The sequence below is a fragment of the Adiantum capillus-veneris genome, chromosome 15 (assembly GCF_014529385.1).
Source record: "Adiantum capillus-veneris isolate H3 chromosome 15, ASM1452938v2, whole genome shotgun sequence".
NCBI classification, from domain to species: Eukaryota; Viridiplantae; Streptophyta; class Polypodiopsida; order Polypodiales; family Pteridaceae; genus Adiantum; species Adiantum capillus-veneris.
The window spans coordinates 66900112-66972200 of record NC_140945.1 but is presented as its reverse complement, the minus strand read 5'-3'; positions in this window follow the sequence as shown (position 1 = coordinate 66972200).

Genomic DNA, 72089 nt, shown 5'->3' with positions numbered 1-72089 from the left:
ATCTTCGCGCATAAAAAGTCTAGCAGTTTAGCTCTAAATCCTGGCCCCTTATCCGAAAGTAGCTCCAATGGCACCCCAAACGTGCAACATATTTCATCGTACACAAATTTTTCCACATCCTTTGCAGTGATCTGTTTTACTGCTATAGCCTCTGCCCATCTAGAGAGATAGTCCACTGCAGTCAAAATATAGCTTTTGCCCCTGCTTGTGATAGGTAACGGGCCTATTCCATCAATCCCCCACTTTTCAAACACATCAAATGCCATAATGGTTTTTCGTAGCTCTGGCTTCAACACTCTCTTCCCAAATGCTTGACACCTATTGCAAGACCTACACCAATGGTGAACATCCTTGTGCAAACTAGGCCATACATACCCCTCTTGCAAGATCTTATGCAAGGTGATCTTTAGAACAAAATGGCCACCACATGCGCCTTCATGATTCTCTTCCAACACTCTGTAAAGCTCCTCCCTCCAAAGTACATGTCTCAACGAGAGATCAGCCCCTTTCATGTATAAGACATCACCAATCAATTTGTACATGTATGCTCTACGCACAAAACCATACTTCTTAGACTTCTGAATCTCCTTTGGAATGATTCCTGTTAGCAAAAACTCCTCTTCTTGAGCCAAACTTTCCCGGCCATGAAAAAGAGGTAAAGTGGTCCCCAACACAAATAACTCCCCAATCATTCTTTGAGCTGCTTCATGTGCTTCTCCATTTAGAGAACGTTCAATGTGTCTGATGCTCCATGCTTCAAAGTTTTTTAAAAGCCCTTTAATTCTGAAACACATTTCCTTCAATGAGCTGTTCTTGCTCTTCCACACACCCAGCACTTGCTTCACCACTAACAAGGCATCACCTTTTATGCTCAACCTTCGAACCCCATGCTTCAAACAAATGTGTAATCCGGCTTCCAGAGTAGCATATTCAGTCTCATTGTTACTATGAGCATCCAATTTGAACCCTCTCTTGCATACTAGCTTTCCCTCTGGATCATAAATTGCTATACCCCCTGAAGCTGCATCATGGCTCTTTCTGTATGAACCATCAAAGAACAACACATGTGCATTGCTGATCTGTGGCACTTCTTCAACTACCTTTCCTTAACAATAAGGGGATTCTCCTTGTAGGTCAACAAATCAGCTAGGGTAGCCCTTGTATTGTCTTCCACTAGAAAAGAGAACTCAAACTCTTGCAGCTCAATTACCCATTTCTTCACCACATTTGACATGTTAGTGCCATTAATTAATTGTGGCAAAAAGGCATAACTCGTCAAGAAAACAAAAGGTCGTGGTAGCAAGTAATGACGAAATCGTCGATAAGAAAATATTACACTGGCCATCACTAGCTCTACTTCCAAGAATTTTCTCTCCTACCAACTTCACCGGGCTTGCACAATACACTGGCCTCATATAATGGCTGCCCTTTCCCTTTTGCAATAGCATGGCTCCAATGGCATCATCCCCTACTGATGGATTTACATAAGAAACTTTCTCCCAATCAGGAGCCTGCATGGCTGACAAGCCCCCTAACACCTCTTGAAACACTTCTTCACACTTGTCATCCCATTGCAATGGATCATGCTTTGCCACTTGCTGTAATGGATAAAGGAGCTGCGAAGACAATGGAATAAACCGTGCCATGTACTTCACTTTGTGTATAAAAGTTGCCAATTGCTTCGTACTCGTAGGAGATGGAAGAAGAATAATAGACTTATCCTTGTCTGGATCAGCCTAAATGCCATTTTCTGACACCATATGGCCGAATAACTTCACCCTTGGCTGTGCTAGATGACATTTCTTTGGATTTAGTTGTCCTCCACATTCATCCTATTGAGCCAATACCATATGCAGCTTCTCATGGTGTTCAGCCCTACTGTTGTATACACAGAAGTCATCCATAAAAGCTTTAACACAATTGCCAATGAATGGTTCCAATACCCAATTTTCTCTCTCTTGATAGAAAGATGGTCTATTTGACAACCCAAATGGAAATACCGTGTAGCAATAGCAGCCCCATGGCGTAATAAAAGTTGTCTTTGTTCGGTCTTTAAGAGCAATCTTCAATTGAAAATAGCCTGAAAAACCATCACATACACTGTACCTCTCATAACCTGCCACAGAATTCAAGATTTTATCGATGAATGGAAGAGGATATGGGTTCTTGTTAGTGGCTGCATTTAAGGGTTTAAAATCTACACAAATCCTCCACTTCCCATCCTTCTTTGGACTGACTACTACTGGACTCACCCATTCTGTGGTCTCCATAGGGACTATGAACCCTCCCTTCAACAACTTGTCCACCTCTTCCCGCAAGGCTTCCATTTGCTCTTGACCCATCCTTCTTAGCCTTTGCCGCACTGGCTTAGCACCCTCTTTTAACTCTATATGCATCTCTTCTCCTTTGAACCCTCTGATCTCTTCATATGAAGTAATGAAAAAATCAAGAAAACTAGCCAGCATGTGCAAATATATTTCCTTCTCCATTGTTGAGAGGTCTCCACTGATCATTTGTGTCATCAATTCCTGCTTCTTTGACAACTCAACCTTGGTCTGCATCAGCCCTTCACTCACTTCATAAGGACCTTCGTTTTCATCTTCAACCTCATTTGCAAATGCAACTAAACCAGACTCCTAGACTCCTTTGTTCACCAAAAGAAATGCAACATCAGCATCCTCATCACTGCTGGTAGTGCTATCACTGTCCTCATCTGTCTTACCGTGGAATAGTCTTCATCACTAGACGCAACCTCATCTTCATAAAGATCCTCCAATCATTTCCTTGTGTCCATATTATAAAGCTTCTTGGTACCTGTCTTTCCATAGAGGCTAATCGTACCATGTCTCCAATCTTGAACAACTCCCACTGCGCGTAACCATGGTCTGCCCAATATAGTCGGATATGCTCCCAACCCCGCTGGCATCACATGAAAATCAACCACTACATTTGCATCATATGCTTCCACTTCTAAGCTCTTTACAACACCCAAACATTTTACTTTCTGATGGTTGGCCAATCTAATCCGAAACCCTGACACCCCAGTCGCTGTAAGACCCATCTTCTCAACGCATGAGTGTGTTATCACACATATTTGGGCTCCGCCATCCACATAACCTTGTCCCAGATTTTTTCTTTTATGCCACACATCTACAATTGGACAAATGTCTAGTAGCTCATCCATTGCCAACACCTTCACTGAACCTCCCTCTAGCTCTTTCTTCATTGGGTTAACCATCCTCTTCCACTATTGCTTTAGCTTAGGCACCATCTCTATAAGCTGCCCAAAAGTAACATCTGCCTTCCTGCTCGTCAGATCCTCCTTCAAGTCATATCTTAATTGCCCATCCCCTAGTGGAAAATCTGAAACATGAAACTTATGACGAGCCCTCCTTTTCCTCTTGGCCTTGACATCCTCGCCTTCATGGCTCTTTCCCTTCTTCCTACTAGGACCTGGGGCACTTCTTCCTTCCTTGTCCTCTGTGGTCCTCTTCCCAATAGGCATCACTAATGTATTCTCTAGCTTTGATGCCTTCTCCAACGTGACTACACTTATCACTTTTGTCTTTCCCTTTTTCTCCTGGGTTAATCCACTGGTTCCTTCATCCCCCTTAATTTCAATGCCATAATCATTTGACCTAGTTAGCACCTGTCTTGGCAATGGATACATGTTTCCACCCATCCTTGGTGGCTTATCACATTGCGGGCTGATGTGGCCCAAATCTCCACAATTATGACATGTGGGCGTCTACCTCCAGAACCTACCATTACTTTGTCCAACACCATTCCTGGGTCTTTCTTCACCTCCTGGCTGATTTGCAAACCTCCCTCGACCTCGATTGTTTCCCACTTGACCTAGCATGTTTAGGCTGAGATTCTTCATTAAATCTACCACTTGCCTCATGTATTTCCTTAGCCAATCATCTTGCACTGCTATAGTGACCACTGCTGGCATAACCTTAGGAGTAACAGAAACCACTGGTTCATGATGAACCCCTGGCATGCGACCTTGCGAAGAATCCATAGGCTGAAATTCGGGCCTCATGGGCAAAGACTCTACCCCTAACTGGCTCATTTTCCTCAGCTTCCACTCTTTGTTCCTTGCCACCTCTAGTGCATCTTCATATGTCAGGTAGGCTTCTTTAGCTCCACTCTCCAACGTATATTCTCCCAAAGACCAGCCAAGAATATGTCCTTTTTCATCATGTCAATCGGGGGTACTTGCGGTGCGAAGGCCTTGCACATCTGCTCCCAAGCCAATGAGAACTTACGTATGTACGCATCTACTAGCTCACCTTCCTTTTGCACCAAACCTTGTACTTCTTGCCACACTTTGTCGGGATCTTCTATCTTCACAAACTCCACTTCCAATCCATGCCTTAGATTGTCCCAACTCAATCTTATAGGTGGATTCGTTGCACGCAAATCCTCTTCAAATGCTTTGGACCAGACTCGTGCATCACTCTTCAAACAAATCTGGAGAAGACGTAACATCTGCACAGGGTCATGAATCTGGTTGCTAATGCATGCAACCTCCATCTTTTCCAAAAAGTCTTCTACATCTTCATCACTTCTTCCATGAAACTCCGGACAAGAGAAAGCCATGGCTACCCAAGTTACGATGCTTTGAGAATCTTTTCGAACACACGTGCAAGAACCAAAACTTTTGATTGACTCAATTCCCAAAAACTTCAATGGAGCTCAACTTTAGATAAGTACAAACACATGCACATCAAATGAGTTTTCATAGTTGATCATCGGAATTACAACAGGCAAAGGACATTCCAGGATCTCTCTTAATCTTCTTGGCCCGAACATAAAGACTATGCGCTGAAGGAAAAAAATCTTCCTGAACACATGAACATTAATTATCTGGACTCTCTGAGTTAAATGAAAAGGAGTGAATTGAGGTCCATTTTGATCATCCATTAAATCCAACCATGAAGCTCCCAAGAAAGCACACCTGACTTATCCTTTGATTTTGCCATAATTTCAGCAGCATAACAGCATAAATGGCTCAAAGACCAAAAAACCAGCCATCATAACTTGGAAAAATTTTGACAGAGTTTCCCCATAAGTAGAGCAGTGAGAACCCAAAATATAGAACGTATATGTATGCATAAACTGCCAACAATAGAACCCGAGCATCAAGTAGGAATCACTAGTACATAGCCTATGGCGAGGTCACGAAAAGGGTGCTCCAGCTACCTGTATCACCGAAAGGATCTCCACATTAGAGAATCCCATAGCTCAATAAAACCTCACACTATCGACCCTCACACGAAGGCTAATGCAAATCGCGTATAGTCAAGTCTCAGAAATGACTATCTTTCAGACCAAGTCTCAGAAATGGCTGGGACTGCCAAATAAAACCAAATATGGATCCACAAAGGCATACAATGGCAGTTTCCACAAGTAACGTACAATCCAACAGACAATGCGCTCACACAGGCACCAAATGATGCATACCCACAACAACTGCAAGTGACACCACTGCTAGTATATCACTGTACTCCACCTACCTGTACCTGTGTGAATCATTTGTACCTGTACTTGTCCCTGTAACCTGTAACATGTAGTTTGCAACCTGTAATCCCGAATCTCGAAGCTTGAAGCTCGAAGCAGAAGTTACTCGAAGAAGATCCTCTGTGGGGGTGCCAAAAGAATGTGAGCGGGATGGAAACACACAAAACGCCTCTATAACGACCCGACACACACTCTTGGGAAGATACACACACACACTATGGTGCACCACTCGGCTTACACAACACACATGGCCGAGACAGGGAACACACCTATGGAGTGAGAGGAGAGAGACTATCCGTTTGCCCACTCCACACAGAGAGACACACACACACACACCCAAAAAATTCAGCTCAAAAGAGAAGAACTTCTGATATTTAGATACAAATGAGGTTGGGCCAACACCAAGGGAGCAAATAGCTCACACAGTATGGGTAAAATAAGTCAGATACAACCACAAACTGGAAAAATAGTGAGGAATTTGGCAAAATGTACAGCTCCATTGCGTCCGGAATGGCCCGAAACCCCAGTCTACAATGTCAAAGTGCTCAAATCCGACCTCGGATGAGAGGTTTACGACCAAAACAGGGTCCAAAAACCCCAAAAACACAGTTGCGGCTGTTCCTCCTCTCTTCTCCACGTTTTTTCTGGTCTTCTCTCAGGTTTTTCAGTTCCCACACTTAGCTTTATTACTTGGGAACCCTTGGCCTTTTAGATGACCTCAAACGGACCCCGAACAGGCCAAAAACTGACCTCGCAGTGCATAGTTGTCACCTTTTTGCATCATCCGCACACCTGGCACTCAGTTCTTTTCAATAATGCATCCCGCCACCACGTGGAATAGCCCCAAAAAGATGGTCCTCATGATGAAATTTCTGCATAATTATCATAAGAAAACACCCACGTCGTGTCCGTACTCATCCACGTGCAAATATTGACCCCGTTCGACCTCCTGACGCCACTAGATGCCATCTGACGCACCTTCTTACCTCATGTCGTCGGCCCCCGGATAGCTTCCTCGAGAAGTTTTACACGCTACCAACTCCTCCTTATTGTAGAAAAAACACACTGGTACTGGTGATAGTGAAAATCGATGCACTATGTACATGTTGTCCTATCTGTACACATGTGGGCCCCACATAACCACCTGGCTCTGAAAAATGGGCAATTCTGTATTTGATGCACCATGCATGTGTATGTACATATGCGCAATCCCTTGCTCCAAAAAACTCCTGACAACGCTATATTTTACAAAAACAGGAAGAACCACGATATCCCCACACTACTAATTGCAAATCTACTGACAAGTCAAAAGGGAGAGGCCAAAAAATAGCTTGACAAAGCTTCAAGTCAACTTACAGGTACGACTTCTAGATAACAACCACAGGAAAAGGATACTAGAGCTACAATGACAATGACCTGCTACACCAACAAGTTGATACAACCTCATGCAATTCAAGATACAACAACCAATAGGAGGGGGAGAGTTCCAGGCTTCAGATACACTACAACTACAACTTCAAGGCAGCTTTAACATCACGCAAAGCAACCAACTACAGAAGAGGCTTCCACAACAACTTCAATCAACACCAAGACATCAAGAACTCGTCAAGGCCAGCAAAGACATAGGGTCTTGTCGGGGACGACAAGAATTCAGAGGGGGAGAGTGTTGAAAGGATGCCCTTTAAACAAGGTTTCCATAAAGATTCCATTAAGATTCCTCAAAGATTTTGTAAAGATTCCACACGAAGATGGTGATGAAGTAATGAAGATGAAGATGGATGCTGCAACATGAAGATACGAGTTCATGGATGTCATCAAATATCCCGTTATTATTATTTTGAGCCATTACGACCACTTTTGTAATGTTTATGGGAACCTCATATTTTAAATCGTTACTTCTATTTTGCCCGCAAATGCTTGTATAATGAGTAAAGCCAACTCAGTTTCTTGTTAGGCTCTGTAGAAGCCTAGGGACAATTCAGGTCATTTGGCCGGACATTAGGTTTGAAGGCTTGGTATATAAGCTGAAACCTAAGGCTTTGTAAAGGACACATTACGTTATCTCAATTAATATACAGTCGTGGGTTCTGCAGCACAACGTAGTGAGCTTCACGCACACACACCATCGCGCACACTAATCACATTGCAGATATGAGAGTAGGAGCGTGTTAGCATAGAGGAGCTCTCCGCGTCGACGCAAGCAATGCAAGCTGAGGACCACATCGCGAGCCCGCCTGATACGAGCTATATTTAGTCGTAAGTACCTCAAACAACATCCGTTCTGAATGATCAAGTAGTCGTTAGAATCAGGGCGAGAAGCTCTTCGTGTTGATGTTTTTGTGGATCAATTTCGGACACTTTGAAATTTATTGTTTTGAGCCTATCGCGACAGCGATTAGAGGTCTTACAGTTGTGGTTTCCAGGGTTTAGGTGTTTGGCCATATAGGATATGTCCTTGTGAGTCTTGCCCTCCGATTTCGAGTCATTCCAATATGATTTGAGACTGTTTCAAGCTTGTAGTGTTTCGTAGGATGTGTTGTCTGTTTCTTTGCTTTATGGTAGTGTTGTGGTAGGATTAGTGACTGTAGAGTGTTGTTAGTGTCTAGCTGAGGGTTGACAACCCAGAGATTGCCTCCATGCCCTAGTCGGGTCAGCTACATCCTCGGATTAACAGTTTGTTGGTCTGTGTTCTCGCTGTGCTCCATTGTCCGTTGCGGCGTACCCGCAAACAACTGCCTTTGCCAATGCGGGTTTGCCACTCTTTCATCAACATTGAGTATCCATTCATGAACTCGTTCCAACAGCTGGACTGTACTGGGATGCGCAGGTAGACGGCAAGCTTCTTTATCATGGAAAGCTGTTGATTTCCAATGTTCTACCATTTCCCTGGCTCCCACATATAACCTTTGAAATCTTTCCAAGTCAGACAAGAGATCTTCATCCTCCAGATACTGTCTGGTTATGGAGGCCTGTTGATGTCTCAATTGCCTATTCAGGGTAATGAGCTGTAGTGAATGTTGATGATCAGCAAACTGGTCCCTCATCCTGCACTTTCATTTTCCCTTTAGCATCTTTGCTGAGTTGGGACTAATCTGTTGGCTGATTCCTAGTGTGACTGGGTTGCTGCTCTTCAGTATGCTGGTTACCCGAGTGGTGTCCTTCAGCCTGTCCTTCCTGTTGGCCTGGCTGGTCTGGCTGTGATTGGCCTCCTTCAGTCGGCCCTATCCTACCAGTACTAGGTCCTCGAGGTGGAGATGGTGGTGGGGCATCATCATCATCCTTTGTATGCCCAGCTTCTTGATCATTCTCCTCCTGATCAGCTTCATCTTCCTGGTCTTCTTCTTCCTCATCCGGAGAAGTCTGTTGCTCAATATAATCTAATATAGCTTGATTCATCAGATCATTATTATACTCAGCCACCTTGTCCTGCAAATCACTCTACATACTTTCCATCAATGACTTTTAAATTCTCTAGATTGAAAACAGCATTTCTAGATTGATTCAAAATTTCAGACAAGCTGTTATAGATGTATCTTTCAGTCAGAGAAGCCTTCAGAGTTGTATGGCGCATTAGCAGGTTTTTGAATTCCGCCCGCTTCATCCTGATCATTGTTTCAGCCCGCTCTGCAGCTCTCAGTGCTTCATTTCGTTGATTTTTTATGATCATTATTTCAGACTCAGCCTTAGCTAACTTTTTGTTTAGCAACTCATTAGTCCTTTCTGAATGAGCTTCTAGTACCCTGTGTTGTATGTTCTGCTCTTTCCGGGCTTTTTGGAGCTTTTCAATCTGATCTTGTGCCTCTGTCAAATCAGCTTTGAGTTTTTTCACTTCATCTTCTGATCCAACAGCCTCCGTCAGTTGTCCCATAAAACTGACAATGGTATTCCAGGAAGGCTATATAAGGACTGAACATCTGTCTTTGACTGTGGTTGGATTAGAATCAATAGGCTCATATATTGCCACTAGAGCTATGTAGGGTAAAGTTACATAATCAGCTTTGCTGCACAGAAGATGCCCTTTCAATTGCTTAGTCTCCATTTGCTGCAACTTGTCATGTTTTACCAGTTGCAGAAGGTTTCCTGTATTTGGAGTAGGAACTCCACCAGGCATAATCGAGGAAGCTGGACCTTTCCCTTTGTCCAGTTGGCTCTTTCCTTTGTCCTCGGACTGGTCTACTATCTTCTCAGAAGTGGCTGGCTTGGCCTTATCTTTTCCAGAACAGTAGCAACTGCACTTTTTGCTACTGACTAGTTAGGCATAGTCTTCTTAGAAGATTGTTGCTCTGTCTGGCTCACTATAGCTTTCTCAGTGTTTGTTGTCTTGACCTGGCTTTCTATCTTCTTCAAAAACTCACTGCTTTTTGTCAGTGTAGTCTTTGGCTTCTTTGAACTGCTAGCCTGTTCTGCAGTTGCTTTCCTTTTCAGGTCTGTTGAAATAGTTTGATTGTCTGTTTCTTCATCATATGAGGACAGCTCAATGTTCTTTGGCTCAAAAATTGGCTTCTCACTCCAAGCCTTCACTCCAAGCCTTCTTTATCTGCTCATTAGCATCTGCTGCAGTAGCCCAATACAGGAATTGCCAAACATACCAGGCTTTGAAAACATTTTGAGATTTTAGCTTGGCAGTTTGCTGGAGTACATTGTGGGAGAGAATTTGACAAAGATTAATAGGAACCTGTGGATCCAATATCTTGGCCAATAGCATAGCCAAAACAATTTTTCGGATACATACGTTGGGTTGTTTTTAAGGCTTACTGCTTTAGCTACAAACCTGTAAGCAGTGGAGGCTTCCAGTTCTGCTACTGGAACTCCTTGAGCACTTGCCTTGCGCTTTCGTCTAGCTGTTTCATCCTCCTTCAGAGCTATACTTATCTGTTGCGCAGTTGCCACAGAAGGTTTGGACTCATTGGGCATTCGGAATGCAAATGCTATGGCTTCTAGTATCACTGACACCTTCCTACCATTTACCATGGCACTGCCATCTTCAGCGTCGATGATATCTGCATCAAAACCAATTCTTGTAGCTTGCAACACAACTCGAAGATCCCAGAGTTGTAGAAGAGTCATTGCTTGATCAATGAATACATAACGCTAGATTTTACTCTACGTGATAATGGGAAGGCTTGCCTTTGCCTCAGCAGCTATGGCCTGGGTTTCCTCAAGAGACTCCTGCATCTTCTCTGAGCGTTTCCTTCTACCCATACACTGTGAGGATGATGACGATGAAACTGGCAAAGGAGGAGATGACTTACTTGTCATATCCAAGCCGTTCCCTGGTGTTGCTGGCAAGGTTAGCTGACAGTCAACTGTCTCTTCAGAGGTCGATGTTTGCGGCTGTAGCGAAGAAACTTCGGAGCTTGGCGATGGCGAATGGTTAACAGGAGGAAAGCGTCGCGTAGGGGATTTATGAGGAAAAATGCTAACTCTTCTGACTATTATACGTGTTCGCGTCATAAAAGCTCCACCACTCGCCGCTCCTAGACTTGTGTGCATCGTTGCTATCGTGGCAGACATGCATTGGACAAGACTGCGACCCATCCTTGAAATAATTACCACTCGCGTGCCATTTGACCGTTGGGCGCTTAAAAATTGGAAAGTGTGTCCACACTGGTACTGGACTGATTTCCAATCTGGATCGACCCTACTGGTACTGATTCTAAGGTCAGCCTGATCTGATTTTACTGGTACTGGTCCTGAATCTGAAGCATGAATTGGTTGCACATGAAAAAGTCCAAAAATGTCTGATTCTGGTATCTCTTGATCAGCAAGTTCCAGCTCCTTAGTACCTTGTTCTGGCCCAGTTTCTCTGGTCTCTGAATAATAAAGCTTGATCTTTGTCCCATTATATACCCCTGGAAACAACAATGAAGATAAATCTTTCAGTTTGACTGTGCCATTGGAGAAGCCCCAGTCTACCTCAAATGGTCCTGCCCAGGCAATCTTCAAGTTCGGCTTCTTTGGACCCAGTCTAGACTGATATAGAAGCACTAAGTCTCCTTTCTGGAATTCTCGAACTTTTATTCGGCGATCATGCCAGTGCTTCCTTCGTTGTTGAACAATGTCTTGTTCCAACATAGCCCTTTGCCTGAGTTCATCTAATTGCATCAGTTCATCTAGCCTCTTTTTAAGATTATGGTTGAAGTCTAACCCATACTTCACAGCCATTCTCATACTGGGGATCACAAAATCCATAGGAACTACAGCTTCAGTGCCATACACCATTCTGAATGGTGTCATTCCAGTAGTTACCTTATAAGCTGTCCTATAAGCCCATAGAGCAGTCTGAAGTTTCAAATCCAACTGGTGTGGTTTCTTTTGCACCACCTTAGTGAGAATATTCTTTATTGTCTTGTTGCTACTTTCAGCCTGTCCATTGCATCTGGGATAGTAAGGAGTAGATTTCCGATGCTTGACTGAAAGCATATCCAATAGGATTTCCATAGTATCATTGATAAAATGTATTCCTTGATCGGTCACAATCTCTATTGGACATCCATATTGGCAGACAATATTCTCAAATAGAAACCTTGCAGTTGACTTGGCTGTGTTGTCAGGAAGATCCTTAGCTTCAACCCACTTGGTAACATAACAAGTAGCCATTACTATGTACTTGTTCTTCTTGGGAGTAACCTTATTAAAATGTCCCATAAAATCCATTCCCCATTTCATGAATACTCCTAGTGGTTGTATTGGCATCAAGGGAGTCATATCTACAGCTGTTGGTCGACCCATTCTTTGGCATATGTCACAAGTTTTACAAAAACTTCTGGCAGCATCAATCAATGTTTTCCACCACATACTAGCTTGCAGAATCTTCTTATAGGTTACTTCATTGGAAAAGTGTCCACTAGACTCACCATTATGAGCTTCTGAAATTACTTTCATTCTTCCTTCCATCGGGACACATCGCTAAAGTATACCATCAACACCCAGTCGATAAAGTAATCCTCCTATGATAGTAAATTTCAGGCTTTTTATGATCAGAGCTTTCTTTTGATTCTGCTTCCGATCCTCTGGAAAGGCACCTTGGGAAAGAAATTGATAAATATCATACCATTCAGGATCCACTGATTCTTCTGCCTCTAACTGAAATTAATCAGCATCCACTGGTTCATCTCTCAAGGGTGATTCTGAATATCCTTCCATACTTCTTGAAAGAAAATCAGCTCCACAATGGTTTCGGCCAAGCTTATGGAAAATTCTGAATTCAAATTCCATAAGGAACATCATCCAAATTATCAGCCTGCCTTGAATAATGACTTTGTTAATCAGAAACAGAAGAGCTTGATGGTCCACATAAAAATGGAATAACTTTCCCAACAGGTAATGCCTGAACTTCGTAGCACTAAAAACCATTCCAAGGGCTTCTCTCTCAGTAGTCGTATAGCCATGTTCAACCTGACTGAATTTGCGACTAGCAAAATAAACTGGATAGTCTGTTCTGCCATCTGGCTGAGCTAATATTTCCCCCATTGCCAATCCCGAAGCATCTACATGTACGTGGAAAATAATATCCTAATTCGGCTGCCTAAAGACTGGTTTACTAATAATGGCTTTTTTCAAATTCTAGAAACTCTCCTCACACTTAGCAGTCCAGTTGAACTTATTGGTCATCTTTGTAAGCTCATATAGTGGTACTGCTTGAGAAGCAAACTTGTGTACAAATCTTCTATAAAAATTCACATAACCCAAGAAAGAACTTAACTCTGAAGCAGTTCTGGGTGCTTTAGCTTGCTGAATACATTGTATTTTGTCATTGGACATCTCTATTCCATTGCGGGAAACCTCATGTCCCATTTTTCTATTCCATTGCGGGAAACCACATGTTCCTTCCAGACTAGAAAAACATATTTGAATGGATTCAAACAAATCCGCTTCTCCTGACAGCGTTTGAAAACCATTTCTAGAAATATAAGGTGTTGTTCCTCATTTGAATAGATAGTGAAGTCATCCATGAAAATGGCAAGGAACTGATGAAGAAATTCATTAAACATCTCCTCATACACTGCTGAAAAGTAGCTGGTGCATTGCACAGGGCAAAAGGCATCACCAGATACATGAAAGCTCCCCACTCAGTGATGAAAGTGGTCTTGGCTCTATCTTCAAGAGCGATCTGTAACTGGTTATAGCCGCTATAACCATCCATGAAGCTATACATCTCATATCCTGCAATCTCATCAAGCAACATATCAGTAAAAGGTAAGGGAAATGGATCCTTAATATTTTGGGCATTAAGTTTCCTATAGTCGACACACACTCTCAATTTTCCATTCTTCTTGGGGACGACGACTATGGGAAATAGCCAATCACTTCTTGCTACTTCCATAATGAACCCAGCCTTGAGAAGATTATCAATCTCCTCCTTGACCTTCTTTGCATAGTTGGGGTTCATTCGGTATCTTTGCAATCATACTGGTCTCGCATCCGGTTTCAGTGGTATTCGATGCTGATAGACTTCAGGATCTACTCCCTTCAGATCTGTATTTTCCCAGGCAAATACATCTTTATAGTTCTGGAACATTTTCCGTGCCTTTTCCTTCATTGCTGGGCTGAGGTGCTCGTTAACCTTGATGATTCTAGGATTTTCCTCTGATCCTAGGTTCCACTCTTCTACTTCTTGGTCGTCTGGAAGCAACCAGTTTGGTCCGCCTCCTTTTCGTTTGGTCGATTCTTCAGCGTAATCCCAGGATGGTCCATTCATTTCTGAATCATTATTCTGATCCAGTAGGTACTCTTCAGAACATACTGGTTCCTCTACTATACCAGTATCCGTTGGTTCCACCATCATTCCAGTTAGCTGAATTGTTATTTCCCCTGTATTGACTTCGGTAAACTGATCAGGGAATTGTCTCTTCTGCTTGTCAGCCTGCTCTTTGTTTAGCAAGACTGCATTCAATTCGATTTCTGCCTAAGGGAATATGTTCATAGCCGCTAGCATTCACTTGATCTTCTTGGCTCTGTACTTCTGACACAACTCCTTTGGTCTCAGTTTCGTTTTCCAGCTCCTGGTATTGTTGGCCTGGATTTGTATTCTACCACTGGCCCCTTCTATGGTCAAAGTTTGGTTTGCATAGTCATGAACAGCATGTGCTGTTCTCAACCATGGGCGCCCTAGTAGCACCCCATATCCTCCCTGCACATCCAGAACTAGGAAACTGGTTTTGAATTTCTCCCTCCCAATTCTTATCTGCATGTTTTCAATCATACATGCCGCCTATACGACTCTATGATCTGCCATTCTTACTTTGAATGGTGCTGGTTTCATATTAGTGATACCCAATCTTTGCTAAAGATGGGCTCCCATTATGTTGACTCCTGCCCCTCCATCCAGGATAACGCTTGAGAGAGGTTCCCACTGCTTTTTGACCTTGTAGTCTATTTGAATAAGTGGAACTTCATCATCCCGGACAGTCGTCAGGTCCACTGTTCTGGCCTCTGCCTCAGCCTTCTTGCGCTGTCTGATAAAGTTGGCCACCTCATGCAAGGTTTTTCTTATATCCTCCAGCTCTACATTCAGCTTCTGGATTCTATCACAAATTTTCACATGAATTTCTTCTCTCTCTTGGTCAGTCTGATTGTCAGATCTTGAAGGACTGGTATCTTCACATTGCCATTCTTCTTTTGCAGTGCTTCCACTCTTTTCATCCACTCCCATATCATCAGCTAGTCCATGTACCACAGCCAGCATGGTCTCAGTCATGGCTGGTACTGACTGACCTTTATCAGTCGATTGGGCTGGTATCCTTTGAATGACTCTAGCTTCGGAACTTTCTGGCTTCTCTGGCAGCTTCTTAGCTAAATCCTCCGTGATTTCAGCTGCTAGTTACCTCTGCTCTTGCCACTCATCTACCACCTTCTCTTTACCTTTGGCCTTCCAAACTTCCCTTTGTTGAGTCCACTTGTTGCTGTTAGGATTGACTAGTGTTTCTGAAGTGTTTGGGATTTCTTCAACGACTACTCCCTTGCTCCTAGTAACTACCCTCACTAGGACTGGCTCTGGTGCCTTAGCCTCAGTAGTAGTCATTACAGGTGCATCTGGACATTGGGCTGCAAAATGACCATACTTCCCACAAGTATAGCAATTCATGCTCCTGTTCTGGAAGTTGCCTCTTCCTCCACCTCTACCCATTCCTGGTTGGTATCGGCCCCGTCCCTGACCAGTACCACTGGTATCTGGTCTCTCCTCTTGAGCTACTTTCACTGGTTCTACCTTCACTGGTTCAGTGTAGTCAACCACTGACAGATCCTTTCCTTTCTTAAAGTGGTGAATTCTGATGCCACAATTATTCCATAGGTGACCAAAGGCCTTGCAGTAGGTATATTGTGGACATTCAATGGAGATATGGTCCTTGGATTTGCATCTTGAACACCAAGTCTCCATCTTTCAAATTGGTTGTCTTGTGTGGCTAATTTCGGCAATCTACCTAGCCATCTCTTCAATTTTCTTGGTCCAAGATCCCTTCTTTTCTTTCTCTTTTGCTCGTTCATTAGAGCTGCTCTCGGAGCTACTGGACATTTCACTGGAATCAAAAGTTTCAGTAGCACAGCTACTGCTACTGGTCCTTCGCTTCTTGTGGCTCTTTTCCTTCTTAGCCTGTTGTTCCAGCTTTAATTCCCTTTGGACCAGATCATTGAATTTTTTTGTAGGGGCGGGTACCTCTTGTTCCCTATTCTTCTTGCTTCTAAACCCATTCAGGAACCATGCCCTCAATCTCTTCTCAGATGGCGGTTCTTGCAACTGCATGGTTAGCTCTTTTATCTTTTCCACATAGCTGCGGACTGCCAAATTCCTCTGTTTGATCTTATCTAATTCACAGAGAATATCTTCCTCCCCTCTATTGTCGGAATATTCCAACCTGAAGGCCTTAAGCAATTTGTTATATGATCTGATTTGGCATGCAGGGTAATGGTAATACCATTTCCTTGCTGCCTCCTTCAAGGTTTGTGGAAAATATTCCCCCCAATCATCTTCATCAATGTTTTTTAGTTCAACATACTGCTCAAAAGCTTGTATGTGAACATCTGGATCATCCTTTTTCCCCCCTTTGAATATTGGAAAGGAAATCTTCAGGGAAGCTGTGTAATCATTCCGATTACTATTGATCCTGCCACTTCGCCTCTTGGATTCAGAATGACGCTTCGGAGCCTTCTTGCAATTGTCAGTGTCAGCATCCCAATCAATCTCTATCTCTATCTCAGTGTTAGTGTCTTCTCTGGTTTGTCTGCTAGAAGTACGGTGACTTCCCTTACTGCCCTTGGTATCCTCATCTTTCTGTCGGGACCGAGAACTCTTGGAACTCTTTGCCTTTTGTGCTTCTCATTCTTCCCGTCGGCGTCGAGAATGACTGGAGTGCTGTGAGTCCTGCGCCTCATCAGCCTGACTATGCTCCTCGTGAGCCTCAGTGTCAGTCATCTTCTCTTGCTTGGGGTCAAACTCTCTTCCTGACTCCTCAGGAATGGGGTCAACACGAATGGTTGATTTCCGGACACGATTGTATTTTGGTGTCATTGCTGAAAACTTCAAACTGGGAGAAGAGTCTTTCAGTCAACAAGCTTCAGAGTCACCGTGATCGCCAAAATGGAATTGGAGCTGATCTCTTGAGACAGCTAATTCCAATGTTGGAAGATTTCAGCTACTAGTGTGGGAAGATTTCAGACAGCTGACTGGACAGGAATCAGAGACTAGACTGGAATGTGGATACTGAAATAAGAATCAGACTTATGTACTAGAAATAAGGTTCAGATTCAGATTCAGATTCAGAAGACTGGACGAGAAGTAAGTATAACTGAAATATATGCCATGATTGGGATTACAGATCAAGATTACAGCGAATATGATTTACAGAGAGAAAGTACAACCGACAATACTGCCAATGATTCTCAAGTACAAGTATAGCCAAGGCACTAACCCAAATGATAATAACTGCCAACCCGATTACAATGTAATGGTCCCTATTTATACACTTTGGGTTTACTGTAGTAATTACCATAGTAACTACTTAGTAATTCGCTGCCTATCTTCTAAGAAGACGTTCCCACATAGTGAGCTATCTAGCCGTCTACAGCATCCCCTATAGTTTGACTTCCCTATGCTTCACACAACCTATCATGAGGATTCATTTGTCTTTCACCTAGATTTGAATCAATGAAATTTTCTAGATTTACTTTCTTTGGAACCCGCCTCTCTAAATCTGAAATTACTACATTTAAATTTGTCTTAGGTATGGGAATTATGCTCATGGATTCTAGCATTCGTTTGATTTGCTCCATATTTCCTACAAAGCTCTTCTGGCCTCCTTACCCTTTCCCAGCTTCTTGTGTGATTTTTCCTAATGTGAGTTATCCTATTAGGTCATTTAATTTTCAAGCTTTGGCCTACATATTCATGTATGGATCCTACACTTTTGAGACATGGATTCCCAATAGCATACTATATGTCGCTTGCATATTTTATACCAAAATGTTGGTTTTGAGCTTCTTAGAGCCTACCTTGATTTGACGATATCTAACTAGACCATTGGTGTAGACTATCCATTGGTATACCATTTGAATTTTGAAAGGATCTAGTTTCATATCTTAAATTCCCAATCTTTGACACACTTCCTCCCCAAGAATGTTGACACAAGAACCACCATGCACTATGACCCCTGATAGTGGCTCCCATTTTTTTTTAACCTTATAATCAATCTACATGATCAACACTTTATCATCTTTGATCTTAGACAAATCCACTACCACTGCATCTAATTCTTTCTTTCTTTGCTTCTTGGATAAAAAGCCTTTGAATTCTCTCATGGACCTTGACATAGATCTAGTCGATCATTTCTAGAGCTACTATCTAAACTTGAGGATCTCCCTTTTGGAATTTTCTTTCAGTTTCGTGCCTCTAATGGCCTCTTGCATACCCTAGATAATGGATCCTTTTGTAGGGAATTGTGTTTCTACTTTTGAACATTTTCCATCCTCATATCTAATTGATCAAACTCGGCCAAGTCTACCTTGACTTTCCAGGCATCCTTATCCAAGTTCTCCTTTGATCCCTTTATTAGTCCCGCATATTCTTTCCCAGCATCTCCCTTACCACATTCTTTCTATGGGAGTTCCTTCTCTAGAACCTCTAGAGCCTTTGGTGAAATCTGTTGAATGCTTATGGACTTCAAGAGTTTAGGCTTCTCTGGCATCTTCTTTGCTAGATCCTCATTAATCAATCTCTTCACTTTGGTTTGTTTGCTTCAACAACTCTTCTAGTAGCTCCTTGATGACAATCCTATCACTCTTGGTGATCACTCACACTAGAACTAGGTATTCCATCTTACCTTTGGCCACTTTAGCTTTGATTTGAGTTTCAAAGTGTCCACACTTACAACAAGTATAATAGTTAAAGTTACACCTTGTATAGTTAGCTTTTCCGTGGCCTCGACCATCAAAATTTTGATATCATCCCCTTCATGGCATCTTTTTGGTACCACTCTCATTATCCATATTCTCTAAAATTCCCTCTTTCTTTGCCAATTCTAGGTTTTCAACGCTATCAAGGGCACATATTTGACTTCTTGAACATGGTGCATTCTTATTTTGTAGTTGTTTCACAAATGTCCAAATGCTATATAGTAGGTACATTGGCAACGCTCATCAAATCTGTGCTCTTTTGATTTTTACTTAGTACATGAGGTATTCACCTTTCCAACTACACGTATGGACTTTCACATTTCAAATATTTTCTTCGAGATTGCCTCTATCTTCTTGGTCTAAGATCCCTTCTTTTTACTTTTTGATTGGTCCTATGATGCACTATTAAAAGAACTAGAACTAGAATTGGAATCATCAATAGATGTTTTTTTTTCACTTGATCTCCCTCTTTCTTACGGCCCTTTTCTTTCTTTGCCTGCGACTCCAATTTCAAAGCTCTTTGACTAAGTCATCAAAGTTTCTAGTCAGTGTTGGTATCTCTTGCTTCCTTAGTTTCTTACTTTTCAATCCACTCAAAAATCATGCAGACAATCTCTTCTCTGAAGGAGGTTCATTTAGTTCTCTGGTTAGTTTCGTGGTCTTTTCCACATAGCTTCTAATAAATGATAGCTCCCCCTACTTGATCTTATCTAGTTCACAAAGGATATCTTCATCCCCCTTCTCATTGTACTCTTGAAGAAATGCCTTTTTCAACTTGTTGTAGGTCCAAAATTTGCATGCTAGATAATGGTAATACCTCTTCTTGTCTACATCCTTGAAAGTTTGTAGTAAATATTCTCTCCACTCATCCTCATCAATGTCCTCCTTCAGGTCAGCGTATTGTTGAAAGGTTTGGATGTACACATCTAGGTCATCCTTCCTACTACCTTTGAACATTGGAAGGAAAACGTCAAGTCAATAGAGATTTCTCCATGATATTGTTTGGATCTATGATGATCTAATTCTTACTCTCTATGTCTTGATTTTTCCTTGTGATCAGATTTCTTTTTTCAATGTCTATGCTTGCTATGTCTTCTTTCAACATATATCATTATAAATATCATCCATTTCATTGGTAATAATAGGTTCATTATTCTGATTTTCTTTCTCATGTGACATTGTCATTCTACTATGTCAACTTCCATCACTAACATTAGTATGCCTTTTTCTTTACCCTTCGGTTTTGACTTTCAAGACCCATGCAAATGAGAGTGTCTTTTTCTTTCTCTGAATGCTCTTTAAATAAAATTCAATGTTAAGAATCCACAAACCCATCACTACCATTGAGGTACTAACAATGTAGGCTCAGGTGCCCATTGTTCCACACTAACCTCTAAATGTACAAATATTCAACTAATGAGAGACACACAAACTAATGCACTATTGTGTGCCACTTTGAAGAATATGTTTGGCTCCGCCTCACCATATGTGTGTTTCATGTGCTCTATCTATCTATTTCTTGCTCTCTGCTCTCTTCTCTCCGTGTGTGTGTGTGTGTGTGTGTGTGTGTGTGTGTGTGTGTGTGTGTGTGTGTGTGTGTGTGCACGCGTGCGTGCGTGTGTGTGTGTGTGGGTGGTTTGCACGTATCCTCCGACTCTACTCGTTTGATTCCCTTCATTCTAGTATCATAACTGATTGGTTTTCGACAAGATAGATTCATCATTGTGCACTATTTGGAGCTAGTTTGCAAAAGTTCTCAATTATTTCTTGAGTTCTTACAAATTAGAGTATTCAACTAGAGTATCCTTTGATTTCACACATGTCACACGTGGGAGTGCAGTAGGGTATATGATTTGGACAAGAAATTTGGAGTTGAGATCTTTAGAATGTGTTTAGCTCATTTAAGAGCTTTTCTTTATATATTTGGGACTATTTTGTTGTAAGTTTATTCAGCCCACAATGTGACTAGCAAAAATAGTTTTTTGCAAGGTGCATTTGTTAGCCCACAAATGCATTTTTTGGCCATAACTCCCTCATACAACCTCAAATCCACATGTATTGTGGATACTAACTTGGTATGCATTCGTAGAGCCATCTTGGCTAGCATGTAAGTCTTCTTGGATGGAAGATCTCATACCGTTCAACAAAACCATAGCAATGTTATCAATGCCAACTATGTCACAAGCATAACTATGGATCACCTAATGTGATGGAGCTAATAATCTCTTTATAATGTGTGAACCACTCCCTATGTGGGTTCACATAAATAGATGCACCTGAATTGAGGATCCAATAGATAGTTATTTCTAAGACTTGACTATAGTCATGTCATTGCTTAGCCTTCTGTGTGGGTCATGGGTGAGGTTTTCTCAAGCCAAGCACTAGGAGCCAGGTTACCTAGTGTAAGGTGGATTAGGTTTCTATAACTCTCCACGATTGTATCCTTTCCATTGGCCCTATATAGAGAGGACTGAGTTCTTTGATTCCCTGTTGGTAGTTATTTGCCAGTATACATAGACAATTCTCTATTCTCTAGTTTGTGCCTATTGCTAGGAGAGCATTTTTATGCATTTCTATTCTATGCATATGGCACTTTAACTGTCACTCTGGTTGATATTTCTACCAAATTCAAACAAAAATCTACAAGAAGTTTGATGGAGAAAACTTTGTGCTTTGGATAGAGTAGATCTAGGATGTCTTAGTGTAGAAAAATAAAAAACATTCCATTTCATATGCTACAAGGATTGATGATATGAACGTGATTCAAATTTAATGGGAAGATCTAGATACACTTTGCATATCTATAAATAGATTTCATCTTGTTGAGTCAGTTCATCTCATTATTTATTTATCTTCATTTGATAAGCATGAATCTAGGAAAACAAAAGTCAAACTCATCGATATGGCTAGCAGCACTAGATAACTATTGCATAGGAAGATTATATAGCTTTTGCATCAAGAACATTTTGTTGCTAGCATAGTTTCTCATGTATGTGTTTCATAACTTCAACCATACTTGATGTGCTATATAGTACACTACAAAATAAAAGATAAATAAATAATGAGATGAAATCTATTCACTTGCTTTTCTCATTGCCACTTCCATGGCATACATTTTGTAATTTTGTTAATAAATTTTACCGAATGGTATTCTAATGTACAATGATGTCACTGATTCTCTTCTTTCAAAATAATTGCATCATAAGAGTACTGGTAGCTCACATCATGGAAAAGCTCACTATGTGTAGAAAGAAGGAAAACATAGGAAATGTCATTCTTGGAAATGTGATTTGGCAAAGATGGCAAAAAAGATACATCTCATGATAGATCAAAGTCTCATAGTAAAAAGGGAAAGCAGTGTCATTTTCGTTATAAGTATGGCCTTATCAAAAATATTTTTATACATGGAAATGCGAGAAAGGAAAAGCAAAAACAGTGACAATGAGGAATTAATTTGTTGGAAAAGTCTACAAATGTGTTTTACTATGCAGAAGAGACTCTTTTTTTATAAATCTCATGGCCAAATTTCTAATCAATGGGGTGAAGTGTCACATATGTGGTGAATTGCTTCTTCAGTGTGGTGAAGTGTCAATGGTGAATTGTCACATATGTGGATCCTCAATTCAGGTGCATCTATTTATGTGAACCCACATAGGGAGTGGTTCACACATTATAAAGAGATTATTAGCTCCATCACATTAGGTGATCCATAGTTATGCTTGTGACATAGTTGGCATTGATAACATTGCTATGGTTTTGTTGAACGGTATGAGATCTTCCATCCAAAATGTATATCACGTACCATGTTTGACTCACAATTTGATTTCACTTGTTAGAATTGATGACTCGGGTTATAAACTCTCTTTACTACAAGAGGTACTTCACATTAGCGACGCTCGCAGTGCGATGCTCAAAAGTGAAAATCCACGGCATCGCTATGGGCATTGCTATGAGCGTCGCTATTTGATTTGTTAGCGACACCGACAGGGGTAAAAAATAAATCGAGAGCGCTCGAAAACTCAGATCTCAGATCTGAGTGTTGGCTCTCAATCAAAGAGATAACCCGTGCTCTCCCTCTCTCTCTCTCTTTCTTCCCCCCCCCCCTACACACACACACCTCGGCGGCTTCACTATGTGTAAAACTACCATATCACGTGCGTTCAAGACATGTTTGTAAAAACCCTTATCTGTGAATTTTTTAAGGAATACAATGTACCCTTTTCTTTTAAAATCTATAAGTGTTTTTCAACTTTAAAAAATAGTATCCCTTTTGTATATATATTTCTATAAGTTTCAAGGACTTTAAATACCCTTCTGTTGAACTCACGTGATAGGTTACATTTTTCTTAGGTGACCTACCCGGGACACACACACACACACACATACACGAGGAGAAGAAGGAGAGCCAGGTATGCTCCTTCCCTCTCCTCCCTCTCATGTTCCCTTCCCCTCTTTATCTCTCTCTCTCTCACACACACACATTGTGTCTTTGACAGAAAGAAAGAGAGAGAGAGAGAGAGAGAGAGATATAAAGAGAGAGAGAGAGAGAGAGAGAGAGAGAGAGAGAGAGAGAGAGAGAGAGAGAGCACATGCATAAACAAAGAATGCATACACACACATTGAGAGAGGAAGAGAGAGAGAGAGAGAGTAAAAAACTAAAGAGAGAGAGGGGGGAGAAGATGAAAGAAAGAGGTAAGGGGAGGAAACAAAGAGAGAGAGAGAGAGAGAGAGAGAGAGAGAGAGAGAGAGAGAGAGAGATTAGGTTAAGATATATTTAAATTAGATTAGACTAGATTACATTTAGATTTATGTTTATGTTGAGTTTAAGATTAGGTTAGATTTAGATTTATGTTAGATTAAGAATAGGTTAGATTTAAAATTAGGAAAATATTAAAGATTAGCTAGCTATGTTAGATTTAAGTTAGATTACATTTAGGTTTAGGATTTAAGATAGGATTAGATTTAGGTTTATGTTCAGTTTAATATTAAATTAGATTTAGATGTAAGAGTAAGACAAGATTTAAAATTAACTCGATTAAATTTAGATTTAAGTTAGATTACATTTAGATTTAGCTTAGGTTTAAGATCAGATTAGATTTAGGTTTATTTTGAGTTTAAGATTATATTAGATCTAAATTTATGATCGATTTAAGATTAGATTTGATTTAGGTTAAATTTTAGTGCCTGTCAATGAAGGCACGCTTCGCCCAAAGAGCAAACACTAGTTACACAAATATATTCCCATCAAAATGTGACACCTATTAACTCACACACAACCATATTCAATTAGACACAAATCACCGTATGTTCAATTAGGTTAGATTTAAGATTAGATTTTGGATTGAGTTTTTATATTAGAGTCTACGTTCGGGATTACGACAGAAAAATTAGTGTTAGAGGAACGGTGATCCCTCTGTTTCTCTCTACGGATGCGACCTTAAGTTGGAAAGCTTTCAATGGCATGATACTCAGATTGGAGACCAACATGTAATGTGCTAAGTAATCCCTGGAACAAAGATTTACTATGAAGAGATATTAAGATGCTGTGAAATGCTACAGCTAGAGAAGAGGCAATGGGGTTTTTTCCACTACATGCACTATCATGTAGACGTGGGTGTGTAGATTTCTCGTACCCACAAATATAGACATTGACCAATAAAGACGAGTTTATAACCCGGTGGTTCTGATCTCAGTGCACTTCTAGACCGAGGTGTGTGGGGATTGGACATGACTAGAGAATGTGAGGTAGTTTATAGTGTGAACAAAGAGAGAGAGAGAGAGAGAGAGAGAGAGAGAGAGAGAGAGAGAGAGAGAGAGAGAGAGAGAGAAGAGAGAGAGAGAGAGAGAGAGAGAGAGAGAGAAAAGACAGAGGATGCCAATAGAAGATTAAATTTATGTCTAGCTTATAAGGTTTTTACCCTCATTATGAGTAGTGATGAGAATGTGGGACCGTCCAACCTAAACACCTATCTCTCAACAAGGATCTTATGTCCTTGTAATCAATGCAGGCATGCTATGCGACGGACAAGACGCCTGTCTTTGGAGCACTTTTGCGAAGATCCATCTATTATAGATCGATTTTTTGCCAATTATAACTCTTCGGACTCTGACGCTGGCCACATTAGGTGAAATTTGGACTCACAAAGGGGCCCTTTAAGGAGTTTGACTTTACCTCTCTCTACCAAAATAGGTGCATGGATAAATTTTTGAAAACAAAATCCAAAGTTAACGGAGGTTTGACAGTTAGAATATCCTCTTTAGGCTCTATCTACTAATATATTGCTAGCACTCCATGAGATTCGTCATATTTTAGAAGATTCTTTTTTTATTCACCTATCTTAGAATCTTCTAAAATATGAGGAATCTCATGGCGTGCTATATATCAATAGATAGAGCTTGAAGAGGACATTCTAACTGTCAAACCTCCACTGACTTTGGAGTTTGTTTACAAAAATTTATCCATGCATCCATTTTGGTAGAGAGAGGTAAAGTCAAACTCCTTAAAGGGTCCCTTTGTGAGTCCAAATTTCACCTAATGATAGGCAGCAATCTTGCAACCCAATAGACGTGTTCGCAGGTACTTTGGTCAAGCAACATATATGAGGCCACAAGTTATAGCCTTTGACAGCTCGGAGGATGATCATGCAGACCACATTCCCAACGAGGCAATGTTTGAGCCCAAGATCGATGAAATGATAGAGACAATCATGGATTCAGAAAGGCTTATCTATGATGATATGAAAAGTGAAGCCAATACACCATTGTATGATGGAGCACGTGTGTCTAGATTGAAGGCGCTCCTAGTTCTTCTCAACATGCAAGCAAAGTTTGAATGGAGTGACATTAGCGTCATAGCGCTTTTCAAGTGATCTATTACAATGTGTTTACTTTAATAAAAAACTCTAGATGTATAATGATCTGATAAATTACTTATACAACTGTACTGCTTTTTTTTCGCTATATAGATTGCTCAAAGAGCACATACTTCCAGTTGATAATGTGATGCCAGATTCCAGAGAGGAAGCAAGAAAGATCTCGCGAAACTTGGGAATGGATTATAATTCGATTCACACTTGTCCTAATGATTGCATTCTTTCTAGAGAGGAATACATAGACATGGAGAAGTGTCTGAAATGTGATTTCGAGAGATATCGAGTACATCTCCACGAAACAAGAATTCCACAAAAGGTTTTGCGACATTTTTCTCTACTTACTCGCATCAAGAATTTCTTTGAATGTAAGTCCATGGCTTCCCTAGCATCATGGCATGAGGAGAATAAATCTTCGGACAGTGTGCTACGGATTCCTGCAGATTGCGCAGTCTGGAAACATATAGATGAAACATGGTCAGATTTTGCCAGGGAAGCTCGAAATTTGCACCTAGGCCTGGCTATGGATGGCGTAAATCCATTTGGTCAAAGATCAACATCTTACAGTGTATGGCCTGTTGTCATTGTCAACTACAACATCCCCCCGTGGTTGACTACCAAGAAGGGGAACAACTTGATTGTGCCGGGGTGGTATAAAGTGAAGAATATGGATGTGTATCTTTGTCCACTATTGGAAGAGCTACAACAATTGTGGATTGGCATAGAAGTGATGGATATAAGCCGGCACACAGGTTGATGGAATGCTTTGATCAGAGGCATTCTAATGTGGACCATGCATGACTATCCCGCACTAACGGAATGCTCAAGTGATTTACACTCAAACTCAAACACTGTAAATCTTGGTTCTCTCAAGCTATCTATTGTTATGTGTATACATGCAGGGATTCAAACAATCAGATACAGAGCATGTGTCACATGTGGACCTAGACTGAATGCACGTCGGGCGCCCTCATTGAAGAAGCAAATCTACGAAGGTCATCAAGCATATCTTCCAGTGAATCATGTGTTATGCGACGGATTTTTGGGAAGAGATCCACCGAGGATGTTTGCACAAGCATGGCTAGAGCAGAAGGAGATGTGTGATGATGATTTGTCCCCAGGGATGAAGAGACTCTCTCTATGGTACGAGTTACCATATTGGCCCCAACTCATGATCAATCACTTGCTCGATCCAATTCACATATTCAAGAATGTGGGTAATCTAATATGGGACCATCTAGCCGGTAAGAAAGATACTTTGGGAGCCAGGATTGACCTTAGAAATGTGGATCGTATGGAGCAATATTGGCTGCAGACAACATCCAATGGATCGATAAAACTCCCTAAAGCGCCATGGATTTTCACAAGAGCCCAAGAACGCAAAGTAAAAGAGACCATTCGATCTGTGTGGACCCCGACTGGAGTAATGCACTCGCTCTGAATGTTTTTTACTAAAGAAGGAAAGCTTACCGGTTTGAAGTCACACGACTGGCATAAAATGTGTCAGGTATGTTTGAAGTGGAATCTATCATAGTGGGAATTGTGTAGAAAATTTGTGTGTGGACTTTAATATCATTGCTACATGTGTTTTGCAGTTTATTTTATTGGTGTCCATTGAGGGATGTTTGTCTCTCGACGTCCGTAACACAATCTACAAACTTGCAAAGTTGGTGCAATGGATCTCACAAAAGGAGATCAATGTAGACTCCATACCATTCACCAAACTAAATGCTGTGGAGGTTGTGTGCATGTTTGAGAAACACTTTCCTACTACCATGCTAACCATTCAGGTGCATCTTCTTGTTCACAAAGTTGATGAGGTGGAAATAGCTAGCACAGTACATTCTAGATGGATGTTCTTTTTAGAACGTTTCATGAAAACGCTCAAGGGATATGTGCGTCAGAAGGCACGTCCGGAGGGTAGCATGGCAGAAGGTTGGCTGGTATCAAAGTCCCTAGTTTACATTGGAGAGTGGCTAGACGGATTTGATAAAGCCCGGGACATGCTATGGCGAACCATAGATGATGCGCGAATATCTGGGATTGTCATGTGCAATCCCGATGTTGAGATTAAGATGATGGAAGATCTAGAGGCTAAAATCAACCGATTTTGCATGCTTCACAATCCGTGATGCCAAAGTGGATTTCACAATATGAGGATGCAAAGCAAGAGCGACAAAGGGCACTAATTGAGTGGAGACGGGGAAGACGACCACCGATGCATTATCCAACGGGTCTAGAGAGCCTACCAACATTCATGAGCTTAAGATGGTTGCACAACCAATTGAAAAGCGCACAACAGTGCTGTGAAGAAGTGACCGAGGAGGAGCGGGAGTACTCTCGGGGTTACGCGACCAAAGTAATTTTGCAATGTACAAATAGTGACTTTCTAGATGTTTGAACGGCCACTTATAATCTTTGGTGGTTGTAGTATAAGTCTTACACAACATCTTGGTGTAAAGGTCGACATTTTAGGGTGGAACAGATCGACAAAAAGCATTTTACTCAAGATTCTGGAAACATGGAAAAATTTGAATATTCTAGTCGAGGATGGTCCTCTGATGCATATCCTATGGTGGCGGAACTCACTTACTTCGGCACGCTACAAGAGATTTTGAGGATCGATTATAGAGGACTTTTTGTTGACTTGTTTGATGTGCAATGGTTCAAGATAATCATGGAGGGTCACAATGCTACTATGCATAGAGGAGAATCTGGTTTCCTTCAGGTGGATTCAACTAAGAAATGGACTGACCTAAGAGACACTTTCGTACTACCCGAGCATTGTGAACAAGTGTGTAAATAGTTAACATCCAATTTTGGAAGTTATGTGCTTGGAAGCTCTAATGTAAGTTATGTGGCTTTAGCATGTGATATTTCATCCTACAAAGTCTGCATCAAATTGGTGGTACATCATAGAGGTAGCCCCTCATAGTGCACGGACGTATGAGGGCTACCATGTGACAATCACAACGGTATCAATCAAAGAAGATGCTCATTCAGAAGCCGATGAGGTGGTACCAGACGAGCATCAAGTTGCTACTCTCTATGAGGTGCATGCAGAGGATCTACAAAATGAAACAGAGGACATCTGTCTAAACGAAGATCTCTATATAGATATGGGAAGTTAAGTTGAGCTATGTGAGGATGAGAGAGAGACCTCTTAAAGCCATAAATATTGTATTTGAACAATTTTGCTCCGTTTTATAATATATATTGTATTCATGTGGCTTTTTGTCCATTCCTGTCTATATGCGTCATTGCGTCATTGTATTTAATCGTCTTTGCGTCCACTCCAGGTACGTATGCTCTAGGTATGTTCTCACAAGCAGGGACGATGAGCACTACGATCCCAGTGCGATGGAGACTGAAGCTGCAATCGTGAAGAAAGTGATCTATCTTTGCTCATAGATGCATGTTGCTCTTCCCACCGCTAGATCTAGTTGATCTGGTGAAAGAGATGCTAAGACTCACTACTAATGCTTAGCGTCTCTTTCATCCGATCAACTAGATCTAGTGGTGGGGCAAGCAGCATCTATGAGCAGAGACAGATCACCTTCGTGATTGCAGCTTCAGTCTCCATCGCACCCGGAGCGCGTTGCTTTTACAAATTCACAAGAACTTTAAAAAAATCTCTCTCCATAGGAATCCCTACCCCTTTATGAGTCCTCTCTCTCTCTCTCTCTCTCTCTCTCTCTCTCTCTCTCTCTCTCTCTCTCTCTCTCTCTCTCTCTCTCTCTCTCTCTCTCTCTCTCTCTCTACTTTCCATGTTTTCTTCTCCGTTCATTCAATATTAAGATTAAATTTTCGTGTGTTTAATGCAGGTATGGATGATGATGAGTTTCTTTCTTCTTTGTCACCCCAGAAGAGGTAGTGGTACGAGGATCGTCATCTCTCTAGAGCACCATCATGTGTTCCTACTCCTTTAGCATCTCCCTCTATTTGGAGCATTCAGCGTGCTCCGAAGCTTCAGTGTCGACGAGACAATCTTCACACTTGTCTAGGCATCGACGCTCTAGTGGTGGCAGTGGTGGTGGTTGTGGGAATGCCGCCGCCGATGCCTCGACACCGCCTCGTGTTTGAGAAGGCTCTTTACCTTCCCCTTCTTTGCCCGCCCCCACACCAGCCATGGCATCACCATCTACACTAGGTTTTGCATGGCTGACGGCCGTTTCTAGTAGATGCACACCACTACCTACTCCTATGGGAGTCACCCCAATCGACACTCCTCACTTCCGGGCCCAGATTCCAGTGGAGACACATGACGTCCATACCCCCATCGACACGCCGCTAGAGACCCTTGTCAGGACACCCAGGTTCATGCGTCACAGGCGAGAGAGCTTGCCTTGCTTCGTCTACTTCAGCAGCGGCATCATCTTGGATGATGAAGGCAAGAAGGTGATCTCATGCATGCGCGGTCTTTGCTCTCAGGTGTTTAGACACTACATACTAAACACTCGGATTGAAGTATCGAGTGATTTAAAAGACACAGTCATCAGCATGTTGCATGAAGAGTTTCCTGTTTTAACACGAGATGACCGCTTCAATGAAGACGTGCTGAAGGTTTGAATGTGCGAATACTGCAAGCACAAGCGCTCTGAAGTGCAAAAGAAATAAATCATGGGTGGAACATACCAAATTGGTTGGCCAAAGAAGATTGGAAGAATGCAAAGAAAGCAGCATGCGAGAATCCTGACAAGTGGAAGCAACAAAAGGAGGCAGTCAAAGCACGAGTAGAGGCAGGGAACTCGCACCACTTGGGGAGCGGCGGGTGGGCATCATTTGAGGCCGATTTTGTAAGTGTTTTTGCATTGCTCTTAGGTTTGATAGTTTAGGGTTTAGGGGTTTTTAAATTCTAACATAATGGATTCTTTATATGTTTTCACAGTGGTTGATGATAGGATGTGACCCCACACCATACGAGCGCAAGTACGCAAGCAGGAAGGGCTTAAACGCCTTGATGGACATTCTGAGTTCTCACTGTGACATGGTTAGTATTAGGGTTTACTTTTTTCTATATGTTATATTGTTTTGTAAATTATATGTTTATACTTACAAAAAGCTTTCTTATTGTTTTTTTTTGCAGAATCCGACAGATACGCCACTTGGACGCGATGAGACGTCTGATTAGACGACGTCAGTTATCCGTAGCTAGATAGCATTAATTTCCTTTTGTGATAGCATATGTATCATGAGATGACGTGTATACGGATTTTTGTAACTATTGGAAAACCATGTATATTTTCTCAATAATGACAATCAGGGATTTCATATTTACGTAATTACATCAAATTTGTGTGATCACAAGGTCTTATTGACACATTTACATGATCACAGTAAACATGATCACACAGAACCCGGTTAGTGGTGACTTGCAAACCCACAAAATTCCCACCGGGCTTTTCAGTTTCCCCGGCGAACCCGTCGAAATTCATTATTTTCCCTGCGGGCCCGTAGGGAATACTCAAAATCCCGGAGGACTATCAGCGTTATATATATACGGGCCCGATCGGGCCCGCTGGGTGTATTAGCGTCTTGCTTTCATCTTCTGAGAGAGAGAGCGAGAGAGAGAGAGAGAGAGAGAGAGAGAGAGAGAGAGAGAGAGAGAGAGAGAGAGAGAGAGAGAGAGAGAGAGAGAGAGAGAGAGAGAGAGAGAGAGAGAGAGAGCTTGCAACCACCTTTGCAGGTACGTCGAGAGGAGAGAGGAGCAAGGGAGAGAGGGGGTCGTGTGGGAGTGTGCTCTGCGTCACAGTGCACGGCAGCAATAGCAGACTACCTGACCACACGATCCAGGTATGTCTTGTGTGTGTGTGTGTGTGTGTGTGTGTGTGTGTGTGTGTGTATGCATTGTGTGGTAGCATGCCTTTTGTCATAGTGCACGGTAGTAATAAGGTACCTTACCACACAATGGGAGTGTGTGTGTAAGTTGTTCTACGGAACAGTGCTTATCACGGGGGCATCACCTCGGTGACGCGGGGAAGATGGTGTCCTTGTGGTAAGTATTGGCTTACTGTCTGGGTACTACGTCGGTAAGATGGCGAATCTAGTATCCTTATGGTAAGTCAACTTCCCTTCCCCTTTCCCCAAAAACATATGGGCACCGATCGGTAACGTGGCTGTATGATGTTCGTATGTAGGCCATTGTTTTTCCTTAGATTCAGGCGACACTCGGTCGGTAACGCGGCTAATAGAGTGTCCTTTGTTAGAAGTATATGTTTTTTCATAAATGTGGCATTCAGGTCGTTAACCCGGCCATACGAACGTCATATAATTTGTATGTGCATGTGCAATTAATTTTTTAAGTATTAAGCATATAAAATACTTGGTCGGTGACGCGGCTGTGAAGAGTATTTCATATACAAAATGTATAAATGTTTGATTTTGTTGGTTTTAACTGTCCATTTGAAATTATATACTAGCTAATTATATTCAAAAGAATACTTTATTCATCAATCATCGCTATTTTAAATGTTCCATTTATATAGAATACTTTATTCATCAATCATCGCTATTTTAAATGTTCCATTTATATAGAATATTTTATTCATCAATCATCTCTATTTTAAATGCTTCATTTATATAGAATACTTTATTCATCAATCATCGTTATTTTAAATGTTCCATTTATATAAATTACATGTAAAAAAGTATTTGCACACAAATTGCATGTTTAATATTTGTTTTTAATCTTTTTAAAGGACTCTCAAGCATTATCATTATTTTTAATGCTTCATTTACATAAATTCTCTGCAAAAATCTAAATGCACACAATTTGCATGTTAAATATTCTTTTGTATCTTTTTAAAGAGCATCAATTATCATCGCTTTTTGATTGCTACATTTACATAAATTCTATGTAAAAAAGTGTGTGAACACAATTCTAGTCCAATTTGTATACTTCCAATGTTTTAAATGTTTTTGAAGATTTTAAGTTGGTGTGTGCTTTGTTTGAATTAGTATGTGCACACGGAGAAAAATTTAAGTTAAAAATTCAATATATGTTGAAATATTAAAGACCGTTAACATGTATTGTTTGATCTGAATTAAGTTCTTGTAAACCACTTATTTGAACTGCTTTTTACACGTGTAACAGATTGCAATTTTAAGTGAAGATTATATTCAATTTTTATCAATATTTCCTTGCACATTTGTTAAAGTCTTCAAGTGGTGGTTAAGAGTTTACGTGCGATAGTGTGAGAGTGTTAATGTCATTCGCAACCATGAATTTGTATTTGATATGTTGTTTTTATATTGTCCAGTGCAAATATGATGCCATATCAAAAGAACTGTATTATGCATACCATTCATAAAGAATGTAGTTTGGCAATCTCATCATGTGCAGCTGATCGCATACAACAGATTAGTGAAAGCGATGTCTATATCAAAGACATCACTAGCGCTATATGGGAGAACACAGAGTGCAGGTTGCGACTTGAAGGACAATACAAGTTGTTGAGTCCAGCTGGGATACAATAATTTGACCCCCACCACAAGGTCAGGACAGTGTTGAGCAATATGAAAGTATGTTGCAGAGACTTAAAGGAAGATATCCGACCTGCTTGCGACATGTCAAAATTAGAGCTCTGGGATAAATTATGGGAAGAACATAAGGTAAAGATGAGATGCCAGCGGCACCGACACAATCATGCGCACTGCTTTGAATGCAAACTGCACTCATCTTGTCGGCATCCCTCACGAAGCCTTGGTAGAAGGTATGAGGATTGGAGCAAGCTCCTTCGGTGTGTGCACATTGTACACCATCAAAGGCATCTCACTTTTTCCAAACCACATTACATATGTGGAAAAGTGCTAAAAGCGAGGGAGTGAGGCGAAATTTGACAGCTTTCAGACAGAGCAAGGAATGCAAACCTTCACCCCTCCATTGTAAGGTGAATTGGGTTTACTATAGAAGCTCCTTGGATCACTATATTCCCATACTACAATGGGGGTACCGTGGGCAACATGATGTGCCGCTTACCATTTGCTCACGGATTGTTCAGACGGCACATGCACAGGCTACAACACGGCTAGAGGTCATTGCTTGTAGCAAACAACCCTGTAAGCGAGATAGACACGATGTGGATCAAAGCAATGGTCGAGCAAATGCCAGCAATTTGTCATGCCTTAATCAATGGCGTTGCGGCTGTCCACTCAGCCGGTATAGTGCACAGTGACCTGCACCTGTTCAATGTAATGTTGGACTTTACTCGTGTCAATAAACCCCGCGTCGGTATCATTGATTGGGGTATGATGCTGAGAACACCTGCTAAACACGTAGCAAATAATTATCTGTCTCCAAGCGCAAAGTCGGACGAAGCAGTTTTGAATGCACAGAGAGTAGGGAATGCCGAGATGGTTAAGCGATCGTGGATTGCTCCCGAACTATATAATCCATGGTATGTAGATGCATACACAAAAGCGAGTGACATTTATGCATTGGGCTACGTATTCAACATGCTGGCAAATTTTTGGAGTACAGCCAGAAAATTTAATTTTCCAGAAGAAGTTTTTCACCACCGGACGAAGATGTTATGAGGGCTATTCTAATTAAAGTAGATTGTTGGATGAAGTTAAAAGAGCGGGACCAAAGAAGGAATGCTTCTAACATGTTGATATTTTTCAAAGAACATTAAAAGACAGACCCTAGCCCTGTCCAACGTCCACTTGTTGAACTTGCACCATCATTTTATCCGATTTAAACATTTCTATGGTATACATGTCTTCTCAAGCGTATTCTTTTTTTTATTGAAGTGTATTATCTGGTTTGAAGTGGTTCACCTAATTGAGTCAATTATCTTTAGTCATTTCAAATTTGTTATTTAACTGTCAGTATTTCAAATTTGCATTGTGTTTCAATTAGTCGCATTTGTTGTGGTTTGATTGAGTGGATTCCGCGCAGTGTCCCAATGAGTGAGAATATATATTTGCCAATGATATTGAATATTTGACACTTTGTTGACTGCAGCTCTAAGAGAAAATGGTCGATCAAGAACAAGATATTGGCACCCAATCATTGCTTGATGATCAACAACAAGCGGCTGTTAATGCATTTCCGCGCATGAAGTCTCTGGCACACGGCATGTCGGCACAACAAGCTATGTTACTGCTCGCCGACTCTCAAAGTGGGCAAATCCAAACCATATGCAGTGTAAAGAGATCAATAAAGAAGTGAAAAAGGACATGATTAAGACAATATGGCCATGTGAGGACGCAGATATCAAGAAAGGAAGGTGGAAGGTTTCGAAGTGCAACCATGATGGTATCAAAGATAGCACTAAGAGGATTTATTTGGAGGTTTATGGCCATTCTCTGCACAATGCAGATTGTGCGCTATATTTTGTAAAAATGTTATATGTTCACTTTGTGCAACAGCGACCAGTAGACTTCTCGTCAAAGGAGACAATTGTTGCCACTTATGATTTAAGGGAGAGTTGTGTCACTTTCACCCGAGATGAGTTGGCATTGATAGTGGAAGGCACGGACCTACATTTAAAGAGAGAGAAGGATATTTACACGACACAGTTGGCAGAGAAAGATGCATAAATAACACGTCTTTCTATAGCCACCCACACACCGCAACCCTCACAAGTCCGGATGGAGAAAAGCATTCACCACTTAAGTCCGGACGTTCGAAACCTAACACATCGAGTGAATCCAACACCTGTACAAGGGACACACATCAGCCACCTTGTCTTGCATCCAGAGTTGGTCCCCTCGTTTACTTTAGATGCATCCTCATCTTGCCAATGTCCAGTTTTCTACAAGAATTTTGATGGATGGAGTGGATATTATACATTGACATGTGGTCACTATTATCATTTAGTTTGTCTTATTCGTTTGATGCAAAACAGTAGTCAATGCGCAATCTGATCACAAGATATTCCACAAGAAATATATATTATGTTTGGCATTCAAGCAAGCACGCCCAGATACCCCTAAACCAATTAGAAATTTGTTTGATGAGCAAGATGCTACTTCAGGGAAACACAATTGAGATTGACAAACTATGTAATATCGTGACAAACTATGTACTATCAAGAATATGAAGCATTGTAATTACTCAAAAAACATTTGAATACAAGGTCTTTTACAATGGTTTTTGACATTTACTCATTCTACTCTCAAGCTATATTGAATCAGTTGAGTTGTTATCTGGTTCTAAGTATGAGTGTTGTGGTTCTCCTTGTAATTCAACCTCTACATCTATTAACAAATTCTCTTCTATTTCATCTACAGTGCATTGAGATACACCAACATTGAAATCTTTGTTTTGACAATCATACAACCAGGTTGGCATTTCCTCCTTGTAGCCAGCACTTTCGATGTGATTTAGTATATTTATGATGCCATACATATACACTAATTTCTCTGCTCTATCTGCTAATTGTTTGTTGCAAATAGTGCTGTGAACATACTTGTACATACTCTAGTTTCTCTCTGAACTTGAATTTGTTGCACATTGTGCGAGTACTTTCATTGCAAGAGGACATAAGGTAGAGTAATGCTCTCCACCATTCATCATCCACCACTTCCATGCAGGTTTCTCTTTTGCCATTACCTGTACAAAATCATTCGCAAAAGGGCCTTCTTTTAATCTAAATGCACTCATTTCTTTGATGCAATCAATTCGGTCCTAAACGTTGGAGTAGAACGCGTTGACTACGTGATAGAAATCGCCTACCACCTCTGTATTGGACATCAGATCTAAATTCCAATACTCTGGATCGAGCATGTAAGCCACGCTATGGAGTGGACTATGAGCGCTCTTCCACCTTGCATGAAAATACTTAGCCAAAATTTTCCGTTGTTTGCCAAAGAATGGTAATTGCCACTCCTTCTCTACTACAGACTCTTTCAGCTCTTCAGGATTTTCAAGACTTTGTTGGACTGACCATCATGTCATCCACACTATGCCGAAGTTTGGCGCCCTTTGATCAAGATTGCGGATCACGAACCTAATGGGCATCATTACATGATACGCATCCATTACACTCCTCCACAAAGAAACCTTCTTTACATTGCCATGTAGACATGTGATTTTATCTTTCACTGTTTCTTTCTGCTCAAGCTGCCATTCATCAATGGCCGCGCAATTGAATGTGTTAATCACAACACATTTATTACGGAGAAGTGATTCTAAGGTATAAAAGTGTGTGCAGAACCGAGTTTCAACAGGAAGTTTCAGCATCACTGACATGCGCATCCTATACAAATCGAGCACTCTTTGTCGTTTCAAGATAAATTTCACAACCTGACGTGTTGTATCAATTATTTTGGCGAACCATGTGGTTTCTTTGCTAGTGTACCAATCTTTCAGCACCAAGTTCAAGCTGTGCGTATTACAACCATTGGCAAAAATGTGTAGAAAGCACTTCTTTATTAGTTTACTGGTGTTTTTTTAATTATTTGCGTTGTCCATCACAACTTGAACGACATGTTCAACACCAATTTCTTTAATTACATTAATAAAGATCTCAGAAATATATTTGTCACTTTTAATTGCACCAGAACTATCAATAGCCTTTATAAACGTTTCTCCCCTTGGACAAACCAGCATTACATTGATCAGCGGTCTTCTCTGAACATTTAACCAACCATCACTCACAATCGTACATCCTGAAAGCAAAATATTCCCAAGAATTATTTTACCAACACGCTCTTTGACCTCGATGTAACATTTGTCCAAGAAAACATTTCTTATCGTGTGATAAGTAGGAGCTGAAAATCCTGGACCAAACTCACCGATTTTCTTCCAAGCAGCCTTCCAATGATTGCTGTCTACCATGACCAAAGCACTTCCAGTAAAGATTATTGCTTTGGCCAGTGTTGTTTGTGCTTCTTCTAGAGAATGCACTCGAAAGCTTTGATGTAATGATTTTTGACGCATTTGACAAAGTCCACCTTCATTGTGACGTTTAAAAGGAACACTGCCCAGAATTTCCTCTCCTTGCGTAGGTTGTTCTCCAAGGTTAGTTGGCGTCACTATAGGATCTACATAGTTAATATTTGGCTCTGGGAACTCTTGACTCGAAGGCACAGAGCTATATATATGTCGTCTCTTGCCACCCTTTTTGGCGATCTCTTCTCTCAAACGCTTTGCAACTGCAGGTGCCTGAGAATGTTCACATTTTTTACAACTGTTTTTAGCGCTACCTAGAAAATGATCCCTAATACGTAGTGCACCGCTAGATTTTGTTGTGTGACAAAATTTACATTGCCACTCCATATATCGTCCGCATATGCTGTGAGCATAATCCCACTCTTTGCCAGGAGCTGTTTTATTCTTTGGCTTCTTCGTACCACTTGTGCCCACATTTTACTCCATTGCTTTTAAATTAAAACTGAAGAGAAAATAACAAGATGTTCAATTTTGAAAACATTTTTTTTTTCAATATATATTATAATTTAAAAATCATTCAATATAAAAGTAACCATGATGCACAGTATGAGATTTTCAATGCATGCTAGTCAATCCACATATCGATCACCTATATTGTGAGCAACCATACACATTGCAATGTAGTCTATATATGGCGTAATAACTATAACAATGCTATGAATCTCTGTATGCAATTTTTATTATAATGATAATTTAAATGTCCACTTTGATTTGCAAACAATAAGGCACATCTAATTTCACTTGCTACAAAAAAACAAACGAAAGCAATAAAATATATGATTGGTCATTCCATGCACTAATAATCTATCGTAATACATAATGCACTCTTTGTATAAACCAATGCATGAACTAACACAAATAAATCTTCAATATAATCACCCAATTGGAGACTACTTGTACCCAGTGAAGGATTGTAGCCCACCCATGCAACCAATTCAATATATAAAAGCTATTTTAATCCAATCAAGGATTATAGCTCTTATATTGTAAATCAACTCACATGCAAGACTTCAAGGATCTTTATATGCCTGGTACACTAGTAGAGGACATCCGACCCTTGACTATCGACTCATCATTTACATATGCTCATCTTCTAAAACCAATTACAACCCTCATTTGGACCAATGGCTTCCTCGCAATGAGCACGGTTCTCCAAGTTTTTAGTTGTTTTGGTTTCGTACCTTTATGTCGGTAAACGAATTAAATTGTTTTAGAAGTGGTTACCGAATTAAGAATCACGGTCAGCCCAAAAAAAGGACCTGTGACTCTGTAACCTTAGGTCAATTCACAAGGAGATGACAATACCCGACACTCGGAGACACTCCCCAAGGATTTTTATAGGTAAAAGACCGGGGTTAGCACACTATTTACTATATATAATTACTCCCGCCGGGCTTTTCATTTTCTCGACAGGCCCGCCGGGCTACTGCATATACCCGGCGGGCCCGCCGCGAAAATGAAGTTGCCCGGCGGGGACCACAGGGAAAATAAAAAAGCCCGGAGGGCTAACCGGCTTTATAGGTTTTTGCAGGTCAAAATCAAAGTCACGTTAACAATTAACGTGATCATGTGATTTTTTTGTGTAAATACTATAGTTATTTACGTAATCACCCGATCGTGATTACGTTAATGAAATCCCTGATGACAATGGTGTTGTAACTATTACATTTGCAAAGATTAACAATCAAGTGATTTTGCCTATGATGTGTACAATTGTCATTGATTTACTTTCATCCATTTACTTTTGTCAATTTTGTATCTTTATTATGCAAACAATACTATGGATGATGGAGTTAATGGTTATATTGTCTTGTGGGTGACTACTTTGGGTCTATATCTAAGCTTGCACTTTCTTTCAAAGGTGAATGTGGGCTTATCTTGGATTCATTTAGGTTTGCTCTATTATTGAAACATTCAATATGGTTGATGGGTGGCAGGACATTCAATGTCCTACCACCAAAAATCTTTACTCTCGGGCGTCACTATAAGCGTCGCTACATAAGGCTCTGTAGCGTCTCTATAAACATCATTATAGGTAACCTGTAAGCATCACTATATGCGTCTCTATATAGTGACTCTTATATCGACGCTCATAGCGATGTTCTTGTATGGATGCTATTAGCGACGATCTTAGAGACACCGGGGTGTATAGAAATCCAATGTATTTCCGTCGCTAAAATCGTCACAAGTGCACACAACCTCTTGTAGTGATTTCTATCAACAATCCTAACATATGTCCAAAGAAAATTTCTTGCTTGTTATTGGTTTAAAGCTGCCTCTTTGTATCCTCTTTATGTGTCCTCAAGGCACGGGGGAGGAGGGAGGGTGGGGGGAGGGGGGGTTCGTCATTATATGTAAAACATATTGTAACGTTGAAAAGGGGGAAGTGGGAACACATCCAGCACACACAATGTTTGCATCTCTATAGCCCAGGGATTCCGCTGCACCCCTACCCACACAGAATCTTACACACAGACACACTCTTTTCTCAAACGAACTCGCAAGTACACCCAAATCAATGCGCACACACTCGCATCGACCACAATCTACCTCACACCCATAAACACATCAATTGCTTTTTTCCCTTGCACACAATCACCTCTCTCTCTCTCTCTCTCTCTCTCTCTCTCTCTCTCTCTCTCTCTCTCTCTCTCTCTCTCTCTTTGCACATCACAGCCTCAGGGGGGCACACCTACCTACACACCCACCCAGAAACACCGCGCAACAAAGCAGAAGAGAAGAGAGGGGACGGGGAACAACACCAAAAGCAACACAACCAGAGCTTGCTTCTTCTTCCATTGATGGGTTATGGTGGAGCATACAACCATCAAAACTCTCTCCTTCTTTGTTCTGTCTGTCACCCTCATTAACATAGCAAAGCACCAAAAGTTAAATATCTGCTAATTGGTGCCAAATTTGCCTATGTGTGTGAGACGCAAAAATGCTCAAAACGCCCTTTTCCTTCTTCTTCGAGGCCAGTTTTTACAAAAAAACCCATTTTGCATAAAATTTATAGAATGAGACTTTTTTGGTCTACCTCATGGAGAGGTGTGAAGTCTCTCCCACACTTTCCTTTATTCCACTGACCACATGTCTTCCTCTACCCAAGTTGCTTTGCATGTCCTAAGAGTCTTTTCCTATGTCAAAACCTTCTCTTCAAGCATAAAATCTCTACGCTTAGGTCTTCATAACCACATAAAACATGCACTTACTCGATCTCCTTGCTTGTAATGGGCCTTCGTATCTGCTTTATCACCCATGTCTGTACCTGTAAGCATACACATCACTACATGTGCCCTCTGCTAGGGTCGACACACTTTGGCTGCACCCATCGTAGCCCAACCCCTCGTTGAACACTTATGTTCAACCAAAAGAAGTCTTTATTCATCTACAAACTGTAAACACTCGAAAACACTGTGAGAACACACCAAAAACCATATATATAGTTTTATTCCTACTTATTGTCGTCAACCCTCAAGTAGGTTGCCCAACCCCCTACATCATAGCAACGCCTCCGCCTAGAATAAAGACATAACCGTGAGTGCAACCATTCATTTGGAGTAGTCTCCTGTAAAACTGTGCCCATGCACATAACCAATGGTGCATATAGAATGCACACATCGCTCCTTCACTGCTCCATGCCTCCACAAGCATCCATTCCTCTTCAAATTGAGCACGATCATGCTCACCATCTTATTCAACAGATGAATCATCCATATCGTCACCCGCCTCGAACCAATCTGGCATACATTCCCAACCATAGAAGATGGAAATCTCCTCTAAGAACTCCTGTACCTGTTGAATAGCCCATTGCATAGCTGTACCCATAAGCATACTCTTATGACATCTGGTTTTAAAATATTGTTATTTAATACAATTGTCTAAGTATGGTTTGATTATGAGGGGAGTTTTCATACTTAAACACACACACACACACATCACCTAGACACAAATACACAAATCTTGGCGCGCATTTTAGAAAAAAATCTTGTGGAGACAAAATTTTATTTGATTAATTTATTTTGGAGGTATGACTTTTTTGTGCTTGCTTTGCACCTTGATTAGCCTATGTGACATTGTACCTTGGGTCTTGCCCTACTCCCCTAGCAGCTTCCACCTTAGCCTACATTCATTAGCACATGTGAAATGTGTGTGTGTGTGTGTGTGTGTGTGTGTGTGTGTGTGTGTGTGTGTGTGTGAGAGAGAGAGAGAGAGAGAGAGAGAGAGTGTGTGTATAAAAGAAAACTGTAGGCATGTCCCTAGGTGGCATGACCCCCTCTACTTCATCCTTAATGTTGAGGATTGGGCCCCAGTAAGGTTGAGTAGAGAAGCTACCAATTGCTACATATTGGACAACATGAGTCCATGTCGTATAAATATTCGCTCGGATTTTGGTTCGCTCGAAAAATATCGCTCGGTGTATGGTAAGCTCGTTATTAACTTCCTTTATAACAAGCACAATGACCAATTATGTGAATCAATGGTTCCTCTTGTACTTAGTTGAATTACTATTGCGGAATCGCTCATTAGTAGGGTAAAACTAACCTCTCTCACAATAGTCTAAACCCAACTTACATTCCCTTTTTTCTACTCATTGCACTAACATTTTGTTCTTGTGCTTATTTGCCAAATTAAAGGCTTGGATTGCATTCTACGAATGGAAATTTGTGCTAATCACCTAATGATTTGTTGATTTTGGAATTTAATATTAGCCCTTTGAGCATCGATGAAATCAGCCTACACATTGTGTAATCGGAAATTGGATGGTGCCATTGGATTCAAGTCTTGTGTGGTATGCATTGTTGTCAAATTTGTGATTTTGGAATTTTCATTTGTGCATTTGCATGCCCAAAGTGTGTCAAACCTAGCAGAGGGCACATGTAGTGATGTGTATACTGATAGATGCATGAGAAAGTGCTAAAATAGGTATGGAAGACCTAGGCTATAGATAGGCGTGTCTGTGTATAAGATTCTGTGTGGATAGGGGTGCAGCGGAATGCTTGCGCTATAGAGAGGCAAACATTGTGTGTGCTGGGTGTGTTCCCACTTCCCCCTTTCCATCAGTGGTGCCCCCACTGAGGAGTATGCTGATGCTCCTTGGTAGAAGTTGAAAGCAAAGTTTGAAGCTGCCAAAACATTGGCAAATGGTCAGAGTAAAGAGTGCAGTTGCGAATTGATCAAGATGGAAAAGCCAAGCATTGGCCCCATTTTCACAGGTATTGAAGATCCAGAGGATTGGGCAGCAGATTTTGAATTGTGGATGATGTCAATGTGTAGATTGACACATGCAGAAAAGCTGCAGATGGTACCGTTATTGTTGCGAGGACAAGCAAAGACATGGTTCAATGGTTTAGGTGATGGTGGTCGAAGTTACTGGCGAGAGCTATGAATGCAGTTTTTGAAGCGATTTTGGCAAACGATCTCTCCTGAAGAAGCCGGTGCTAGGTTGATGGCAGTACATCAAGATGTAAGTAAAGACTTTTCCATTTTTCTTGCGTAATTTGAAGCATGCTAGAAGGAATTGGAGATTGCTATTGGGGTCAAAGGCAACCTATACCTGAAGTTGTCAAAGGTTCTTGAGTGCTTGCATCCAAATATCAAGGAAAAGGTGGAGTGTGGAGCCGATACCTATGAAGATATGGTCTATTTGGCCAAAGTGAAGAGCAAAAAAGTGAAGCAGAAGCTAGAGCTGGGCTTGCTGAAGCCTTTTGATTATGTGACTATTGGAACGATTGCAGAGTGTCCTATGGTTCAACCAAAGGAGGTGCCAATTGTTCGAAGTGTGGAGCATGTTGAGGTAAGGCCTATGGTTGGTTATGTTCCTTGGAGGCTTCCAGTTTATGATGTGAATGTGCCATTGATGGACAAGCTTATCAATGAGGATAAGCCTCTTTTCGAAGAGAGTAGGTGTGCTAAAGAGGTAGCAGATGTCGAGTTTCCAGAGCAGCATAAAGAGGTAAAGGAGTATGTTCTTACTGAGATTGTGCATGAAAAAGTAGGAGATGGCAGTCAGGTTGCCGATACCAAAAGCTCAAAAGTGGACAAAGAGTGTGTGCAAAGCCAAGACGGTGGCCAACTTTTCATGGAGCAGAAAGAGGATGAAGATGTAGATACAGAGTCAACCTATGGCGAGGATGATGATAATACAAGCTCCGAGTTTTGGGAGACTAGCAAAGAGGAAAGCCTGTATGAAGACTTCATATCCTATGGCAAGCAAACTGATTCCGATGAGGTCAAGATGGTAAGAGTAAAGATTCATGACTATGTGTATGAAGACATGTCGATTGAAAATATAAATGAAGAGCAAATTGAAGAGAAAAAGTCTGCAGAAGAGGATATGCAAAAAAAAGTGGTATGCGGTACCCTATTGGTATCTATGTTCCTAAAGGTAGCCATCGAGTATGCAATAGTGGTGCAACAAGTACGAGGATTTTTCAAGAAGAGTGCTGTTGAGGTGACCAGTCTACCCTGTGTGATGAAGATGAAGTGGATCCATATTCGAGCTTGGCAAAGAAAGATGGTGATGAAGTTGAACAAAGTGGGTATGTCCACTCCTACAAGGAGGAGGAGTCTGTTGATGCTATGCTCCAGGATGAAATGGTATGGGGTGAGCTTCCTTCTTTTTTGTCTAAAAATATGGCAGTAGAGCCTGTATTAGAAAAATTCGTTCATGAAGATGACGTACGAGAGGAGTTAGTGGAGCCGTATGTATCTACTTTCTTGGATGGTCTTGAAGAGGAGCTTAAGGTTGCTACAGGTATGGAAGAGAAGATGAAGATGATGCAGGTAGGGAAGCCTTTGATCTAAGAATAGGTGTTGCCTCTAGTTTGAGATGGAGTTGGTGCTTGCAGTGCATCAAGTTTTGATAGAGGAGTTTGGACAACCAACCTAAGCAGGATTCATATTCATCGTGAATAATACTTTGTACATACAGTAGTGCTTTCTTGGTTTGCTCACAATGTTTACAGTTTTGCAGTTTCCTAGTTCCAGTAGTCATGTTTTTGGTTGAACATGAATGCTCAACAAGGGGGTAGGGCAATGATAGTGCAACTAAAGTTATTCGGTGCTATGAATATTGAAATGTAGGGTTGTGTAGGCTTTCAAGGGCGTGCCAAAGTGATTGAGCAGCTGTGGAGGTCAAGAGCAGGCAAGGAGCATTGGATATGTATTCCTATGTGGTCTTTAGTGCCGAAATGCTATGATATGGTGTCTCTCAGGGGTGGATGGACAAGGGGTGAGAAGTGTAGAAATGGGGGTACCCAAGGTGGCCCTCAATATGGTCTACAGGATGGTCTAGATGGATCTTTAAACGGAGCTACGGGATAAAAGTTATGGCAGCTTGAAGTTGAAAGTGATTTGCACATCCATACCAGTTTGGACAACTTCAGATGAAGGGTTGGAGATGAAGTGAGTGCATGGACGTGAAGCGCCCTTCATATGGTACATGTCGATCTTTTCGGACCAATAATTGGAGTTCAAACAGCTCAAATATGGTTAATTGAAGTTTCATCAGGGGCGAGTTCTGTGTCAACTTGATTGCCTCAGTCGGTGTGCCATACATGGTTTTTACGGCCTCGCTAGGGTTTGTATGAGATCTATGTAGTTTGTGAAGGCCATAGGAATCGATGACACGTTAATCAGAGTCCTGATCAACAAGATACTAAACCTTGAAATTGGCGGCATTTGCCAGCATGGCACTGCCATATGTTTTTTTCGGTCTTTGGGTTCTTGGTTCGAGGACACATCGAAGTCCGAAGGCGGTAAGGCTTGCATGGTTTGAAGTCAAAATTTTAGGTTTTGGTGGGATGTTGCGGATCGAGCATAGGAAATGTGACCAGGGGATTATTGCAGATCAAATGTGGTAGTACAAAAAAGGTTTTCTTATTGGTTTCAATGGAGTTTTATGGGGATTTTGGGGCTGGACTACCGAGGATATGCCACGTGGTGGCAGAGGTAGCCCCATATGCATGGAAGGATGCTTGGAGGGCGTACTATATATATGGCAGCGTGCATGGCCCATTGTGTATGAGTTGAGAGAGAGAGAGAGAGAGAGAGAGAGAGAGAGAGAGAGAGAGAGAGAGAGAGAGAGAGAGAGAGAGAGAGAGAGAGAGAGAGAGAGAGAGAGAGAGAGAGAGAGAGAGAGAGAGAGAGAGAGAGAGAGAGATCCTAGAGGTCTTGGCTATGACTTTCGATGCGTGGGTGTCCGTGGACACTGCTGCGGTGGCGCTCCCGCATGCTCGACAAATCTGAGCACTGGTTGCTATAGGCCGTCACCCTCAAGCGGAGCTATTCAATGCTGTCGTGGCAATCTGGGGGGTATTCCCCCGCGGCTGAAATGGCCCAAATTTTTTTATTAAAGAGGGGGGCTCCCACAAGGGTTGTCACAGGCGCCATGATATCTCTGCCAAGGGAAGACACACACAGTGGGCATGCTAAGAAAAAATCGGGTGGGAATGGTTGTTCCCATGGATGAAGGGCTAATAAAATATGTCGACAAGAATAGAAAGGCTAAAAAATGAGAGAATGCCCTATAGGGGGGGGGGGGAATCACGTTGGGGGGATTCTCAAGAAGGTAAATGAGGACAAGAGAGCTCGACAAAGAAAGAAGGACTTTATACAAGCTTGGAATTATAAAAGCTCGCCCTTTTTTTACTGCTGTGGATTTCCCCATCCCCTTTCTCTCTACTCTAGTGTTTTTGCTCCTTGGTATTGGTTTCGGGGCGTGTATGTGTTCCCTCGGATGGCGGGCTATGTGGTACAGAGAGAGAGAATCTGAGAGAGTTGTGGTGTGGTTGCAGGGTGTGTAATCGGAGCATAGGGTGTGGTGTTACTTCGAATTCTCTGAGTTGTGTTGGTGCGTGTTTGCACGGTGTGGTAAGTTTTGGGTGGGAAAATTGTGTTGTTTTGAAGGTGAATTTGAGAGGAGTGGGGTGTTGTGAGTGCCTTGGACTATAGAGAGGCATCTTTGTGTGTTTCAAGTGACGATTTAACGTGGTTCATTCATTATTCAAGCAAAAAGGCATGACTAGATATTCATAAAGGCCAAACGTTGTACGAAATGCGGTCCTTAGGATATCTTCATCCAATATCCTTATTTTATAAGAGTAGCCAATTTTAAGGTCAATCCTACCAAAGTAGGTAGAGCCTTGTAGCTTATCAAACAGATCTTCTACCTGAGGCACGGGAAACTATTTTTTGATAGTGATATGGTTTAGTGCACGATAGTCCACACACATGCGGTATGTACCATGTTTCTTTTGCACTAAAAGGATTGGAGAACAAAAGGGAGAGGAGCTAGTCCTCACCATCCCTTTGTCTACCAATTATTGTACTTGCCTCATGATCTCCTCTTGTTGAGCTTGGGAAACTCAGTAAGGAGGCTTGTTAGGTGGTGAGAATCCTGGTAGGAGCTCAATTCGATGGTCATCATCCCCTTGTTTTGGAGGTAAGTCCATAGGGAAATCATAGATGAACACATCGTGGAATCCTTTTAGAAGATTAGACAAGTCTAATTCTTCTTGATTCCTACCATTTACATTTGATAAAACATTAGGATCTTTTAGGGACTCTTTGACAAAAATCATGTATGCAGAAACTGAGCTTTTCATTGATTTATCAAAAGCAGGAATGATTTACAAGTGGTATAGTATGACCAGACTCACTAGCATCTATATACATGCTCTTTTCCCTATAGGTGAATTAGATTCTCCTTTCATGGAACTTCATGTTGGCAGCCATGCGGTTGAACCATAGTGCCCCTAGGATAGCATCCTCATGTTGGAGAGGAGAGATGAAAAAGTCTTTTTTGTTGACATAGCTTTGGACATGAAGCCTCAACTTCCCAATCAAGGGAGTAATGGAGGCTTGCTGTCCCTTGAAAGCGGTGTCGACCGTTACGGTATCTCCCATTTCAAAAGCTTGAATGCCCAACTTGGTGGCCAACTTCATTGATATGAAGTTGTGAGTAGAGCCAGGCTCAAACAACATGAGCCTGAGCCTCAAACAACATTGATATGAAGTTGTGAGTAGAGCCAAGCATGGGAGAGAGCTGATCCTTTGCAATGAGCATCCTCTTTTGGATCTTGGATACTGGAAGCTCTAGGACTCTCATTGCAGAAATTTCTCTTGAGGCAATAACGATAGCCATGTCCTTGCTCCCCACAATTAAAAAAATTTATGGTCCTTGCAAAAAGCTTCAAGCTCTTCAGGAGATATTTTGTTTTGACCTTTGTTAACTCCCTTCTCCTTGGACTGATTGTTGTTGTTGTTGGAATTGCCTTGGGAATAATTTTGGCCATTGGTTTTCTCCTTTGCATCACTCTTGTCTTTGTTTTCCATGTGCTTGACATTTCGTCTAGCCCCTTATAGGAAATTGATGCGTGAAGCAACCATGGTGTGGTGGATTACTTTGGTAATAGAACCAAGCCGTTGAGAGTTGACATACTTGGCCATCTCTTCCAATAATCCCACACAGAATTGTTGCTTTTGCTAGGCAAAGTCTATCTTTTGAAAGACACTAGCCATGAGATGTAAATTCCAAAACTTGTCCACATATTTGTAAATAGACTCATGGGAGAGAAACATCAAACTTTGCCATTCGGTAAGAACTTTGTCCTTTGCATTGCTTGCAAGGAATCGCTTCATGATGGAAACTCGTAGAGTTTTCCACGTCTTTGGGGCTTCACTATTGTCACGAAAGCTAGCCCACCATTGACAAGCCGATTTTTGGAAGTGCATAGCTACATGGCGTAGCTTGGAGGACTCTATGAAGCCCTCGTCTTCAAAGGCCACATCAAATTACTAGATGAAGGCCAATACTTTGTTGGTAGCACCAAAGGTGCCATCATAGGTGAGAAAAGAGACACTCTTTCTTCTCTCTTTGACCTTCTTGAGATTTTGGGACCTTCGCCATGCAGGGTAAGATTTGTGATGTCCTCCTCGCTTGTACTCTCTAGTAGAATAGCCATAGCTTTTGTTGGAAGAGGAGGAAGGTGAAGAAGAAGAAGAAGAGGGTGACCTCTTTCTTGCCCTTTTCTTCCTTTGTTTCCTCTCTTCCCTTTTGAAGTGACAAGGAGAAGGACTATGGGTTGACTATTTACTCTTGGGAGGAGTTGGCAACCATCTAGACCGCTGTCTTCGTGGAGCCACATCTTCAGAGGAACTTAGGGATTCATTACTTTCTTGTTCTTTGAATTCCTCTTCTTGTATGGGAGAGAGGCTTCTTTTGGGGGTCTCATCAAGAGGCCTCCTAAGCTCTCTCTCCTCTTGTAGAGGAGAGAAAATCCCATAAGCACGAAGTTGCTGAGTAACTTCGGCTTGCAAAGCAGGGTTGCCCATAGCTTGCTGCAACTTAGTAACAAAATAACTGACAAACATGGCGGCATCATCATTAGCACCTTCATGTGCAAAATCAAAGTTATTAACATTAATCCTACTCTCTTCATGATTGTCATCCATGTTAACAAAATTTGTGTGTTTACTTAGTGTATTCTTTGGCAGTTTAAAACCTTAGTTTCTAATCCTCTTAGCCTTTGAAAATCATCACTTAAGCATCTACACCCACGGCTCGAATTGGTTAATTATAGAGAGTAGTGGAGTGGGTCTAATATTGTAGAATTTCCGAGGGATAGCTCCTTTCAGAGTTCTTATGGCTCAATAATGGTAAAGCCGTAGGCAAGTCTAAAAAGACCCCATTATTAAGACCAAAGCTCTCGAGGTGTGCACCATATCCCACATAGTGGGCTCAGCAAAACTGTTAATAGGTCCCAGTCCCACTCACCCTAATATAATTAACAAAATCAACCATTAATAGACTACTTAAGAACCTTTCTTCTTAAGCAAGAAAAGAGAAACCAAATTCTCTAATACCAATGTAATGGAATTGGCCTATTAACTTAGATTGTAGCGGAAAGAGAATAACATATTGAGCATTTCATTAAGGAAATTCATTCTTGTAGGTAGAGAGAGTGCTTGAATGGAGAGAGCAACATTAAACACATTCCCTAGCTAACATGGCATGAGCAATAACTTGAAAAAGAGAGAGAATTAGAGACATTGACAACATTTGAGGACCAAATTTATGTGGAGCCGATCCCCCCTCCAATAGGCTTTTGTATTATAGATTCTCCTATCAAGAGAGACTTGGTACAATACAATCTTTGTGTTCCCTGTGACCTAGGTGCTGCAATGAAGATGGAAAGCTTCATGCATCACGAGCATAGAATAGACCTTGTAAAAAAATATTAACATCCCCAGCCTCAATACCAAGTCCTCAAACACCTTCAAAGGTGGAGAGAGCTAGCGGGGAATGTGGGTAGCGAAGAGGAAGAAGAAACATTCATAGGAGAAATAAATAGTTCCTCACTTATCATCACTCTTCTTGCTAGCGTACATAATAGCATAGTAATGAAGATGGAGAAGATGGAAAGATTAAGCATTGAAGCATGGATCTTGATCGGATTCGCATTCCATAGCCAAGAGTATTTGGGTAGGCTCCCAACTTCTCAATAAGCTTGGAGAAGGAGATGGAGTTCTTCCACTTCACCAAGTGAAGAATGAGAGCAAATGAGAGAGTGTGAGAGTGAGTATACCCCTCAAGCACACCCCTTGCTTACTATGGTCGACCCCCCTCTTGTAGCTCATGCTTCAAGCTCATTGGACCCCTCCAAGCCTAGCCAATCACATGCAAGAGGCATATCAAGCAACAAGGGTAGGTTTTGGAAAAGTGTCCTTCTTTCCCCTTTGATGGAGAGATTCTTGATAATTGCTTAGATAATTATTTAATTAATCTAAATTCTCATTGGACCCCCTTTTAAGCCTATCCAATAAGATTTAAGCACAACTTGAGGGCAATATGGGTAGGGGCTTGACATGTGTCCTTGCTGCCTCTTGAAGCTTGGGATTACCTTTTGTGTGTGTGTGTGTTCTCTCTCATCCCCCTAGCTTTAGGGCTCTCACCCTCTGTAGGGATTTTGTTGATTTTTGGACCACAAGAACCTTAGTCAACAAGCACGACAAAGCACCTCAAGCTTGGGTAGTGCTCCCACAAGCACCTCAAGCTCCCTAGTTGGCAAGAACGCCAAGCACGTGCAGCATCTTAGTCAGCAAGCACGGCAAGCATCTCAAAGCATCTTAGTCATCAAGCATGGCAAGAACCTTAAGCATCTTAGTCAGCCAGCACGACAAGCACCTCAAGCTTGGGCATGGTTCCCACCTCAAGCTCAGCCCTAGCTTACCTAAGGTCAAAAGGATTTTAACACTAACCATTGGAGGTCTTTAATGAAGCTAACCCTAAGGTTTTTAAGCTCCATTAGCTAGCCTTCTTTTGACAGATCATCTCTCATTTGGACCCCTTTACCTTTGGCCCTGTGTTGAGATAGACCCGAAGCACATGTCTGTATTCTAACCCTTGTCCCCGTCTATTCTCCCACATTAAATGATCAGTTTAATGTGAGAAAATCATTTGGGTTGGTTAGATATTAGATTTTATGACAAGTATATATAGAATATGACTCCTCACCTGTCCTAAGCACCATAATACTATCGTGCACCTACAATGAGAGAGAGAGAACTCACGTGCTACTACATAGCATACCCTGAGTTTGTGTGCATGCATGTTTCTCAACCATGACTCATGTTGGGACTAAGCTAAGACCAGGAAAGCCAAGGTCTAGGACAGACATGCGGTGGGTTGCATTTATACGCCAGTATCAAAGAAATATACATATAAAACATCATTATACAAAAAAATTTCAAATAATCACCAAATAGACATATTTTTTCATTTCAATCAAAAGATATTTCAATCAAAATATCTTTTGATTGAATTTTTTTTCTATACAAAGGCAGTCACCGGTTTCGATTGAAGCCAACGACGACTGCTATTGGAGGGCCATAGATAGATAGAGACTATTGAGGTATACTTTTAAACTTGTTTAAATGTGTACTAACTTGTTTTTCTGTGTTGTGCCAGACTTGCGAGGTGTAGTAGTTTTTCTCTCACCATAGAGTTGGCTTGCAGTTTATAGTCCACTTTGTGGTGTGTAGCCATCCAGATCACTCAAGAAGTGAGTAGAATCTAGTTGCTTTTCTCGTGCTGTATAGCCATTTGTCTCACTCCAGGGAAGGATTTTTGTCATGCCAAGGGCATACCCAGGGGGTTAAGTATGGATCCTGATTCACCCCTTGTAATTTTTTGTATTAAAACTGCACATTTGTAAGGCCCCCGTTATGAGGAGAAGCCATCGCGCATGAAGAGAAATCACTCGTAGGAATATTCCTTTTTGTCATAATATTATGGTAGGACGGCGGTTGCAAAGTGGTAAAAAAATGACTAATCGATTGGTCGGTGGTCGAAAGTCAATGGCCGGTGGCCGATTTCAAAGGTGGACTTGTCTTCTCAACGGCGGCCAAACATGGGTGGATTGGAGAGTCCAATTTCGACTTGTCTTCACAAGGGCGGCTACACACGAGTGCCTCTCATGAGAGAGGGCAGAGCTTTTGGCTTATAAAAGGAGGCCATTTCTACACACATTTTAAGAGTGTGAAGTTGATGCAACAAGGTGGGTGTGAGGTGGTGAGAGTGAAGCAAGGCGGGAGCTCTATTAAGGGTATAATCCCTTTGTAACCTACTTCTTGTTTGAAGTACCAAAGTCATTGAGTGGCTGTTTTTCCGTGGATGTAGCCCGCATTGGGTGAACCACGTATATCGTGCTCTCTCTCTCTCTCTCTCTCTCTCTCTCTCTCTCTCTCTCTCTCTCTCTCTCTCTCTCTCTCTCTCTCTCTCTCTCTCTCTACTCTATAATCTCTCGTGTGTGAAGATTTGTCTCTCTCCATTAAGTAAGCTACTCAATTATCTACTTAGCTATGTCATATTTCCTAACACAGGGGGGATCACAGACCCAAGCTAAGTGGCCGGCTACCAGTGACATTAGAGCAGTCCTTCTACACGCGGGGAGGCCAATTTCATTTGAAAGCAAGAAGCTTGATTTAGAGAAAAAAAATTATTCTGCTTATGAACGCGAACTCTACGCAATAGTGTCTGTCTTAAAGACATGGCAACATTATTTGTATGGAGCTCAATTTGAGATTGTGTTTGACCACAAAAGCATAAAATGGTAAACTGAGTTGAAGGGTCGAAAGGCCAGGTGGGGTGAGATTCTTCAGGAGTATGACACAAAGCTGCGGTATCATAAAGGATGATATAATGTGGTGTGGCTGATGCTCTTAGTTGTATGCCTGAGATCAACTCTCTTTTGTTCACAGAACTTCGAAGTGAGTTTTTGGATTCTTTGAAGGGTAAATATGAGCATGATGATGCATACTCCAAAGTGTGGAGGCCATGTGCAAATGAGGGACCCTTCTCACTCCAATGCTGGTAGTGTTTAGTTAACCTCCACACAGAGTTCTACTCCATCGAGTGATAAACTACAAAGATGGAAGATTTTTTTCATCGATAATGGGTACCTACTCCATAGGGAAGAGTTTATGTACCGACGGACACAAACATTTGATGCCAAATTCTTTATGAATGTCACGACAATAAGTGCAAGGCACCCATGCATTAAAAAGACTTATGCTCTTGTAAGATGATAGTTTTACTGGCCAGGTTTACATGGCTTTGCTCAAGACTATGTTTTGCATGCCAAAAATTTCAAGTTAACAAAGCAGGGTACCTGAAGGCAGGAGGACTCTTACATCCTTTGGAGATTCCCAATGGTAAATGGGAAAGTATCTTTATGGATTTTACTATGGGTTTAACAACCATTGTACGAGGTCATGACTCGATATGGGTGGTTGTAGACCAATTGACTAAACTATGCAAGTTTATTCCAACCAAGTCGACCATAAAGACTCCAAAATTAGCTAAGTTATTTGTGGAGAATCTGTACAAGTTGTATGGATTGCCAAGTAACATTGTGAGTGATTGTGATCCCAAGTTTAACATTCATTTTTGGAGGGTTGTGTTTAAATGATTGGGTACACAACTCAACCTCAGTACAATAGATCATCCAAAAATGGATGGTCAAATTGAACGAGTTAAACAAGTGCTAGAGGATATGCTACAAGCATAAGTTAGCAAGAAACAAACAAATTGGGAAGAGTATCTACCTCTTCTTGAATTTTCTTACAACAGTGCGGAGCATGTCACGATCGGATTTAGTCCTTTCATGCTAATGCACCATTTTTAACCTAGGTCACCAGTTATGGTGGGGTTGGCCAAGATATTGTGGGCATTTAAAGCACACTCTCGTGTCCATCCAATATTTCATGTAAGCCGTTTATGTAAACGCTTGCATGGGGGCGACAATGTTATCGACCAACACATTTTGGTTGATTCTGTTGAACCTCATACCCCACCGCATGAACGTGAGAGAGTCCTTGACTATCATGATTTACATACGCGTCATCATGTTCGTCATTGGCAAGCTTTAGCCAAGTGGAAAGATCGACCTAAAGAAGGCGCCACTTGGAAACACATTAGTGTTTTTAAGAAAAAGTTTCCCACTTTTGTTTTCAAGGACGAAAACACTTCTCCAAGGGGGGAGTAATGTCAGGCCAAGGGCATACCCCGGGGGGGGGGGGGGGGGGGGGGGGTCACGGACCTGGGCCAGGTGGCCGGCTGTGATTGTGGAATAGGGGATTCAAGGACCAAGGGCTATATATGGGAGGTTGGACGGTGAATCCGGACAAGGAAATCCTCTTGCATTTTGGTTTAGGACAGACTTAGATTCTCACTTGTGTGGTGTAGTAGTATATCTCTCACCACACAGCTGAGTTAGAATTTAGTGATTGACTTGTGGAGTGCAGTAGGCTTGATTCTACACCTCTCACTTTAGAGTGACCTATAGGTTTCTCAATTTTAGACCAGCTCAAATCATCGTTTGTACCACGTAGTGAGTTGCCGTTTTTTGGCTATCCTAAATTGCCTTAGTGAGCTACCTCACCCTACCAGAATCACCTAAACACTGTGGCTATCCCTACCTTTTCATTGTACATAGATGTGTGTGAGTTAGGGGACTTTTTCCATATCTCCTTAAAAACCCTCACTTAGCTAGTCACTGAGCTAGTTGAGCCAAAAAAATAAAAATAAAACAATACAAAGTATATTATGGCCCTTTTGTGTATAAGTATTTCATTGTATATAGGGCTTAAATATAGAAATTTTTATTATAATTATTTTGGTATTTATTTAGATATTTATATCTAGGTGTGTGTTATTTACCTAAGTATGGTATGTATATTTACTCACCATTAACATGATCTTTCTTACCTATGTATTCTATAAATAATCATTTCATGCAAGCTTCTCTTATTTTAGAAGTGAATCCACTCCAAGGAAAAACCTCAAAAAATGCCTTCCACCATCAGTTATTGCCTTTCACTAAATTCCTATTTTCTACAGGTATTCTTTTTTAACTCTTGTAAATAAATATACATCAATAAAAACAAATGAGGTCCCTCCTCATTTGATTCCCTATATTTTCATATATTTATTATATATATATATAGCCCACACTATTCTAGATTCCATGAATTGTTCATATATACTATCCTGTTTTATTCCATCATATCCATATATTATATTTATGCATAATCCATAACCATGCATATTTTTAAACCCCTAAGAATATATTAGTCATGCTCTCATGCAAGGAGTGGCTTACCTTTGGAGCTTTATGCAAATTCAACAAAAGAGGGGTCACTGAAGACTTTTTTGTGAAGAAAAATAGGCATTTTGGTGGGAATTTTTATATCCATCTCCACTCCGAATTTGAAGTAGTGGTTTAAAGAAAAATGTGCACCAAGAGCTAAATAATAACCTTAAAAAGTTTGATATTTTTTGGAGCTACCATCAATGAGATAAGATTTTTGAGTGGACCTCAGTCTGCCCACTTTCCTCAGAAGTAGCCCATAGTCTTCTCTCACCTCCTTTCCACACACACACACACACACACACACACATTCCTCTCAGTGAAACTTGCAACTTTCATGGCTTCTTTCATCTTCTTCACCATTCCCATCTCTCTCTTACTCCATAGCTCAAAATTATCATCTCTACACACATATAGCTCAATTTCTCTCTCTAGAATCAAACTCATATTACCATAACCTCTTCATCCTTTCACAAAAAGAGAAAAAATCAGCAAATAACCAAGCTCAAGCTCTACAAAAGGAGGAGTTTGATCATGGAAAATTTAACTTTTTCATGGTCACAAGAACTACACCGACAGAGTTCTACAACCGCTCATTCACTGGAGGAGATAGGTGGAAAATTTCCTTTCCATCTTGTGATTTTCATCAAATGATGTATATTCTAATCCTTCTCTTACTTTTCATCATTGTATAAATCATATAATGCACCTGATGCCATGTAATTTTACCCCATCCTACTAACTACAAACTAGTAACACTAACCACTAACATACTAACACAAAATAGCCATTGACCTAACCATAAGAGACACCTCACCTCAAGCCTACATGTGCATGAGTTAGTTTTGTACAAGCTCTATGATAGCATCATAACAAATTATCTCCATTTGAAAGTCACAAACAAGATATTACGCAAGCTCCATTACTCTCTCTCTCATCCCTTTGTTCTAGCTCTCTCTGCTCCATTTGGTGTGTGTCTTGGTGTGAGATTGCTTGTGTGTGTTTTGTGGCGCATCTTCTTGGGTGTAGAAAAATCTCTCTTGCATCCTATTTTGCATACCATAACTAGGTGGTGCCCCTTCACTTGTTTAGCTGTGGGTTTGTTGTTGTTCTTTGCCCATGGTTTCCCGAGCCCCAATTGATCAGTACAAGAGACTTGAGGGGTGTTTAGAGGTCGCCTCTCTTGTTGACCGCCCCGGACCGCCTCAATTTTGGTGCCCACACTGAGGAGGGTTTGTGTATGTTTTTGTATAGGTTCATCCTTAGAATAGTCGAGTAATTTGCATGAATCAAGATAGTTTGTATGATCCTTTGATTCCCATTGGAAGACAAAAGATACACATAATTGTTAGTACTAAGCTGCAATTTCAATGTGTAATTTGTAGGACTTTAGGTCCTCTTAGGTTAGCTGAAATAAACGCTTTGGTAAATACTTTTATTTTGTCTCTCATTAGGTACGATATTAGCTTAGACGTCTATATTTTTGTGTTATTTTAAGAATTAAGACATGCATAGGCCATGGATAATGACCCAGGAATAGAGGTTTTTCCCTTTCATTTCGCTCCACACATTAGAATAAACATTGCAATTGGTAGAAAGATCCATTTTCAACAGCGTACGATGTTCATGTTTGTAACAGTAGGAGAACTTTTAGCGTCACCAAACCCTGTTACCTTGCCTCTTGTTGACTATCATAGATCATTTAATGTGCATATTTTTATTTTGTTGTAGAATAGATTGCAGCTTAGAAAACATTATTGGGTAAATTTTCTAGAAAAGAAAAAAACGTGTTGTCACTTTGAAATCGATTCAATGGAGGTCCAACGCCAAATGTCAGGATATCCTCTCTTTTTTGGAGATCGTGAGGATACCAAGCTATTCCTAGCAAATTTCAAAATGGCTTGCCGCATGAAAAGAGTGATAGGAGACGAGGAACGCTTAGAAATGTTTGAGGTAGTTATGAGGAAGGATGCTAGCACTTGGTTTGAATCTCTATCTCAGGAGGTTAAGGAAAACTATAATGAAGTCATTGATCATTTCAAGCGATACTTCTTTGACCCCCAAAACACTCAAAAGATATGGCAAGACATCGTTTCTCACAAGCAAAAAGACTTAGCTGACTACTACATGTATAAACAAGAGTTTCTATGTCTTTGGGCTGTATGGGTGAGAAATGTTGCTAACCTTGGTGATGGTGCAGAGTTCCTAAAGAAGGAGAGGTTCATGACCGGTCTCTTTCCCACACTCAAGATAAAAGTTGAGGCGGGTGCACCTGCTACCTTTGATGCAGTTGAAACTAGGGCTATTGAGAAGTATAGGAAAATCAAGTGTGTAAGAGGAGAGGTTCCAATAGAGGGTCCTAGACCTAAGGGAAAATTGCAAGCATCAACATCTAGAGAGATTCCTGAGGTAACAACAGAGGTAATTGAAAAGTTAAATGAATCCTTAAGTAACTTGTCAATTCACCTTGCACAAGCTACAGGTCCCAAGGGACAAACAAAGAAAGCTGAGGAGCGAGAGCCACGACCCAGGCGAGTACGACAATTTTGGAATTGTGAGGAATCTGGGCATGGGATGAATAATTGTCCTTGGCCCCGCGGGGAGCCAGGGAGACCTAACTTGAATTACCCAAGGATGAAAGCAGGTGAAGGAACTAGTCAACAACCATGTCTGTTGGAAAGACCGAATGGGGCAAGACCACCTTCACAAAGGAGTGGAAGGAGTTCCACCTTTGCCAGACCCAAATGTGCATGTGGTAGAGGTGACAAATTCAAAAGAGGTTGACATTAAGCGTGGCTAAGAAAAAGGTAAGGAGAAAGAAGGAGTTACGTCACAAACTGACTATGGACGAGAAAAGAAGGCAAACGAGACCAAAGAAGCTAAGAGGACTTGACATTGCATCAACCTCCAAGACTTCCCGCTTGGACATGGTATGACTCCATACAACTTGTTGGAAGACATGAGAGGTAAGGGTCCTGATATCTCATGGCCTCAATTTCTTGCATTATGTCCACAAGTTAGGAGAGATTTAACAAAGGCAGTTAGCACTAGGAGAAAGGTAAAAGAGAGTGTGCTTGTTGTAAAAATTGCACAAGTTGAAATGAATGAGAATATTACACATGTGCTATATTTTTACATCAAAGGAAGATTGGTTAGGAAAGGTCTAGTGGATGGGGGTGCACAAATTTGCATCATGACAGAGGGACTCATGCAAAGACTAGGCATGCACATCCATGAGACACCTAAAATCAAATTCAAGATGGAAACCAATAGCAAGGCTAGGTGTGTAGGCATTTGTAAAAATGTTTTGTGGAGGCCTTTGGCATTAAGAAGGCAATGGATTTTTATGTTATGTCAACCAAGGGAAGTGGCTATCCATTTATCCTAGGAAGACCATGGCTAATGAAAATGCAAGCTTTGTAAGATTGGAAAAGTGGAAAGTTGATCTGCAGGAATGACAATCATTAGAAGGTTGTCTTTGACATGAAGTAGCAACGTCAAGAGGAGCTCCATGAAGAATCATCAAAAAATGAGGCGGAGGAAGACTGGACTGATAGCACTTCAGAAGAAGAAGGTAGTGGTAGCACTATGGAAGAGGATTCTTCCATTGAAGTCATGGGGGTAAGGTTTAAGACAAGGAACCAAGAAACCTCTTGCCCAGGCTTGGAGGAGGTAGGTCCTCAAGAGAGCCAAAATGTGAAAGATGAAGGAATGTTATAAAAAGGTATGTTGTCTACCACACTTACAAAGGATGAAAGAGAGGATTTCAAATGTGTGCTAAGAAATTTTCCTAAGCTTTCTGCTAAAGACTACACTGACATGTGTGGAGTAGATGATGCTCAACACAAGATCGAGGCTAAAGCCAGAGGCCACACCTAAGGCTCAAAAGCTATGAAGGCTAGGAGTCATCAAGGAGTAGGATTTACTCAAGGAGGTAAGAAAGCTTCTAGCAACAGGTTTCATTTATCCAATGGAGAATTCAGAGTGGGTCTCTCCTGTTGTTTTCACTCCCAAGAAGAACGACAAGTGAAGGGTGTATGTTGATTACTGTCCACTAAATGAGGCAACAAAAAGAGATCACTTTCCCCTCCCATTTCAGGATGAGATACTAAATGAAGTAGCTGGTCACGAGAAGTACATAGTGTGTGATGGCTACTTAGGTTACTTTCAAATAGGGATTTCATCGGATGATCAATTGAAAACAACCTTCATCACTCCTTGGGGTTGCTATGCTTTTAGAGTCATGCCTTTTGGCATAACAAATGCTCTTACAACTTTTCAATGTTTCATGAACATGGTGTTTCAAGCATTCTTTGGAAATTCAATTAGGGTGTTCATTGATGATTTTTGCATTTATAGCTCAAAATCATTTCTTCTACAAAGGTAGAAGCTTTATGACATGGGAGGTCAACTCAACCCCGACAAGTGCCACATAGGTGAGGATGAAGTGATCTTGCTCAGTCACAAGGTTTCCTATAAAGGCATTGAGGTGGATCCTTCAAAGGCAAAGGATCTTATTGAGCTCCCATCACCCAAGAATCTCAAAGAGGTCATCTCATTCATTCAAAAGGTGAAGTATATGTCATGCTTCATTCACTTAGCTTTGGAGTTTCTTCATCCTTTGCAAAAATTTACACAACAAGTAGATTTTGCATGGTTGATGAGCTTGAAGAGTACTTTTGTAACATTAAAGTCATTTTGTGATAGCTACCAACACTCATGCCTCCTTGTTGGGAGTACACATTCTTTGTTAGTTCTAGTGTTGGAAAGGAAACAATTGGTGCAATTTTATTACAACAAGATTCCCACAGTACGAGGATGCGACCCATCTACTTTGCTAGTAGGGTCATGAATGCTTTGGGGAGAGGCTACACAGAGGCAAAACTCATGATGCTTTTTCTCATGTTTGTAGTGAGGAAGTTTAGATCCTACTTGCTACCAAAACCTTTTGTAATTCTCATTGCAAAAAAATTGTTCCCTTGGGGTCATCTCAATTAGTACTAGGATCTCAAAGTGGATTATGGAGCTGCAAGAGTTCCAATACTCTTTCAAGGTAGAAGATAGTGTGTGTGCACAATTGGCGGGGATTCTCACTTATAGGATACATGAGAAGGAGATTAAGGTGCTTGAAATAAAGACCCTACCATTGCCACCACCAAAAAGTATTCCTAATTATTTTACCTTGTTCTTTGACAGAGCTTTTCGATGAGTCACAGGAAAAGCAGGGGGAGGGCTAGTGTTGCTCAACCCAAGTAGAGAGGTGGTCATGAAAGAGAAGGTCAATCTACCAAGTTCAACTAGCAACAATGAAAGAGAATATGACACACTACTTCATGGTTTAAAGATGTGCATTATTGAAGGTATACAACGTCTCATGGTAAAGAGGGACGCACTTCTCATCGTGAAGAAATTCTTAGGCATTTGGGCATGCAAGAATGAGAGCATACGGACAAAATTTCATGCCATTTGTAGGTTGTTTAATCAGTTTGAAGAAGTACAACTATATCATATTCCTAGGAAACAAAATGAGGATGCTAATTTACTTGCACAACAAGCAGTTACATGTGTTGAGAAAGAAGTGCAGGTCATCATGGTGGTAGAAGTTGTCAAGGAACCAAGATACCAGGGATTGGAGTCTTTGGCTCCCATTATTGGCTACATTTTGAAGGGTGAGTTTCCACAAGACTTCATAAAAGCTCAAAAGAGGAGACTCATGAAGAAGGCAAGTTTCTATCTCTTCCTAGAAGGCTCCCTCTATCAAAGAGGGAAGGATCAAGTGTGCAGAAGAGTACCAACTATCGAGGAAGTTCTAGCCATTCTAAAAGGTTTGCATGAAGAGGCATGTGGTGGTCATTTTGCCCAAGAGTTAATTGTGAAGAAGATTTTGCTTGCAGGGTATGTTTGGCCAAGCCTACATGTGGATATCCAACATTGGTGTAAAAGCTGTCACAATTGTCAGGTAAATGGAATAGAAGCTTGGTCCATGGTCCAAGGCAAATAGTGCTTGAAAATGGACCCTTTAAAAAATGGGACATTGATGCTATGGGTCCTCTTCCTAGAACAAAAAATGGTAAACTCTACATTCTAGTGGCTCCAGATTACATGACTAGGTGGGTAGAGGCTCAAAGTGTGGCAAGGGTAAATGGGAAAATAGTGAGCAGGTTTGTCTACACTAATATTTGTTGTAGATTTGGCACACCTCTGGAGATTGTTTCAGATAATGGTCCAGCGTTCAGGAAGGGTTACTCACGGAAGTTTGTGAAGAGCTTCACATTCTACACATGGTGATAGCACACCCTACTACCCACAATCAAATGGTTTGGTAGAGAAGGCTAATGGTGTCATTGCAGGCATCATTTGAAAGATGGTGCAAAACAAGACAAAGTTATGGGATGACTTCTTGGATGGTGCCTTGTGGGCATATCGAACCACATATAGGGAAGCCACAGAGTTCACTCCATTTCACTTGGTTTATGGCCAAAAGGCTTTGTAGCCTATCGAGCTGAACATCCCAACGAGAAGACTTCATGGCAGAGGTGCACAAGATGATCAAGAGGTATGGATGGATTGACTTCTTACATTAGTGGAGATTGAGTGGAAAAGAGAAGCAGCTTACGAGTGCTACAAAAGGAAAGCTATACAAGAAAAAGAAAATTTCGACAAGAAACTGAAGGACAAAGGCATCAAGGAAGGAGATCTTGTGCTAAGGTATGACAATCGACTTGATAATCGTTTTAATGCCAAGTTTTAACCTAGATGGCAGGGGCCATACATAGTCAAGAAGGCTTTCAATTCAAGTTACTATCAGCTTATGGACTGGAATGGTAAAGAGTACTCTAGGAAGGTAAACGAGTATTTCCTGAAGCGCTATTTGAGTCGCCTTCTACTAAGGATCTACCAAAGATCTGTCAAAAGGAAGCTTTCTCATGTAAGTTTTTTGTTGCATGAAGCTTGAGTGTAACTTGAGCCAAAATCCCAAGGGGCCAAACAATGAATATCTTGTCAAGGACTCAGAAGCACTCTCTTTGCATCATCCTGGGGGAGGGCTAATAATATCACTTTTTTGGCTATCCAAAATTGTCTTAGTGAGCTACCTCACCCTACCAAAATCACCTAAACACTGTAGCTATCCCTACCTTTTCATTGTACATAGGCATGTGTGAGTTAGGGGACTTTCCCCATATCTCCTTACAAACCCTCACTTAGCTAGTCACTGCACTAGTTGAGCCAAAAAAGTAAATAAAAATAGAATCCAAAGTATATTATGGCCCTTTTGTGTATAAGTCTTTCATTGTATATAGGACCTAAATATAGGGATTTTTATTATAATTATTTTGGTATTTATTTAAATATTTATGCTTAGGTGTGTGTTATTTATCTAATTCTGGTATGTATCTTTACTCACCATTAACATGATCTTTCTTACCTATGTATTCTATAAAAAATCATTTCATGCAAGCTTCTCTTATTTTTGGTGTGAATCCACTCCAAGAAAAAACCACAAAAAACACCTTCCACCATTAGTCATTGCCTTTCACTAAATTCCTATTTTCTAAAGGTATTCTTTTTTACCTCTTGTAAATAAATATACATCAATAAAAACAAATGAGAACCCTCCTCATTTGTTTCCTTATATTTTTATATATTTATTTTATATATAGCCCACACTATTCTACATTCCATGAATTGTTTATATATACTAACCTGTTTTTTTTCATCATATCCATATATTATATTTATGCATAATCCATAACCATGTATATTTTCAAACCCCTAAGAATCTATTAGGTCATGCTCTCATGCAAGGAGGGGCTTATCTTTGGAGCTTCATGAATATTCAAAAAAAGGGGGGCCACTGCATACTTTTTTATGAAGAAAAATAGGCATTTTGGTGGGATTTTTTATATCCATCTCCACTCTGAATTTGAAGCGGTAGTGACAAAATAAAATGTGCACCAAGAGCTAAATAATAGCCTCAATTTTTTTAATAATTTTTGGAGCTACCACCGGTGACATAAACGTTTTTGAGTGGACCCTAGTCTGCCCACTTTCCTCACAAGTAGCCCATAGTCTTCTCTCACCTCCTTTCTCCACACACACACACACTCATTCCTCTCTATCCCTCACTCAAAACTACAACTTTCATGGCTTCTTTCAATTTTTCACCATTCCTAGCTCTCCCTTACTCCATAGCTCAAAATTATCATCTCTACACACATATAACTCAATTTCTCTCTCTAAAATCAAACTCATATTACCATAACCTCTTCATCCTTTCACAGAAAGAGAAAAATCCAGCAAATAACCAAGCTCAAGCTTTACAAAAGGAGAAGTTTGATCATGGAAAATTAAACTTTTCCATGGTCACAAGAACTACGCCTACAGAGTTCTACAACCGCTCATTCACTGGAGGAGATAGGTTGAAAATTCCCTTTCCAACTTGTGGTTTTTATCAAATGGTGTATATTCTAATCCTTCTCTTACTTTTCATCATTGTATAAATCATATAATGAACCTTGAGTGCATATGCCAAGTAATTCTACCCCATTCTACTAACTACAAACTACTAACACTAACCACTAACATACTAACTCAAAATAGCCATTGACCTAACCTTAAGAGACACCTCACCTCAAGTATACATGTGCATAGTAACTCTCTCTCTCTCTCTCTCCTTCCTTAAAACTCTAAATTCACCTTATCTACCATCAATAATACTCTTTTTTGAGCACACATCCATGACTCACATCCATGACTCAAGCAGAGAAAGAAGGCCAGCAATGCTTTGATATTTAAAAAACATCATAATCCTGATTTGTTAGCTTGTAAATTAGGACTTCCAATAATCTTAATGAGAGATCTCCAACCTATAAATAGGCCCCTCTCCTTCTTGTAAATTAGCTCGAATATCTCACATAGCACCCCAACACCTTATGTGTGAGGAGAGACTTAGGCATATCAACCACTTTGTGAGCTTCACTTTTGGTGTGAGAGAAGATTTCAAGCTACACATTGCAAGTGAGAGAGTGCAAGTTCTAAATTCTCAAAACCACTATTGTATATGTTCCTCCATCATCAATAAATTGAGGTTTGGTGCATCAAAGGCGTGATTCAATGTTCAAATCTTCGTCCTTCTACTCGTGCAACACGGTTTGGTGAATTCAAGGTGGCTTGTGTATTTTAAGTTTCTATCATTTGATCTTGTTTTAGAAAGTGTTTTAGTGTGTTTTCATTGACAATTTTGTGTCAGTTGTAAGAGGGTATTGTGGTGACAGGTCTTCCACACCCTAAGACAATGTGTGTGTGTTGGCAAGTTCAAGAGTGCCTCCATCCTTTTGATAACTTCTTGGGACTTTTTCAATGGCTTCATTGTGGAGCTTCAATAGCCTATTAAAAATATGCATGAATGCATATAATGTACAAAAATGTAGATTCGATAAAGGAAATGGAAAGATTGGATTCCAAGCCTGGTCCTTTTGTGCACAGTCTGAGGCATTGAGCATGGGGCATCTCAAAATAGACACTTCCCATTCTCTGCCTTCATCTCTGACATCACGACAGTCCAACCCTTGTTCTCCATCCCCTTGCCATGGAAGCATTGAACCGACCTTTGCACAACTCTTGTGTGATTTTTGTCTGTTTGGTTTGTACCCTCGAGTGCAAAATGGATAAGGCATGAGAGACAAAGCCCCTTGTTTGCATCCAAGCAAAAACTTTATGGTCTTTAAGTCCCCACCTAAGTGCCTCTCCACATCATAGCTATCAAAACCCTCAACCTCCAACTTCTCACCTGCAATTTGGGAGTGTATTACCTCTGTGATCCATGGAGTTCTCTCAGAAATCCATGAAAGTACTCTGTTGGTCTCTTTGGGCACCTCAATAACACGTACCCAATCACCAAATTTCTTTCTCTAATTACACACTAAAAGATGGGGTGGGAGATGGCTCGACTGAATTCCTTTGCTTGGTTTGCCAAAGGGCCTCATTCATTAGAGTGACACTTAGCCTCTTTAACCTTTGACCTTTCACTATTTGACACTCATTGAGTTTCAGTACAAAAGCGACCTTTGTGCCAAGCACTACAAAATAAATAGTGGCAAGACCTTATACTTCAAATTCTATGATAAGAACACAACCAAAAGAAAGAAGTATAGTGTGTCACCTTCTTCAGGTAACTCGTAAAATCTAAGCAAAATCTAAGCATGTCTTGTTGAAGCCTTCTAAGGTCCACAAAAATATTGTTCCACATTGTGTAAGGGAAGCCCTTATACGAAGATATTATGGAGTGTTTCTTACCTTTTTCCTTTGCCTTTGTTGTGAACGAAGCATAAAGCGAAGTTGGCATTGTGTCCTCAATGTGTAGGTATGCCCCAATGCAAGAGAAACATCTTTGTTTGTGGTCTTCTTTGCAAGATTGACCTTGTGCGGAACGGGAAGTAGGTTTTTCACAATGCTATGCTCTTTGAGGGCAACCTTTAGGAGTTGAAAAATAGCCTGATAGGCTTTGGTGCTGATCCTAGCCTCATCACAAGCTTGTCACGTCATCTTCATGAACCACATTTCTTAATTTGCGCATAAGGTCCTTGGTGGCTGCATCCTTAATGTGCTTCCCTCCAGGTGATTGTAAGATAGAAGTCACATCATGGATATTGAGACAACTAGTGAGAAGGTTGACTTGATCATCTTGGCTTGTTCAATATTCCACCGCATGCCTCCTGGATGAAGTTTCTAGCAAACAATAAGATAAATGCTAGAAAATAGTGTGAAGTAAGAATGTATCATGCAAATAATGACCAAATCACCTTCTGGCTATCACTCGTTGTTTGCGTGCTCCACCCACATCTGCAAGGGTTTCAATGGATGAGTACGCGCGTTTGCATTCCCTTGCACCAAGGGGCGTTTCATTCAAATATGTAATGGTGTTGCAAGCTTCATAATGTGGGAATCCTTTTCCTGTATTTTTTGTTGAAGAGTTTTAACCTCCAACTCTGAAGAGGCAATACTATCTTGTAATTCCGCCATCTTGAAATGAAGAGCTTGACATTCATACATCCACATACGCAAAGAAGCATCTACATCCATACACAACCGCTTGCAATAGCCTAACAAGCCTTCTTTTCCCCTCCCAAGATATTGAAGAAATGTCAAAAAGCTATTAAAGGGTGGATGGAAGCGGCTTATAGGATTGTAAGGGTACAAATGGCCATCCACCCAAATGGTCGTATTTGAGGTGTGGAGTACGTGGTCGTGGAAGCAAACCATTTATGATGTTCGTAAGCACCATGAAAATTGTTGCGTGAGGAAGCAAGGATGAAAAGATAGAGGGGGAGGGAGAGGGAGGAAGATGGGAGGAGAGAAGGGGGGAGGTGGGGGAGGGAGAGATTGAGGAGGAGAAGGAAGGTAGGGGTAGGGAGGGAGAGGAGAGGGAGGGAGGAGGGAGGAGGAGGAGAGAACAAAGTGTTTTTTATTTTTTGGGAGAAAAGTTCTTGAAAAAATGGACTTTCAAATCTTGTAGGTAAAAGAAAGGGTCAAAAAATGATTTTTGGATAAGTAGCATGGCCAAGGTCCTATATAGGGCATGGTTGGGTGGTGATTCACATGTGCTAGTCCCCAGATCCTCATAACTCATCCCCCCCCCTCCCCTCCCAACACACACACACACACACACACACACACACAAAGAAGTAGCCATACACAAAACTCTATGTATAATTGCACGTGGAAAAAACTATTCTCTATATCTCTCAAGAGTTTGAGGCATTTTCTCTTTGCAATACTTTTGTACTTTTTTTTGTTTTAGGAGTTGGGGATGGGTATCCTTTGTTGTCTCCCCAAAAAAATAAAAATAAATTATGTAAAAAATAATAAAAAGGGAAAGAGACAATAGAGACTTCAATTGCACCTAAGATCCTAGGGAGATGCTTTTGTCACTAGTTTTCCCTAGACTATGTGAGGATTTCCTTCCTCAAGAGGCTAGGATTATCTAGTCACTTAGGAGACAGCCCTTGAGATACCCATTGTGCTAAAAAGTAATGAGCATGACATTGACCAAGTACACAAGTCAGAGGCCCAGATACTACGTGTTGAGATGTAGAGAGAAAGAGAGAGAGAGAGGGAGGGAGAGATACGAGACAAGAGACACACCATGCACCATGTATGCCCCCAAAGACTGATTCATATTGAGGACAAGATACATATATATAGGGGAGACCAAGTTGAGTAGAGTGAGCCATATATAACTCCAACACCCCCACTCAAACAAAGGTCTCTAGCTTTGGATGAAAAAACCCTTAGGGAGTTCAAGGGAAAAGCCCAAGCCCCTGTACAAAAGTGAAAATATAAACCAACAATAATGATGTGAAAGTGCATTGTGTATCTTTGCACAAATATACAAGTGACCAAGAGGTCATAATGTGCAAGTGTGGAGTGTGCACAGTGCATGGTACCTATATGATTACAATGTCATATGTACAAATCTACCATAATAGCAGAGAGGCTAATCTAGAAAGAGTGAGGTAGAAGAAACTCCAGCTCTGAGTGCAAGAGGATGGAGCATGACTCGTTGAGGCCTTTGGTAAGAATGTCTGCAATCATCTGGTCACTTGAAAAATGTTCGTATTATGATAGTGCCTTTGCGTCTTGGGGGATTCACTCTATATACAAAATGGGACACCACCTACAAGCGGACAACTTTGATAAAACCCCTATATACGACTCATATTAGGAGATATCACCCCCCTTTCTATGCTTAGATGACAATCAATAAAGAAAACTATCATACCCCTATCTTACATATAGAATTTAGGTCTCACATAATCTAACTAAGTAAAACTAGTCAAAGAGTGCGTAGCATAGTGACTTGCAACATACTAAGGAGCCACTTCTGTTGATAACTAGATGCTCGACAGCTTGCACTTTGGCTACTCATCCAATTATGACCCATCCAAAGCTGGTGTAAATCAATCCTTGAACTGCTCCAAATCATCCCTTATCTATGACCGGCTTGATGCAAAATCTGATGTGTGACCTTATAAAAAACTTCCCCAAAACTCATCCAAGTTCTACTGCACACCGGTGACCAATCATTACAAGTAGTCAACCCGGGTCAGCCCCCCCCCCTCCCCCCCCCCCCCCCCCCCCCCCCCCCAAATATGATACCCCCCTCCCTTATTTTTAATCTTGGGAGATAAATTATTGGGGGCCTGCCCTAACTTATACTCTTATGTAACTTGTAAAAAAACCCTCTTCCCCTGCACTTACGTGATGCGGTAGGTTTTCCACGGTGAATCCCCCAGGCTTTGCGTACTTCATACTGGACATAATCATAATGCACATCAATACGATTTGACTTGTTATGTTGAGCCTCGAGTGTTGAATGTAGTCTTTTACAAGACTAATAGCACTTTCGTTATCACACTGCAATGGTGTGCTAGAAAGAGGAGAATGACCAATATCAACCAACATTTGTCGAAGTTAGATCAGCTCATGAGCTGCAAGTGATGGAGTAACATATTCAGACTCACTCGTAGAAACTGCAACACAGAGTTGTTTCTTGCTGGTCCAAGAAATAAGACAACCATTTATGAAGAAACAATTGCCACTAGTAGATCGCATAGATAAATGTGAGCTCACCCAATGTGCATCTGTGTAATCCAAAAGAGAGATAAATTGCATAGAGTCCGATATCAATTGTCTTCAATAAACCAAGCCAAAATTTGTAGTGCCTTTTAAGTATTTCAATACACGCTTTGTTGCAGATCAATGCTTAAGGGAAGGATGTGCAAGATGTTGTCCAAGATAATTAGCAAAAAACAAAATATCATGGCGAGTGTTCATGTCAAGAAAATGAAGACACCCAATCAAGCTAGCATAAGGTTGATTTGTGACAAGATGATCGTCACTTTCAAAAAAGTTCTTCGTAGAACATGTAAGACCAGATGTGTTAACCAAATGTGTAAATCCCAAAACAAATTTTTGAATAATATATGCAATAAACTTTAACTGTCAAAGGAACAAAATACCTTTTGTGTAGTTCCTTTGAATCTGAGTGCCAAGACACAAGCAAATCTCTCCAAGATCCACCATATCAAATGCTGAAGAAGACAACTTTTTCACTTGCTGAAGAAATCCCAAATCATTAGAAACAAGGATGGTATCATACACATAAAGAGAAAGAATCACAAAACTACCACTGTGGTGCTTTATATAGCAAGAGATAAATAATTTGAAGGTGAGAAAAAGATCAAATTTTGTAATACCAGGGCCGTGAAGCTTGTTTGAGACCATATAGTGCCTTATGAACCTGAGCAACAAGGTCTTCCTTACCTGGAATAACAAACCCTTCAGAATGGTCCATACAAATTTCCTCTTCCAAATCACCATTCAGAAAAGTAGTTCGCACATCCATTTGATGAGCTTCTAAATAATATTGAGCAGCAAATGCCAAAAATTCTCAAACACTTGTAATGCAAACAACTAGTGAGAAGGTCTCTTGATAATCAACACCAACAACTTATGAATAACCTTTCACAGCAGTAGCTGAACGTTCCTTGACCTTGTCAAAAGACCCATCTGCTTTTACTTTTGTCTTATACACCCACTTACACTTAATAGATATACAACAAGGAGGTACTTTAGTTAGTATCCATGTACCTTTAGTGCTTAAACATGCCTCAGGGAGAGTCCTAGGGGTACACGTTAAGTGGATAACCAGTCTATTAATATTATTAACATTTATGCTCCATGTGATGCTAAGGGGAGATTCAAACTTTGGGTGGATCTAAGGGATCAACATATGGAAGGAGACTGGTGTATCATGGGGGATGCCAATATGGTAGAGGCTCAAAAGAATAGAACGGGTTTATCTAGCCTTCTCATCGATTCTAAAAAGTTCAAATGGCAAGGACTTTGTGAGAATTGGGTGTTTCTAGTGGACTATTGGTCCCTTGGGGTGTTCACTAATTAGAATTTTCTTATATTACGTGCATTCACCAAAATGGATTTTAATTAACCCTTATACCCCTCTTGTACACATGAATCTTAAATTTACAAATTAAAGTCCCTTCTATTGAATGCACATGCTATGTTACGAGTATGTTACATATAATTTAGTGAACTCCCCGGGATTGGTACGTGGAGCAACTCTCGTGGCTGGACCTACATGAGGCTCTAGTATACCAACACAACTTCCCATCTAGATCAGTGTTACATCTCTCATCAAGAGGATTGTCTTCCCTTTTCTATGATGTTGTGTATCAATACCTCCAAGAGTATATCGGATCACTTTCCTCTTAAGATTCATATCACTAGGGCTAGTAATGGTGTTTTCTCCTCGAAGGTGAAGAAGAAGAAACTAGTATTTGGGGAACATCTCTTTAAAGATCCTCTCTTCAAGTCCCTTGCTAAGAAGGCTCTCTACAAACTGAAGTGTGATGTGGATGCGATAGACCCTCATGCACGGTCCTCCCTGCTGTGTAACATCCAATCACCTATAAAATGAGCAAGAGCCAAAAGAAGAAGAAGAGGATATCTCCAAAAGAAATCAAGAAGAAAGTGCTTCAAAGGTGGAGAACAAGAGATGGCTTGAGGCCAAAGCATGCTACTTGCTGAGTTGCAAGCTGAGGAGTTAGAAAAGGCCCGACTGTTTGCCAAAGAGCTGACCCTCAAACCCGACCCTGCCAACCATGCTCACTTATTTAGAGCTCTTAAGGTGAAAAGAAGAAGGGATTCTGTTACAACAATCATTGATGTGTGGTGGAATGTAGTAAGAGACCAATATGATATCGCCAAACTCATTCTTGACCATCTTAGTCAAATTATACATCATTAAGATAAATGTTCATAGGGGGTTGAGGAGGCTAGAGCCCAATTTATTGGTACTGTTATGTATGGTATTCCACCTGCTAAAGCAAAAGCATTGGAAAGGTCCATTTTAGCCAATGAATGTTGGACGACCTTGCAGGCAATGGGAAAGGAAAAGTCCCTTGGGTGGGACAAATTGATAGCTGCCTTTTTCAAAGAATTCAGGGATTAAAATTCCAAAATTTCAAGTGGCAAACAAGGTTCTCTTGGAGGGCCAATTGGATTTTACCATAAAAAAGGGATTGACCAAACCTATTACCAAAGGGGTTTTTTCTCTTTGCTAAAACATTGACATCCTATCTCAATGATGATAGGGGGCACATAAGCTCATTGCCAAGGTGATTTCATTAAGGTTGACTGCAATCTTGAACAATATCATCACCCCCCATCAACATGGTTTCATCAAAGGGCGTTTTATTTATGATAACATCTTGGCAGCCATGATCGGCATTGAGTATGCTACGTTTACCAAGCAAGAATGTATCCTCCTTAAACTTGACTTGGATAAGGCATATGATAGAATCTTGTGGTCATACATTGCAGCAATACTGAAGGCTTTGGGTTTCAAACCCAAATTGTGTACGCTAGTTTACACGCTTGGGGAGGGAAGCTACTTTGAGCTCCTTTTCAACAATAGGATAGTGGGAATGTTTGAGGTTAAGCGACTGATCAAGCTAGACCGCCCTCTTGCCCCAATACTCTTTGCTATTTCCTCTCACCCTTTGATAACCTCGCTGGAAAAAAATGCATCAAAAGGGGAAACTCAAGGTCTGTCACTTCCTAGGGGTAAACAATTTCTTGCATAGTTGTTTATAGACAATTCTTTGCTCCTCCTTAAAGCCAAGTCGGATGTGGTAAGAAAAGCCTTTGAGATTGTCCAACAATTTGCTA